Source organism: Saccostrea echinata, unplaced genomic scaffold, assembly GCF_033153115.1.
Source record: "Saccostrea echinata isolate AGI-Se365-2 ecotype Australia unplaced genomic scaffold, CSIRO_AGI_Sech_v1 ptg000029l, whole genome shotgun sequence".
In the NCBI taxonomy this organism is placed as follows: domain Eukaryota; kingdom Metazoa; phylum Mollusca; class Bivalvia; order Ostreida; family Ostreidae; genus Saccostrea; species Saccostrea echinata.
In genome coordinates, this window is record NW_026889778.1 from 35,828,286 (window position 1) to 35,900,374 (window position 72,089).

Genomic DNA, 72,089 nt, shown 5'->3' on the forward strand with positions numbered 1-72,089 from the left:
AAATAAATTTTGTGGATATAACAATTTTAGAAAACATCATAGAGGACAATCAGTTGGCTGACTATATCAAGTGTTGTGAGAATTATTCAATTGTTTGGCCCTTTGAAGGTAGTACAGGTCCCATTCACAGAAAGAGGGGATTTTTAAAGAAATTACTCAAAAAGACCTGATCAATTAAAGTAATGTTGCTAGAAAATTACAAAAGAAGTCTTCAAACCTGATCTATTGTAACCAATATATCAACAAAACTAAAAACAAGCTGATATTGCATACAAATGTTATCTAATATGATTTTTAAAGACTCTCTCTTTGAAATGGCACTTGATTCGAATAATAAATTTAATATTTCTTGTATTCGCTTGCCCCATTATTTTCTACCCCAAGAAGAAAATAATATTTGTAAATAAATTTTTTTGATTATTGTTGAGTTGCACCACATCTTAGGTTAATACTGAAACTGTGATGACAAAGCAGAGATGCAGTGAATGCAATTTGATTAAGTTGTTCTTATGAATTAATAAATTATATTTTTTGAGGAGAAAAAAAAGGTGCATGTCATAATTAGTCTGCATTTTTGTTCCCAGTTTTCACTGAAAGTGGGAATTTGTTTGCCCTTACATCTGTCCATACGTCCTTCCGTTATTCTGTCCTTGCATCATTCTGTTATCGTTAACTCTCTTTTCATTACAACTTGGCAATAGTTGCACACATTCAACTCAAATTTGATATATGGATACATCATAGAAATACACAAGTCAAGTTTGAATTTGGTCAAGGTCCAATTGTACTTCTTCAATAGGGAAAAGTAAGAAATTTTCAGTTTTTGCTCTTTTAAGTTAAAAAGGGATGTATATATAAAGTTTAAATTGCATTTACCAATATTTTAACAAAAAATACAGGTCAAGTTCAAATTTGGTCAAGGTCTGATGATTTTTTTTACAGAGTTATGCCCCTTGAACTTACCAAAAAAAGAAATATTTTCTGTGCAAACAAATGTAAAACTAAATCTGGCATTTGAAATTTCGACCGCTTTAGGGGCATTTGTGAAGTTACAACACATCTAGTTGTGTTATGAGCAGTGATTTATATGGTAATTCTTGTTTATTTTGTAGAAACTGAACAGTAATGATGGAAACAAGAAGAAAGAGGAAAGGTATGTGTGTGCATAACAAGTTGTAGTAAAAAAAATTGGTAGTAAACTGATTAAAATTGTGTTTGTAATATTCCAACTGTTACTGATTAACAAAGTAGATCACTTGGAACATTTTGAATATTTTAGACATAGTTTAGGATGATGCAAATTTTATACCGCATTGTTTTTCCTTTGTAGAGTGTTTTTTTTTTTTTTTTACCAATTAAGTATCAAAGTTTCACCATGTCTACTCGGTGCAAGATTAAATAAGAAGCTTTGGCTTAACAAAACACTAAATCACTAAAACAACACACGATGTTCACCATATGCATGTTTATATATGAAGGAGATTAAAGGCCCAGTTAAGATTTAAAGGTGCTTGGACACAGATTTGAAGTTAATATTTACTCAAATTTTCTGTATAATTTAATGACTTATATGTTGCTATAGCATTTCATACGAAAATTTGATAAAAATCTTATTTTGTCTGGAAGTTATTAAAACTCCGAATTTCTGGATGCGTTTGATAGACACATCCTTGCACTTTCACAAATTTTAACTTTATCCTTATTACTTTAGAAAAGTAGCAATTTTGTTGTTTATTAATGAAAAATATTAAAACTAAAATGCAGAAATTTTAGAGTAGGAATGTAGAAAGCAAAATCCTATCACCAGTATTGTCAGTCCGTGCTCAGTGGTGTGTGCAGAGTTTAACAATCGAACACACCCGGTGAAACGTAAACATTAACAACAACAGAGCTCGTGCCCTGTTTACAAAGTTTACGTTTCACGGGTGTATTCAATTTGTTAAACTCTGTACACAACTACGCAACACTGAGCACGGGCTGACAATACTTAAATAAGTGGGTTTTGCTTTCGCACATTTTTACTCTGAATTTTCTGGATTATAGGTGTAATATTATTCATTAATACACAGCAAAATTGCTACTTAAGTATTAAGAATAAAGTTAAAAATTGTGAAAGTGCAAGGATGTGTTAATCAAATGCCTCCCGAAATTCATAGTTTCAATAATTTCCAGATTAAATAAGTTTTTAATTATATTTTGGTGTGAAATGCTATAGCAATATATAAGTTGTGATATTATACAGAAAATTTGAGAAAATATAAACTTCAAATCTGTGTCTATGCACCTTTAATCAAATGAAATGATTGAAATCCTAAACAAAAACATGCATTGCAGCATAAATGGAGTGTGTTGGCATTTTAAGTTTAAAAAAGACACAAGAATTATCCCTTTTTCATAATAGTTTTTTTTTTTTTACGACTATTGAATCATTATTCGAACGTTGGTCCGTTTGACTGAAAGTCGAATAGTTGACTATTCATTGTCATCCCCCAAAAAATTGTATATATAGATAGACCCAACTTTATTATATGACAGGAAGTGGTTGGTCAGCCATATTGTTTTGTAGAGGAGTGAATACATCATGGCAGAAGAATTTCCCTGTGGATTTATAGCTTTTGCTTTCCATTTTGAATTTGCCCAGGCTTGCTCATTTTGTGCAGATTTTTCTTACGATGTGTTAGAGGTCTATGTAGATGGAAAGGATTATCTTTGCTTTTTTTCTGTGGCTGAATTTACAGCATGTGGTTTTTTTTGTCATTTGAATGGATTTTCTTTCTCAAAATATGTACTTGCATAATTGGAATAGGAAGAAAACTGAAATGCTGCACATCAGAAGAAATGATATATTTAAATGTCAGTGTTTATTAGAGTGTCACTTTTTAGCTCACCTGAGCTGAAAGCTCAAGTGAGCTATTCTGATCACTATTTGTCCAGCATCCTTCTGTCTGTCTGTCCGTCTGTCTGTAAACCTTTTTAGCTCACCTGAGCCGAAGGCTCAAGTGAGCTTTTCTAAATGTGTCCTTTGTCTGTCATTGTTGGCATTGTCATTGTAAACTTTTCACATTTTTATCTTCTTCTCCAGAACCACTTGGCCAATTTCAACCAAACTTGCCACAAAGCATCCTTGGGTAAAGGGGATTCAAGTTTGTTCAAATGAATGGCCACACCCTCTTTCAAGGGGAGATAATTAAGAATTTGTGAAAATTTGGTGGTATCTTTAAAAAATCTTCTTCTCAAGAACCACTGGGCTGTAAAAGTTGAAACTTATGTGAGACCTTCATTACATAGTGTAGATTCAAGTTTGTTCAAATCATGACCCCCTGGGGTAGGGTGCGGCCACAATGTAGGCCTTTCAACTAATTTTTCAAGTTATACATATGGTTAAAAAACAATTGATAGATATATTTGTAGGTACGTGAAATTCTCAGAAAAAGATTATAACCTATACATACCTTTAATTAAATCTTAAAAAAATTAATTATCAATATTTGATTTGTACGATGTGGTGTTTTAAAGACAGTTAACTCAAATGTAAAATATGACCAACAAAGTGCCGATTTTTGAGTTATGGTTTATAAGAATGACATATAGGCTGCTTCAATTGGTATTGTTATGTACACAAAAGGGTTCCTTGTATTCTTTGGTACACAAAAGGGTTGACCAAAACAAGGAGAATGCCTTCACTCTATACCTGGAATAACAGTATCAATGAATGGGGAAGGACTATATTCAAGATTTTTAACTCTCCCTAACATTTGCTATGTAGAGGAAAATTTAATTCCATGTTTTTTGTTTGTGCATTGTTGTGCTTCATCTTTTAAGATAAATATTTCTACAATTAAAAGCAACAATAAATTATCTTATTCTTTTCGCTAAGCACGAAGAAGAACAATCAAGTATAAAAATTTAATCAGGTCAAAATTAAGAAGGAGGATGGATTTCACTTTATATTTTTATTAAAAATTTCACTTATATATTATTGTACAGTGTCGATAACTACATGATAATTAAGTTGAACATTTGAGCTAAATTTTAAAACCACTGGATTTCCCTGACAGTGGAGGAATACTTGAGAAATGCTAAAACTTGACATCCTTAAAAACAATTAGCTTCCTCGGACCCGCTCTAAACAAGTTCCGGTAATGGGTTATCGTTCTTTTCATCGAACCCTAGCGGCAGTTGAAAGGCCTACACAATGGGGGATCAAAGTTTTACATAGGAATATATAGGAATAAATTTTTAAAAATCTTCTCCTCAAGAACAATTAAGCCACGATTAGTCATATTGATATGGAATCATCCTCAGGTAGTGCAGATTCAAGTTTGTTCAAAGCATGACCCCCTGGGGTAGGGTGGGGCCACAATGGGGAGTCAAAGTTTTACATAGGAATATATAGAAAAAATTCTTTAAAAATCTTCTCCTCAAGAACAACTAAGCCACGATTAGTAATATTGATATGGAATCATCCTCAGGTAGTGCAGATTCAAGTTTGTTCAAATCATGACCCCGGGGGTAGGATGGGGCCAATGGGGAATCAAAGTTTTACATAGACATATATAGGAAAAATCTTAAAATTGTTTTTCTCAAAAACGAAAAAAGCCACAATTAGTCATATTGATATGGAATCACCTTCAGGTAGTGTAGATTCAAGTTTGAATTTTACATAGGAATTTATAGAAATTTATAAAAAAAAAAATTTTTTAAAATCTTTTTCTCAAGAACAACAAAGCCACAATTAGTCATATTGATAAGGAATCATCCTCAGGTAGTGTAGATTAAACTTTGTACAAATCATGACCCCCAGGGGTAGGGTGGGGCCACAATGGGGGATAAAAGTTTTACATAGGAATATATAGGAAAAAACTTTAAAAATCTTCTTCTCAAGAACAGCAAAGCCATGTTTTGTCATATTGATATGGAAGCATCTTCAGGTAGTGTAGATTCAAGCTTGTTCAAATCATAACCCCCAGGGGTAGGGTGGACCCCAATGTGGGATCAAATTTTTACATGGCAATATATAGGAAAAAATCTTTTCAACAACGGAAAAGCCATGTTTAGTCATATTGATATGGAAGCATCCTCAGGTAGTGTAGATTCAAGTTTGTTCAAATGGGGGGGGGGGGGGGGGTAGGGAGGGTCCACAACAAGGGATTATATAGGAAAAAAATCTTTAAAAATCTTCTGCTCAAGAACAGCAAAGCCATTTGTTATATTGATATGGAAGCATCCTCAGGTAGTTCAAATCCCCCCCCCCTTAAAACTTTTCGATATGGTATAACCCATTTAACTGGGAAATGTTTGCATGTACAGGTACATATAAATATGCAAGAGCCATTAATGTACACACTTATATGTGAGCAGTAATTCATTAAACAATACATATATATATACCGGTATATTTGTATAATCATTATATTTGGATGCAAGAATCTTTCCATTATTATTTTATCTTGCACGAGAAATTATCAGATTTATTTTTATTTAACCTTTTTTTTTTGCATGATCACAATATATTTTTTTTACTACTTGGTGTATGACAAAAATGATTGACGCTTCAAACTTGGACAAATTTCACCTTGGGTCTTTTTCCAATGTATCTAATTACATTTACCTAGGTCAAACCTATCGAAGAATACTTTAATCTTGTTTCAGTTCTTATAATTTTCCAGATGTTCCTAACACAATAATGATGAAATTGACTGATGTACATCTGTAAATCGCATTTTCTTAGGTACCTTAATTGTTTATAATCATAGTCTAATTTAATTCTTAATCTGGGTATAAAAATGAAAAAAAAGTTATTTTGATAAGCATAATTGCCTGGATGTGAAAATCATGAAAATTAAGTCTCCTGAAAAAAAGACAGCTGTTATCGTGGTGAAATTAAGTCACAGGTTCATTGGTAGGTTTTGCCTTGATTATCCTGAGAAAAAAATTAGTTGTTGTTTTTATATGCCTGTCTTAAGACAGGACATATGACATGTATGTTATGCATTCGTGTCCATCAGTCTGTCTGTCTCTTAGCTTTTTTCGTGTCCGGCACATAACGAGCTCTAATACTTTTGTGCCTAGAATTATAAAACTTTGTCAGCTGATACATCTTGGGTAGAAGGTGTTTCACATGTTAAAAGTAGGTTGCTCTGACATTTAATTAAGATGCTTTATGGCCAGATATGGAAAAATCTTGTCCGGTTCATAACTAGAAAACTATTAGACCTAGAATCATCAAACTTAGCCAATTAATGCATCTTAGAAGGTGCGTCACATCCTGCTTCAAGGTCATGCACTGTGACCTTTAAGTGAAATCTTATTAAAAAAAAAAACTGTCTTTTAGCTTTTAAATTACAAGGTTAAGTGTATTGCAGTATCCTTATTTCAAAAATGTTACATCAAGAAAAAAATTTTTTTTCATTATATACTTTACAGTAATCTATAACAAATGTAATGTTATAAGAGAAATTCCACCTCCCCCATTGGTGTAATTATATCAAGCACTGGTCAAGGAAAATTTTGATAACAGACAAGTAATAGCTTTTGAAAAAGCTTGCCTGACTAAATCAATATATATGGAACGTATAAGCAAGAGAAGTGCTAAACGTTCTCATCATCAAGGAGCGACATAGTTGCGATACTTCATTACACAAGATGTACAATTGACTTTCTCAAATGTCATAACCAAATATTACAGATTAACAAATATGTAAGACATGCCACTGTTTAGTCATTTATTAGTTAGCCCATGGGCTGACTAGTTACATTGGGATGAAACTGCAAGTGCACTTTCATAGATTGGAATTCTGGGAAAAATAGACGAGTCGTTCTAAAGGCGCGCTTCTTCATGCACACACTCTGGTCAGTGACAGATTGATGAGATAGCCTTTATTTATAGACTGGTCTCTTCTCTGTCATTCTAGAAGACGAAGTAAATTGTGAACAGTTTTAACTTGAAGTGTTTGAGACAAAAATGCTTCAGTGCTGCTCTAGGACATTAAGTAAATTGCCTGTATACTTTATAGCTAGAGCAAAACAAGATACTAATAATCTCCCGGAAAAAACTTTCTTGCGATGATGGTCTTGCCATATATTATGAATAAGTTTAAAATGTATATGTACAGTTTTAAAATCGTTTACAGTTCTTTTCAATCAATATCAGGATTTTTCTCATTTCTTCTATAATAACATGTCTTTTAATGAAATGAAAACCAGTACAGATCATGATGTAATCTGAAATCATTTTGCCGATTCTTTAAAAAGCTAACCTTGAAACGTACATTATTTTTTAATATTGAAAGAAAAGGGGGAAAACAGACTGAATCAAGAAGGAGGGATGTCCCATTTACTAGGTGGAGGGAATTTGTTTATGATTGGACTAGTCCACTTAAGGGGTATTAAACTGGGAAACATAATAGTAAGAATAATCAGCAAATCCATTGCTTTTGTGTTGCCTGCCCATATACAATGTGTTTTTTTTTAAATGAGATAAAATTTGCAGTTCATAAAAAATCTAAAGCTTAAGAATCAGGTTAAAGAACAAACTTTATTTATTTCCATAGAAGTTATCACACCCATTCAATAGAACAATCCAAGAAAAAGGCGCAAAGATAATTTACTTGTGACATTTGGTGCGAAATGATTGTGTCATCCCTTTGGTAGAAGACAAATGGACTGATCCAGTAGTTTAAAAATGCAAAAAAAATGTTACACAGACATGTTGGTATCATACATGTGATAAGTTCTGGACCCAAATACTGTACAGTAGCCTTAAAAATACTGGAATTTGGATGAAAATACTGTACAAAGGTCATGAAAAAACTGTACAAAATAACAACAAAAATGTTAAATAAGGATTAGATTTAATACATAATTTAATTCAAATTGACATGTTTTATTGGTTGCAATCAACTTTTGCAGCTTTTAAAATTTGAGTAGGGGGCTCATATTCACAGCAATCTCCATTGATGTACATAAGAGACTGTCTATTGTATCTTGTGACAGTCTTTGCCTCCAGTCTGTCTGTATTTTCCGCATGATGCTGAAACATCTCTCAGAATCTGTTTGAGTGGGCAATGCTAAAGGCAGCAAAAGAAACTTTGCATACTTGCATTAATTCTCTCCACATGTAAAAATTAGTGCTGCAAATCATGCAAAATACATGATGCACACTTACTGCACTAACTTTTGCCCATGGAAATTCTGTAACCCATGTTGGATTGAATTTCGTTTCCCCCTATCCCCATCACTTAGAGATGGTTCAGACTCGTGTCTTTTTCTCTTAGACATGTCTCTCAAACTGACGAAATTCTAACAAGTTTTAATTGCAAACCACCCTGTAAAAACAACTCAACATAAAGGAAAATTTGATATGTTTTAATGACATAGTAATTATCGCGGAGAACAGTTCACACCTTCCAGCATGGTATTTTGTTTACAGGCACAGTGAGTCACGCATTGGTGTTGCGAGAATGGAAGAAAAATGGCGGTTTTTTGGGTAACAGTTCAAAATACGGTACAACAATTCATTTCACGTGAATTTTTGTGTACCGCCGGGACACCGTGACGGGGGTCGCAAATACTGTACATATCACATGTATGTGGTATAAAGAATTGCAAAGAATAAACAGGTACATGCAAAAAAACTGAAGAAAGTAAACACATCATTATTTTGCATCAGTAATATGATTCTTTCTTCTGCAAACTGTATTTGTTTAAATGCAGGTAACAAATTCCGATGTAAATCAGCTTGCACAAAATCTAGCTCACTAAGTATGATCACTTAGTTTTGGACCAAGGAATTTTGATCCTTATAATGCCTGATGCACGTGGGGTCAGGCAAAATTGCATGTCAAATTAGAGAGAAATAAATGAAGTTAGTGTGAGGAGATAACTGGTAGAGCATCTCTGATCAAGCAGGTGTTATCTATATGTCTTGGGAATTGAGCAAAGGAATCAGCATCTTAATTCCTTGTGTTGGATTAAATAGTTCTTGTTGGCTAGCCTAACTTTCAAGATGAATTTGATGTAAAGTAATTAAAACTAATTTGATGTTGTATGATATAATTAAAACTAATTTGATATTGTATAATGTGATTAAAACTTAGTTAATTAGTTTTAATTTTTATATCTTTACAACAAATTGCAGAGTGTCATGTCTCACTAAGATGACAATTTTATAGTCTAAAGAATAATTTGTTTTGATGTTTTTTTAGGCTGTAGTGTTAATCAATCATGAAATATATAATAAACAAAGCTGCAGATGGGCATTTGTAAATTAAGCTCTGACACAACCAGTTGATAAATATATGGCATATATTTGTTATAATTAATACCTACACCACAGGAGATGTATATACTTCAAACATTAATATAGGGAATGGAAAAATCTGACATTGAAATCTTTGTATCAAGGTTGACATGATTTTCTTCCACTCTAAACTGTTTACGATAATTAAACAATATTTGACGGGCATATCATACTGTGGCAGGGCACATTATTAACACATCAGTTGGAATAAAAGAAATATTTTTTTATATGGTGTATAAGTATAGTATTCAGGATTATAATAATTAAATTGCAGGGGACATGTTTTAACAGCAGTGGCAGCTTGTGAATTGTTGAATTGTTTGATTGCCTCATTTCAGTTTTAAACATGTTACTTTAAAAGAGTTTTTAGGTCACCTGAGTCACTCAGGTGACATTTTGCTATATGTTTTCATCCGTCCTGCACTAACATTTAAACATTTTCAGCTTCTCAGGAGCTGCTCAATCAATTTCAACCAATTTTGGCATATAGCATTGATGAGTGAAGGGGAACAAAAGTTATGAATTTCAAGGTCCTTGCCCCCTAGGGGCCTGAGGGGGTGGGGCTGAAAGCATCAAAATCAATGCATGGAGTCTTTAAAAATCTTCTTCTTGACTCCCAGACATCAAAGTCAGACTGTTGGCATGATTGTAATAAGCATTTAGCCCTCTACCAAAATTGTGAAATTCATGGCCACAGGGTCAGGGGTTCTGGTGCTTGGGCGGGGTCCTGTTGAATACAATTGAAAATGCATTATTTCTTAAAAAAATTTCTCCTCTGATCCAGGGTATTAAGGCGCTAAAGTTTTTTTTCTTTTGGTTTACGACTCTGCCAACCCTAATTTTCACCAATCATGAAAATAAAAATAATGTCTTTATTCTGAAATATAATTTTTCCCGATTTTTCTCAGCTGAACGATGGGTTTTAAAATTTAGAATGCATCTAAGTCAAATAAGCGCTTATCAATAATTGAGACCTTTACAAACATTTAGATGACCATAAATAAACACATGTGCAAGCCCAAAATGGCAGTAACTGTCATAAGAACAAGGTAATTCCCCACTTAAAGTAATGGCAGACATTTGAAGAACTTTTTCTACATGAAAAAGTAAATCAAATCTGGGTGTATGATGCCCTTTACCATCATTTCTCCAATTGCAATATCTCAATTGGCTAAATTCGAACTGGAATATTGGAGAGTGCCCAAGCCTAACCTAACACAAATAATATTTATGCCCCCTTCAAAGAAGGGATGGCATATTGCTTTGCTGCTGTCTGTCGGTCGGTCTGTCTGTCTGTCGGTTCACCAACAGTTTCCGTTCATTTTCTTTGTAGATGTTGCACATACTGAAATGAAATTTGGTATAAAGATTTATCATAAGAATATCTAAGTCAATTCTGTTTTGGGTACAATTGAGCAATTTCTGACAGAGTTATGCCCCTTGGACTTAGGAAAATTCCAATTATTGGGGGGGGGGGGCATCAGTGTTTCACATACATCTCTTGCTAGAAAATCTTCTCCTCTGCTCTTGGGTATTAAGCTGATGAATTAAGTGTATGGTTATGATGAACAAGGGTGCCTCTTCCAAAATTGTGATGTGGCCCATGGGTCAGGGGTTCAGTGGAAGGGGCTCTTTTGATAAATAGCAAAAATGCATTAATGCTTTTGAAATCTTCTCCTCTGCTCTTAGGTATTAAAGAAACAAACTAACTGCATAGTTATGATGAGCAAGGGTGCCTCTTCCAAAATTTTGAAATATTCGCCCCAGGGTCAGGGCTTCATGTTCGGTGGGGGCTCTACTGATTATATAGTGAAAATGCATTATTTCTTGATAATCCTCTGCTCTGCTCCTGGGTATTAAGTAAACAAACTAACTGTATAGATTTAATGAGCAACGGTGCCTTTTTTAAAATTATGAATTTCATGGCCTCTGGTTTAAAATTTGAACCAACTAAATTGTGGGAAAGTTGTTACGTGATACTCAGGTGACCTTTAAGGCCCGTGGGCCTCTGCTAATTTTAAAAGATGGAAATATTATTGAAAAAGTACACATACTGTAAAAGCCATTGACTAACCGCTTATTAAATTTGAAACCAGTTACGATCTTTCTGACTGATTAGGCTGTTAACTGGTGAATTTTTGTCATCCCTAAAACATATAGTTGCCATCTTTTTTCTACCTTTATGGTACCAAGTTAATAATTGTTAAATATATAAAGCTAGCCAATGTTCTGGGAATAACTTCTTTGAAACCAAACTTGTAAAAATGTGCAGTACAATGTATTTTTATAGGCTATTTTATATAGGCTAACTGTTTATATAGGCTAACTGTAGTGTTTTAGAAAAAAGGGTTATAGCAAAATGTCTAATTTGAAAATGATTTTTTTTTATCTCTCTTTCACTGTATCATAAGAGCATAAAATCTCTACAGTTTAAAATTATTTCTTCAGCACCTGGACGAAAGGATTCCAAGGAATCTGGAGGGAAACCTCAGCCAAATGGAGTGGGACAAGAACATATAGTGGAGAAAGATGCAGTCTATCGTCCGGTTGGAAGGGGAAGGGGAAGAGGCAGAGCTCACAACAGGGGGAGTGGCTCTGGGAATGATCCAGGGCGGGTGATGACATATTCAGGAGAGGATGGACATGTTGACTGTAAGAAAGACTTGCTGGTCATTAAGGTGGATAACACACCAGGGACAAAGTCAGATCAGGTGGAAGTGGAGTATTCTGATGGAGAAAATGAAGCACATAGTGGAGATCACACAGCAGCCCACCATAAGAAGGCAGGGCCACATGCTGAAGAACTGTGGTGGGATGAAGAGGGGGATGATATAGGGCTGGAGTTGCAGGGAATCCCAGCTGAAGATGATATTTTTGAACAGAAAGACTTGTTTAATGATTATCATGGGGAAGGATATGATAAAAATGGCCATTTTGAGGATGCTCGAGGACAAACAAGTCAAGGAGATGCTGATGAATGGGAGGACTGTACTACAAGTGAAGATTTTTCTACTGACAGAAGTCAGAGCCAGACATCAGTATCAGATGATCTGACCTCTCCCCTCAAGGTTAATCTTAATCCTGATGCACCTGTCTTTACTCCAGCTTCACAAACATCACCCAGCCCACTGGCAGCAAAGGTCAGTAAAGAACAAAAGATTGAAAAGGCATCACTTAAAGAAAAAAAGACCAAAGAGTTGAAAGTTGGAGACAGAAATATCTCCAAAAATAAAGAGGAAAAAGCCCCACTGGACAGCAAAAAGGAGAAAACTGAACATTCCAAAAGTGACACAGATCACTCTGACTCTGGAAAGGCAGTCACAAAGCCTGAAGAGTCTTCATTAGCTCCCTCTGAGGAGGAGCTCAAAGGTGAGGTATTTGAGAAACCAACAATGGCCGACTCTCATACCACACAAGAAGAACCTCCTGTAAAGGCAGACACTAACCCTGATGATAAGGGTCAGTCTGATGAAAATCAGAATTTGATTGATCCTCCCACAGATATGCTGCCTAAAGAAGAAGCAGATCAAGATGACACCAAGAAGAATTCTCAAAGTGAGACTGTAGATGCTGAGAAACAAAAACCTGAGGTTGAGGATGAAACAGATTCTCATGATGATATAGCACAAGAAGCCATTGAAGGTAATATTTTGGATAAATTTAGAATGTTTTTTTATGCCCAGCCATGGATATGGCCAGAGCATAAAGTGTTTGTGATGTTCATTTTCTGTCCCTGTGTCCTTCCATCTGTCTATCCATCACACTTTGCAGTTATTCCAGTTTCAAAAAACAATATAAGATATTTTTATTTAACTTCACTCAAGATATTTTTATTTAACTTAACTTATGGTGATACATATTGATGGGAGCTACTCAACTGCATCAAAATTGTTTGACCTTGACCATCCCTTCGACCTTTACCTCAGTTTTAGGTCACCTGAGTCACACAGGTGACCTATTTCTATCTGCTTTTGTCCATCATCGTGCGCTGTCCGCCGTTCATTGGTCATAAGCTTTTGAACATTTTCAACTCCTTCTCTTGAACCACTGAACCAATTTCAACCAAATTTGGCATATACATGATGTATCATCAATAGGTGAAGAGGTTCAAAATTTGTGAATTGATGGTTCCTGCCCCCAGGGAAAAAACCATAAAAATTAGTGCTATCTTGAAAAATCTTCTTTAATCCTGGACATCAAACATTCAAAAACTGTCGGAATGATTGTAATAAGCATTGAGCCATCTACCAAAACTATGAAATTCATGACCCCTGGGTCAGAGTATTGGAGTTAAGACTGGACTCTAATTATTATACTGAGAAAATGCAAAAATTCTTTAAAAACCTTCTTGTAGATTTAGCAGAAAAACTACGTACATGTTTATTATGTGCAAGGCTGCTTCTTCCAAAATCATAAAATGTATGGCAGCCCATGGTCAGGGGTTTTGGTGTTGGTGGTTAGGGGAGGCTCTATTGATTCTATAGTGAAAATGCATTCTTCTCTGCTGGGTATTTAGCAAACAAACCAAGTGCATAGTTATGATGAGCAAGTATACCTTTTCCAAAATTGTGAACTTCATGGCCCCTGGGTCAGAGGTTCTGGTATTAGATGGGGCTCTATTGATTTTATATTGAAAGTGCTTTCATTCTTTGAAAATCTTCTCTGCTACTGTGTATTTATAAGACTAACAAATTGCAGTTATGATAAGCAAGGGTGCTTCTTCAAAAATTGTGAATTTCATGACCCCTTGGTTAGGGTTCTGGTGTTAGGGCAGGGCTCTATAGATCAGAAAATGCATAATTATACCCCACGCAACAAGAGGTATAATGTTTTTGACCCGTCCGTCAGTCAGTGTGTCAGTCAGTCAGTCCGTCAGTCCTGTTTTTTTGTCAGCTCAACTCCTCATAAACCGCTGCACAGAATTTCGTCAAACTTTGCTGATATTTAGCACACAATGTGTAGATGTGCATATTACCAGGAAATTCTGATTCCTTTATTTTTTCTGGGAATTTCAGCACTTTTCAACTTAGATTTTTGGCCATATCTTGAATATAGAGATAAACAGTTTGTCAGCACAACTCCTCTTAAACCGTTGCACAGAATTTGGTCAAACTTTGCAGATATTTAGCACACAATGTGTAGATGTGCAGATTACCAGGATATTCCAATTCCATTATTTTTCTGGGAATTTTGGCACTTTTCAAATTAGATTTTTGGCCATATCTTGAATATAGAGATGAACAGTTTGTTAGTGCAACTCCTCTTAAACCACTGCACAGAATTTGGTTAAACTTTGCAGATATTTAGTACACAGTGTGTAGATTTGCATATTACCAGGAAATTCCGATTCCATTATTTTTGCCCTAAGAGTTTTGCCTATTATTGAAGAAACTTTCAAGCTAGGTAATAAGGAAATCCACTGGAATCATCTTTTATAATGAAATTTTATGTGAAATATTTTATGACCTTAAAAGACCCCTATTGATTTTGAGATCAAAATATTAATGATTTAACACACACACACACACACACACAAAATCAAAATCCCCCCCCCCCCCCCTCAAATTGGTGCTTTGCCTTAAATAATTTCGTAAGTACAGTTTATAAACAAATTCATATGACTACATCATAATTTTGTTTCCATCAATTATTTAAATGTGTAAATTGTCATGTGTTGGACATGGACTTACACTCATTAACAAATCGAAATCACTGAGGAATTTAAATAACAGTTTGTCAGCATAACTCCTGCACTGAATTTCCTGAAACTTAGTAGGTATTTCAGACATAATGTATAGATTTGTATATTACCAAGAAATTTTGATTCCATTATTTATCTAAAAACTTAATTAAAGGATCAGTGCACTTAAGCTATGAGAGTTGGATCCCGGTGCTTTGCCAATAATAAATTTCTGAAATTTATAAATTTTTTGAATCAGAATTATTAAACAATATCTTAAGAGCAGAGTTTGATATATTATATCACATAAGAATATTAAATAATGCCAAGCGACAGTGGTTTTTGCGACAGGGGTCTAGCAGTTTTGTCACATATCTATTGTTATTCATATGCATACCAGTTTTCAACGACATTGTTTACATCGAGCCGCAACTTGTCCATTCTTCTCATTTGCACAGAATGTGTATTTTGATTTAAACTTATACATATCCAAAGGGCAATGTTGGACAATTTGCGTCTCATATGTAATTTTCAAAAAAAATCTCCAAACTACGCTCGGGTTAGCTGCTAAATTAACAGGTCACCAAGTGTCAACCTATTTTGACCTGTTTGATATTATAATCACTTTACTCACATGACATTCCACTGTTCGATTTGCTCTCATTGTGTCTATCAATATACTTCAGGGCTGTACACACGGATGTATATTTAAGTACAAAATCTGACTATGTATAGACTTTTAATACGGTGAATCCTAAGATTTTTCGAATCTTATAAAACTGTATTAAGAATAGGGCAATGCTCTATTTCTTAATACTAGTCTTAACTTACCTTTCATTTTCAAACCAATCGAAAGTACTCACATTGTGGTCATCCTATTTTTATCATAACAAAAAAAAGCACGTGGTAAATAATGGTCGACTTTAGCAGTAAAAATATCGAAAAACTCGTTGTTTTATGGGAAGAAGATCAAAAGGGGTAACTACATGTAATTGTAAAAGTTGCTCAAATGCAGCGTTATCTATTCTACAGAAGTTTTAAACTACTGGGGTCTTCTCTTTGCACATCATCTAGCGATGCATTGTGTGCACCAAGTACATATACATTTTCGTTGACTATGTTTTTTAATCTGAAATATACTTGTTCCATCAATAAAATGTTAATTCAAATTACAGATAGTTTGTATTTCTTGGAGTTTTCATGTTAACCTACCGACTCAAATTTTAAGTTAAAATTTTATATTTCATTTCCGAATGTTATTTATCTATACAATCATGCATATAATAAAATATGTATCACTGTGAGTACTACATACATGTATAATTTGTTTCACTACACGTTTGTATTACTCTACGTACTACATGTACAGTGAATTATGATTAAATGTAGTGTGACATCGAAGTCATGTACATGTGAATCTTTCTTAAAACATACATTCATTCTTTGAATTGAAAAGCATTCAGCATATAAAACGAAAAATGATAAAGCTAAAGAAAAAAAGAGGGGGCACTTTTTATCATATACGAAAACTTAAGATTGATCTAATTCGGTGCTAGGCATCAAACATATGGTTACGAATCATGAAAATGATCAATATGTATGGCCATGAATCATTTATTATTTGTGTGAATCATGAAGCTACACAATCTTTCTCTCCCCCATTTAAATTCATACTGTAGAATCAATCTGGAAATAATGTGCAAATGTTTACATTCCACTTCCATGCGATTTAAATATCTCCGCCCATTTGTGGGTACCTTAAATTCGAAAGTGGTCCAGTTCAAATTTCCGGAATTTAAGGCTTATACATGTTCTTTTCAATGACGTTGTGTGGAATTATAGCAATATGTTTAATAAAAAATTCGAAGTATAAATATCAAAAGCATATGTATGCACAATAATCATAGATTAATTTAGCAATATAGTCTAATTTAAGGGTTAAAATGGGTGACCGAAAAGGCTCCAAATGACACTCTAAAGTGCACTCATTCTTTGTAACATACAAAGATCTGAATGTCCTTATATGCAAGAAGTTTTGATGTGGTGATTTTTTGCAAGTAATGCCCCTTTCTGAATTATACCGTGTTTTTAAACTGCACTGTGCCATTCATTACGTGTTGTATTGTCGAATTTTGGGGGAGCGTGGGGTATGTGAGCTTGCTCACTTTTTCTTTCATTTTTTAAAAAAAAATATTTCTTCCTCTCTTCCCTAGGTAATTAGCAGACTAACAAATTGCATGGTTATGATGAGCAAGAATCACTCTTCTAGAATTGTGAAGTTCATGACCCTTGGGTCGGGGGTTTTGATGTCATGGCAGGGCTCTTTTGAATATGTAGTGAAAATGCATTTTTTCTTTGAAAATCTGCTGCTCTGGGCCTTGGTTTTTAGCTCACCTGAGCTGAAAGCGCAAGTGAGCTTTTTTGATCACCTGTTGTCCGTCGTCTGTCTGTCCGTCCGTCTGTCTGTAAACTTTTCACATTTTCAACTTCCTCTCAAGAACCACTGAGCCAATTTTAACCAAACTTGGTACAAAGTATCCTTGGGTGAAGGGGAGTTTGAATTGTTAAAATGAAGGGCCAAGTCCCCTTACAAGGGGAGATAATCAAGAAAAGACAAAATAGGGTGGGGTCATTAAAAATTCTTCTTCTCAAGAACCACTGGGCCAAAAATGCTGAAACTTATGTGGAAGCATTATGGGATAGTGTAGATTCTAAATTGTTCAAATCATGACCCCCGGGAGTAGGGCAGGGCCACAATAGGGAATCCCAAGTTTTACATTGAAATATATTGGAGAAATCTTTAAAAATCTCCTTCTCAAGAACCACAGGACCAGAAAAGCTGAAACTAACGTGGAAGCATTCTCTGGTAGTGTAGATTCTAAATTGTTCAAATCATGACCCCCGGGGGTAGGGCGGGGCCACAATAGGTATTAGGAGGGGAAAATCTGGTAAAGAACAGCATGGCCAAAGTTACTCAGGTGAGCGATGTGGCCCATGGGCCTCTTGTTTGAAGTATCAGATTTTTAGGTCACCTGAGTCACTCAGGTGACCTATTGCTATCCGTTCTCGTCCGTCGGCGTGCGTCATGTGTTAACATTTGAACATTTTTAGCTTCTTCTCTGTAACCGCTTAACCAATTTCAACCAAATTTGGCATATAGCATCTATGGGTAAAGGGGAACAAAAATTGTGAATTTCATGGTCCCTGTCCCCCTGGGGCCTGAGGGGTGGGGCTAAAACCACCAAAAATAATGCAATCTTTAAAAATATTCTTTACTCCTGGACATCAAGCAGTCTAACTGTTGGCATGATTGTAATAAGCATTGAGCCCTCTACCAAAATTGTGAAATTCATGGCCCCAGGGTCAGGGGTTCTGGTGCTAGGGTGGGGCTATATAGATCATATAGTGAAAGTGCATTATTTCTTTGAAAATCTTCTTCTCTGCTCCTGGGTATTAAATAAAGTAACTAAGTACATAGTTATGATGAGCAAGAGTGCATCTTCCAAAATTTTGAATTTCATGGCCCCAGGGTCAGGGGTTCTGGTGTTAGGGCAGGGCTCTATTGATTATATAGTGAAAATGCATTAATTCTTTGAAAATCTTCTTCTCTGCTCTTGGGTATTAAATAAAGTAACTAAGTACATAGTTATGATAAGCAAGAGTGCCTCTTCCAAAATTGTGAATTTCATGGCCCCTGGGTCAGGGGTTCTGGTGTTAGGGCAAGGCTCTATTGATTATATAGTAGAATTGCATAAATTCTTTGAAAATCTTTCTCTCTGCTCTTGGCTATTAAATTAACTAAGAACATAGTTATGGTGAGCATGGCTGCCTTTTCAGAAATTGTGAATTTCATGGCCCTTGGGTCAGGGGTTCTGGTGTTAGGGCTGGGCTCTATTGATTATATAGTAAAATTGCATTAATTCTTTGAAAATCTTCTTCTCTGCTCCTGGATATTAAATAAACTAAGTACATACTTATAATGAGCATGGCTGCCTCCTCAGAAATTAAGAATTTCATGGCCCCAGGGTCAGGGGTTCTGGTGTTAGGGCGGGGTTCTATTGATTATATAGGGAAAAGGCATGAATTTTTCAAAGTCATCTTCTCTGCTCCTGGGTATTTTTCAAACAAAGGAAGTGCATGGTTATGATAAGGAAGAATGCCTCTTCCAAAATTGTGAAATTCATGGCCCTGGGTCAGGGGTTCTGGTAAGGGGGGGGGGGGGGGCTCTATAATTGATTATATAGTGAAAATGCATAATTTCTTTCAAAATATTTTTTCTACTACTAGTTATAAAGTAAAGAAACAAATGTATAGTTATGATGAGAAAGGGTGCTTCTTCCAGAATTGTGAATTCGTGGCCAATGGGTCAGATGTTCTGGTGTAAGGATGGGGCTTTATTTATTTAATAATATGGTGAAAATGCATTTCTTTGAAAATATTCTATGCTTCTGGGGATGTTCAAGGCAAACAGAGTAAAAGTTTTAATATGCAAGGGTATTTTTACCAGAATTTTGAACACCTGGACCATTTAGTCAAGTGTTCTGGTCCTGGCCAGGGCTCTATTAACTTGTATTCTGCTGAGCAAAGTTATTCCCCTTTGCCATTCACCTTTGATAATTAATCAATGTAAATAATGTATTTGAAAGCTTAATAGAATAAGAGAATTATGCAAGAAAATTTATTGTATAATAAAAAAAAGTACTTTCATAGTTTTAATGACTTGGAAATAATAGATGAATAAAAATGAGACAAAAATTACTTCTCCTCTTTTAAAATGTTCTTCAAAGGCCAAGAGAGGCCATTGTGAGATGTAATAATATGGGGTTAAATAATGGACAATTTGTTAATAGTCTGCATGGGAATAGTGATGAATGGGGGGGGGGGGGCAGATAGATACTAGACCAATTATTTTGTTGATGCTAATCATACTATTTTTCTTGCTTTTGGGCAACAAAGCTTCATTTATCAGTTTATGGATCCTCTAAATTGTTGTATTGTACTCAGGTGACTGTTAAGGCCCTTGGGCCTCTTGTATCAAAACCTAATTTACATCATTAATTAAATAATGTTATTTCGGACTGGTAATGAATTTAGTAAAGGAAATACCTATAAGAGGCTCATAGGTCGCATGGTCACCTGAGCATTTTATGCTCGAATTGACAAATACATGCTGTGTAAATTATTGAATTATTTTGACTTTTTCCTTGGTAAGCCCAAAATGAAGGAGTGTGTATTTAGAGGCAAACACCTTAATGCGGGTATTACTGTCTCATGACAGCATCTAGTTATTATATTACAATATGTATACTCGTATGTACCTCTTGTAGATGCATTTATCAATGATTATACAATTAAGCACTGCTCATTATATTTAAGATCATGTTTGTTCTATCATTTGGATCTTCCTCCTTCTTTGTTTCATGTTTGTAAATCTTTTTTGCTCCTCCGGGGGCCCAAATTGGACTAATAAATCTTGTATCTTGTATAGAGAAAGATCTTTAAAATCTTCTTCTCAAAAACCAATTGGCCAGAAAAGCTGAAACTTGTGTAGAAGCATCCTGAGGTAGTGTAGATTCAAGTTTGTTCAAATTGTGATCCCTGGGGGTAGGGTGTGGCCCAATGGGGGGGGGGTCAAATTTTTATAAAGGAATATATAGATGAAATCTTTAAAAAAATTCTTCTCAAAAACCATTTTGCCAGAAAAGCTAAAACCTGTGCTGAATTATCCTCAGGTTGTGAAGATTGTTTAAATGGGACCACAAAAGGAGATCCAGTTTTTACATAGATTCAAGTTTGTTTCAATCATGATTCTCAGGGATAAGGATGGGCCACAATGGGGATCAAATTTTTGCATAGAGATGTATAGAGAAAAAACTTTAAAATCTCTTTCTCAAAAACCACTTGCTTAGAAAATCAGTAACTTTTGTGAAAGTATTATCAGATATTGTAGATTCAAGTTTGTTTTTGGGGATAGAGTAGGTCCACATACATTTGGGATCCAATTTTACATAGGGAAAAAAATTTAATCATTCTCAAAGAAGTCAAATGTTATATGATTTTACTTTTATGCAAGCATCTTAATATATTGTTAATTCTCAATCATTTAGATATGACTATAAAGTCATCTTGTTACAATGTTTAACATAAATATATCTGGAAAAAAAAACCGGAAAATCTCTTTACATAGGATCTTTTCTACTACATTGTCCAGATATTTAGTATATGACTCCATAAAGCTGATTCTATTTTGGCTAGTGTTGCTCAGGTGAGCGATGTGGCCCATGGGTCTGTTGTTTATATAATGCCCTTTTGCATTCATCATTTAATTAGACCCCGCTCAATGGGCACCCTTTAGTGATCAGTCTGTCCATACGTTAGACTGTCTGTCTGTCTGAGATCACTTGTCCGGAGCATATTTTCTCTTTCCTTGACCCAATCTGGTTCATCCACATCCACAGAGTGCCTTTCGGTAAAGGGTGTGCAGTAACCTTCAACCAAGTTTCTAAGTCTAAGGTTAAGGTCATAGGCAGAATTATATGTAAAAATCCTTATCCAGAACTTATATTCTCTCCTCTTGGTCCAGTCTGGCTCATACTTCACCAACAGAGTGCCTTTACTCAAAGGGTGTGCAGTGACATTGAACAAAGTTTCTAGGTCAAGGTCATTTCCTTTCCAAACAAATTCCAGATCATATATTCTCTCCTCTTAGTGCTATCTGGCACACACTTCACATAAACAGAGCTTTTAGGTAAAGGGTTTGCAGTGACCTTGAACCATATTTTTAGGTCAGATGTGAAGGTCATAGCTGATAACTTTAATATCCAGTTTTGGACCTTAAATTCTTTCCCATTGGCTTAATCTTGCTCAGAGGTTAGCAGTGAGTTTGAATTTAAGTTTTATGCCAACTGGAAAACTTCGAAGTTATAGGTTAAATCTCTGAAATGCTTTAAATCCTAATGTATATTAGTTTAAGCGAGGCCCTTTGAGATGGTCACAATGTCAATGATGTCTAGTTATTCCCTACATTTTCCTATTTCTTTTTTTTTAACAGAGAGAATGGTTGCCACACCAGTGTACCAATACTTTTCAGATGAATGTTGCTTTTCTTCTGATGATAGCTTCAGGGATCCAGATTTTTTGTGTTCTAAAAGTGAGGTGGAAAGGAGTTTTAGTAGTGATTCTGACGATGAAAGTGACACTTTATTCAGGCACAAAAAAAGAAAACTTGAACACAATGTCAATAAGGCTAAAAAAAGGAATCTCAATAAAAACTTGGAAGAAAAGGATAATGTTTCCGACATTGAAGACGATTCCTCTATGTCTGATATTATCAGCTTACCCTGCACTTCCCAATTCAACACAAGAGTTGTTTCGAAGGAAGAATTTGGATTGCTTCCAAAAGGAAAAATAAAGGAGGGATGCAAACAAACATATGATAAACAAAATTATTGTACCTTCTGTTCCAAAAATATCAAAAGTAAAATATCAAGACATATTCTTACCCACAAACTTGAACCCAAAGTGATGAAAATTCTTTCTTTACCAAAAAGATCCGAGGAGAGAAAGGTTGAATTAGAACTTTTAGCAAATGAGGGAAACTTTAAGCATAATTAAGTTTTGAAAAAGAAGGAAGGACTGCTTGTTGTAGCAAGAAGAGAATCCCAATTACAGCATAATCCTATGGACTTCTTGCCTTGCGAGTATTGCAAAAAGTTCATTTTGAAAAAAAATCTGTGGTTGCACCACAGAACTTGTCCAATTCATGTATTTTATGAAAAAAACAGAAATGTAGAAACAAGAGGTACTGAGAATGAAAAATCCAATAATGCTGTGAGAAGGGGATACAGTTTGTTGTACAGTGGATTGATTGATGAAGATACTTCAGTTGTGAAAATGTTGGACAGGATGCGAAATGATGAAGTAAAAGATGTGGTTATGAACGATTCCATAATAAAGAAGTATGCTTCATTACGAGTAGAGTCTCTAGGAAGCAAAGAAGATCAGAAAATTGGTGACATGCACCGGATCTCACAATGTTGTCGAACACTGGGACGCTTGATTATTGAATGCAAAAAATTGAATTCTACTGCAATGATTACTTTGGATACACTTGTGTCCCCACATCATTTTGATTTAGTTGTTTCTGCAACTCAATCAATGTCTGTGTCTGGAGAAAATCCTGCAATTTCACTTGGAAGTTTTATTGGGAACATTTTCGGACACATAATACAAATAAAGACTGGAGAAGCACTTAGATCCAATGATGAAAAGAGAAGCCAGGAGGCCAGTGATTTTCAGAAACTATTCGAATCTGAATGGAATTACAGAGTGAATGCAGTTTGCACAAGAAGAAAAAACACACTGAATAGGAAGAGAATCCAAGTGCTTCCACTTACAGAGGATTTACAAACTCTGCGTGACCACATAATGTTGAAGATGAAGGAAACATCATCGAAGTTAAAGACAACAAAGATGGCATGTGATTGGGTTGAATTAGCCAAACTAACCTTATCTAGACTTATCCTCTTCAACAAAAGAAGAAGAGCTGAAGTAAAAGACTTAAAAGTACAGGATTACCAATGCCGTCCTGACTGGAAGACAGAACAAAGAGGGGAATTTGAAATGGCCTTAACATCAGCAGATAAAATTTTGGCTAACAGGTAAAATTCTTTAGCACCATATCAGCTTACCTTAAGCAAGTAGAGGAAATTTACATGTAAATATTAGTGAAAGAATGCAATTGGATGTAAAACAAGGTAAAGATTAGGGCTGTGCAATAATATCGATATTCCGGTATATTGTGATTCATTTACAAAAAATATCGTATTGCGATACGTTTTTCCAATACCGGTATATCGGTAAAATGCTTGGGCTTGTGATTTCTAAAGTAAAATTTAAAATGCCAGAAACGCTTTCAATCATGCCTAATACTAAGGTTCCTGTTGTATGGTTATATTTTGTTGCAGAACTAAGGTGAAATTGGCAAAAACTTTTTTTTTTTGCGTATTTATAAAACAGATGTAGTTTTATTCACTCCTATTATAAATGGAGGTTAATAAACTAAGAAAAGAGCATTTTAACTGTTATTAAAAATATTGCAATACAGTTTAAAATATCGCAATACGAAATTCCCAGCCGATACCCAGCCCTAGTAAAGATGCTACCCTGGTCTAGGATTGGGCTAGGTCTGGTGTTACTAGATTTACAGGAAAATATACATGAAAAGAACTACAGGCCCATTTAGGTTCTTTCAGACTATAATTCCAGGGGTATGCCATGGTAGTTATTTTTCTACAGTTATTGCCAAAATCAAAGAAATGTTGCTGTTATCTATTCTCCAATATACCTTAAATGCCATAAATATATAATTATCAGATCAGAGACACATACATGTAAGAAACACGTGATATATTAACCTCATACTTATAATGAGTTTATTACTTTAAAGAATATCAAATTCACATCTTGCTTTGAGACACAGCATTGCATATTGCTTATGATGTTTATTTCAAAGAACATGGCTGTTCTGAGGATTGGTACTGCTTGATCTTTACAAAAATGAGTAATTCTGATAATTGTATTAACCCTTTGTGTGCTGACTTGTTTTAAGTGAGTGGTAACCTCAGTTCTGAGTTGTTTTGGAAAATTGACAAAATTGTCACATTGGCTTACTCAAATGCAGATATCTTAAAATTTTGACAACCAATTTGCATGAAATTTGGCAAATATGAAGCAAATATTGTGTTTTTAGCTCACCTGAGCCGAAGGCTCAAGTGAGCTTTTCTGATCACATTTTGTCCGTCGTCCGTCCGTCCGTCTGTCTGTCTGTCTGTCTGTCCGTCCGTCTGTAAACTTTTCACATTTTTGACTTCTTCTCAAGAACCACTGGGCCAATTTTGACCAAACTTGGTACAAAGCATCCTTGGGTGAAGGGGAATTTAAATTGTTAAAATGAAGGGCCAAGTCCCCTCACAAGGTAAGATAATCAAGAGAAGACAAAAATAGGGTGGGGTCATTAAAAAATCTTCTTCTCAAGAACCACAGGGCCAGTAAAGCTGAAACTTATATGGAAGCATCCTGGGGTAGTGTAGATTCTAAATTGTTCAAATCATGACCCCCGGGGGTAGGGCGGGGCCACAATGTGGAATCAATGTTTTACATAGAAATATATAGGAAAAATCTTTAAAAATCTTCTTCTCAAGAACCACTGGGCCAGAAAAGCTGAAACTTATGTGGAAGCATCCTGGGATGGTGTAGATTTTAAATTGTTAAAATCATGACCCCTGGGGGTAGGGCGGGGCCACAATAGGGAATCCAAGTTTTACATTGAAATATATAGGAAAAATCTTGAAAAATCTTCTTCTCAAGCACAACTGGGCCAGAAAAACTGAAACTTATGTGGAAGCATCCTGGGATAGTGTAGATTTTAAATTGTTCAAATCATGACCCCCGGGGGTAGGGCGGGGCCACAATAGGGAATCCAATTTTACATTGAAATATATAGGAAAAATCTTCTTCTCAAGAACCACTAGGCCAGAAAAGCTGAAACTTATGTGGAAGCATCATGGTGTAGTGTAGATTCTAAATTGTTAAAATCATGACCCCAGGGGGAAGGGCGGGGCCACAATAGGGAATTCAAGTTTTACATTGAAATAAATAGGAAAAATTTTTAAAAATCTTCTTCTCAAGAACCACTTGGCCAGAAAAGCTGAAACTTATGTGGAAGCATCCTGGGGTAGTGGAGATTCTAAATTATTAAAATCATGACCCCCGGGGGTAGGGTGGGGCCACAATAGGGTTTCCAAGTTTAACATTGAAATACATAAGAAAAATCTTGAAAAATCTTTTTCTCAAGAACCATTAGGCAAGAAAAGCTGAAACTTATGTGGAAGTATCCTGGGGTAGTGTAGATTCTAAATTGTTCAAATTATGACCCCCGGGGTAGGGCGGGGACACAATAGGGAATCCAAGTTTTACATTGAAATAAATAAGAAAATTTTTTAAAAATCTTCTTCTCAAGAACCATTAGGCAAGAAAAGCTGAAACTTATGTGGAAGTATCCTGGGGGAGTGTAGATTCTAAATTGTTCAAATCATGACCCCCGGGGATAGGGTGGGGCTACAATAGGGAATCCAAGTTTTACATTGAAATATGTAGGAAAAATCTTGAAAAATCTTCTTCTCAAGCACAACTGGGCCAGAAAAGATGAAACTTACGTGGAAGCATCCTGGGATAATGTAGATTTTAAATTGTTAAAATCATGACCCCCGGGGATGGGGCGGGGCCACAATAGGGAATCCAAGTTTTACATTGAAATATGTAAGAAAAATCTTGAAAAATCTTCTTCACAAGAACAACTGGGCCAGAAAAGCTGAAACTAATGTGGAAGCATCCTGGGGTAGTATAGATGCTAAATTGTTAAAATCATGAACCCCAGTGTAGGGCGGGGCCACAATAGGGAATCCAAGTTTTACATTGAAATATATAGGAAAAATCTTGAAAAATCTTCTTCTCAAGCACAACTGGGCCAGAAAAACTGAAACTTATGTGGAAGCATCCTGGGGTAGTGTAGATACTAAATTGTAAAAATCATGACCCCCGGGGGTAGGGCGGGGCCACAATAGGGAATCCAATTTTACATTGAAATATGTAAGAAAAATCTTCTTCTCAAGAACAACTGGGCCAGAAAAACTGAAACTTATGTGGAAGCATCCTGGGATAGTGTAGATTTTTAATTGTTCAAATCATGACCCCCGGGGGTAGGACAGGGCCACAATAAGTATTAGAAGGGGGTAAATCTGGTAAAGAACAGCATGGCCAAAGTTACTCAGGTGAGCGATGTGGCCCATGGGCCTCTTGTTTGAATTGATAAAGTTTTTTCTAAAATTCTTATATCTGACATTGCCATGGTAACAAAATTTTCAAAAATATACAAAAACAATGATTCTTGAGTTTTTAGGTCACCTGAGTTACTCAGGTGACCTATTGCTATCCGTTTTCGTCCTGCATTGTCTGTCATGCATTAACTTTTGAACATTTTTAACTTCTTCTCCAGAACCGCTCAACCAATTTCAACCAAATTTGTTATATAGCTTCTATGGGTAAAGGGGAACAAAAATTGTGAATTCCATTGTCCCTGCCCCCCTGGGACCTGAGGGGTGAGGCTAGAACCACCAAAATTAATGCAATCTTTAAAAATCTTCTTCTTTACTCCTGGACATCAAGCAGTCAAACCGTTGGCATGAATGTAATAAGCATTGAGCCCTCTACCAAAATTATGAAATTCATGGCCCCAGGGTCAGGGGTTCTGGTGCTAGGGTGGGGCTATATGATCATATAGTGAAAGTGCATTATTTGTTTGAAAATCTTCTTCTCTGCTCCTGGGTATTAAATAAAGTAACTAAGTACATAGTTATGAAGAGCAAGAGTGCCTCTTCCAAAATTGTGAAATTCATGGCCCCAGGGTCAGGGGTTCTGGTGTAAGGGTGGGGCTCTATTGATTATATAGTAAAAATGCATTAATTCTTTGAAAATCTTCTTCTCTGCTCCTGGGCATGAAGGTGATTAAGTACATAGTTATGAAGAGGAGGTGGGCCTGCGGGCTTCCAAAATTGTGAAAGCCATGGCCCCAGGGTCAGGGGTTCTGGTTTTAGGGCGGGCTCTATTGATTATATAGTGAAAATGCATTAATTCTTTGAAAATCTTCTTCTCTGCTCCTGGGTATTATTTAAACAAACTAAGTGCATGGTTATGTAAATCCAAGTCCATTGATCTTTTTAGCCGTATTAGCAACTGTTACCATATAAGAAAATTTGATCCCCAGTTAAGGAATATGCAGTCTTCGGGTCAGGAAATCTTGGTTCAAATTTGGTACACCGATAACGAAATTGTATCTTATAGCCCCAATTATACTCTATTATTCTTATACCTGTAAAAATCTTTCTTACTGTGCTTTTATAGAGAAGGATGCATTTCTCCAATATTGCTTGTATAGTATTAGTTAACATTCATCACCCCCCCCCCCCCCCACTTAATTCTCCCTACTCTTTAAAAAATGGGCATTTATTTTGGAAGTTTTATTCCTAGCTGGCAACAATGATTGCTAACATAAATTGCTAACACATCAACTAGAATTTATGTTGAAGATATTTAAGCACCTTTAACAGTCATTTACAATATCTTCAACTTTATAAATATGCCGAAATTACTTTGTTGTGGTCACTGATGAATATCAGTTTTGATACATTTCAATGTTTTCAGTGCATTAATGCATAATTGATAAGTAATGTTTTATCACAATTATAAGCAAGAATTCAATGTGCTCCTATTTTTTATTTTGACCTGTCCTTGAAGAACTGTCTCCTTTTGTCTTGATTCAATAAAAAATAAATTTTAAAATATATATCTATTTGTTTAAACAAAATTCTATTTAAATATTATTCCTAATGATGAAACACATTTTTTTACCAGGGCATTTGTAATCTTATTAACTATTTAAATTTTTATATTTAAAAATTAGCTTATCTTTGGAGACCTCATTGCAATCTTTGTTGATCAATAACTGCTCAGGTATTTGTATTTTTTGAACATTTCTCTTGGAATTAAAAAATATTCTCTTGGTAAAAGCTAGTTTTTCTACTCTAAAATGCTTTCTAAAGACAAATGCATGGCAGAGTATTCTTTAGGAGACTGATATTTAGTGAAAGAGAATCATGGATGGAATATCTTAAAACAGGGATGTTGTAGAGATGATTGATACATGCATGAATGAATGACAAGGGAGTCAGATCCTTAGAAAATGAAGCACAGTGTCAGTGAGGGATGTAATGTAATTCTTGAGGGTTCTTGGGCCCTATATACTTGTAAACTACAGGTCATATGATGTATTGATAGGTGAAAATAAACATTGAGTTTGAGAAATACAAATCCACCTATCACCCAAGCTTCATTAGTGTTTTAATGATGTACATGCAACCAAACTATTCACAATCTCCTCATTAAAAGACTTTGACGTACGATCTCCTTCCTATTGGGGGGGGGGGATTAGTTTGTTCTTGTGTGCATAATGGAAGTGTCCTTGTGTGCATAATGGAAGTGTCCTTGTGTGCATAATGGAAGTGATATAATCTGCATTGGGATGGAGTCGAATGCTGTCTTGATTTATAGATATGCTCGTTTGCGAGGGGATGCTCCGCTTTGCAGTGCCCTTTTTGGGATATATGTTCTGCATCCTTTTTGAGGTAAAGGGGTATTTCCATAGACAAAGATGACAACTCATTTCAATTGTAAACTATAGACCTCGATCACATTTATTTATTCTGTTATTCTGAATAGGTTCACTTATTTAATTCATGCTGAGTACAATTTCACAGTTTGGGGGGGAGGGGGGGGGGGTCCTCACTGTTTTTGGTTTAAAAAAAAAAATTAAGGCAAACAGTCTTGGAATTAAAAATTCCCGTGCTTTATTTGTGGGAAAAGTCTATTTTAAAGAAAAAGGGGGTGCCACTTTGGTAATGTGTGGCTCGACATGGAAAGATGCTACATGTATTAAGAATTACTAAGGATACCTTTTTGTTCACTTGGTATTATAAATTAAGGTCCATGCAACTACGATACAAAGTAAATGTTTTGAAGTATTCCAACTCCCAAGACACCAAAGATCCCTTTAACAGTCTTGGGTTTTGAAATATATTTAGAGACTATTCTAAGTTATGATTCTATTTACTGTCAGTCCTCCTTATGTGAAAGAGAAGGAAAGATAATACCATTTCAAGAACATCTAACGTATGTTTTGTCAATTGAGTTTGTTTTTTTTTCCAAAGACATATACACATTGAAGTTTACATGAGCATGAGCAAGTTCTTAGTTTCTAAATCCCTGGAATTAGATGTAAACTGTTTCACCTTCAAAATCATAATTGTATACTGGGTATTCAAAATATGAGCAAATTTTACTTAAGTTTTACATGGTTTAAGATTAATTATGGTATTAAATGTTGGCAAAGAAAAGACAGTATTTCTTAAGCCTCATCAGTGAAAACCTATCTTTTGTTTGTTTACTGAAATAAAACAATCAAAGACCACAGTCTGCCCCTATGACAATCACTTCGAGGAAAATAAGCACTTAAAAGTTCAAGACAGTGATATTTGTCCAGCATTCTTTTCATCACAATTTTAATCATTTTTTTGTACATGATCAAAGGCATCACTGCATCATTTCTGATTTATTTATATTTTTTCTTATTACTTGTGATTTTTTTTTATTAGACTTCAGTTCTAGTGTAAAGAACTAGCTTACATGTGAAGACACATACTGAAAAACATCAAGTTTATCTTTAAATTTTGTGCAAGAAATTTGACTTGTTATCAAATACTGTAAAGTCATTTTAATTCGTGGGGGTCAATGTTCATGAGTAAGCAAAATTAAGATGCAATGCCAAGCAGCTTTAAACCAGACATTTTAGGAGGAAAGGGCCACAGATGACTTCATGACTGTTTTACAAAATTCATATTGTCAATGAGTACCTGGTAGTTTATAGTTTCAATATTGCGTGATCACAAAAATATGTTTCTGGAAATACTCTTTTTAGCTCACCTGAGTTGAAAGCTCAAGTGAGCTTTTCTGATCACATTTTGTCCGTCGTCTGTCTGTCTGTCTGTCCGTCCGTCTGTAAACTTTTCACATTTTTGACTTCCTCTCCAGAACCACTGGGCCAATTTCAACCAAACTTGCCATGAAGCATCCTTGGGTAAAGGGGATTCAAGTTTGTTCAAAGGAGGGGCCACACCCTCTTTCAAGGGGAGATAATTAGGAATTAGTGAAAAAATAATGGCATCATTTAAAAATCTTCTTCTCAAGAACCATTGGGCCAGGAAAGATGTAACTTATGTGGAAACATCCTCAGGTAGTGTAGATTCAAATTTGTTCAAATCATGACCCCCGGGGCTAGGGTGGGGCCACAATGGGGGATCAAAGTTTTACATAGAAATATATAGGAAAATATCTTAAAAAATCTTCTTCTTAAGAACAGCAAAGCCATGATTGGTCATATTTATATGGAAGCATCCTCAAGTAGTGTAGATTCAAGTTTGTTCAAATCATGACCCCCGGGGGTAGGGTGGGGCCACAATGGGGGATCATAGTTCTACCATTTTCATCATTTTAGGTCACCAATGAGTCGCTTGGTTAACTTATTGCTGCCATATTTTAGGAAATCTACTTTAATTTTCTGTGCATGGTATGCTTGTAGAAATAAACTGTGTGCATATTAAATAAAACTGAATATTATAAAAGATTGACCATTAAAGGCCTACAGGTCTCTTTTTACCAAAAGTTTACAATTTTTGGCACATGGAGCTAGGATATAAATAATCCTTTATGAATAACTATTTTTAGATATTATTGCTAGACTCCAAAATGAAGCTTAAAATGCAAAAATGAGACCCTCTATGGTACTCAGGTGACCATCAAGGCCTATAGGCCTCTTGTTATATTTTGTACACTCGGCACACCTCGGCCGATTCGTACCTCATCTAACTTGGCTGTATCATGTAAACCTCCATTGAACCGGAGCTACTTTATACCCAATATGGCTGCGCCCTATAATTACACGTGCACAGTGTGCTGAATTTGATCCATTGATAAACATGTGTTTTATGTATACTATGTAAATACATTATTATTTTCTTGGGTCTTCTATGTTTTAAAGCATTTATTATTTTTCCAGAATGGACATGGTCTTGAGTGCAGGCAAATCCAAAAAAAATGTGGATGCATATGTCCTTCTTCCACCGGACACAAGAGAAGCGATTGACCTATTAAACTCACTAAGGAAGGAAGTTGGGGTACCAGTAAATAATGAATACATATTTGCAAGATTGAATGCAGAAACACCAATGGCTGGACATACAGACTTAAAAGAAATTGTTAATGGCTGCCCAGGTCTAAAAGAACCATCAAAGATCAGCTCAACAAATCTTAGAAAATATATTGCCACAGTGTCGCAGGTTTGTTCTTAACCACAGGACCTTAATTTTATTTATTATACCCCCGCTCCGAAGGAGAGGGGGGTATACTCTTTTACCCTTGTGTTTCTGTGTGTCTGCTTGTCCGTAAGTTTTCTCATCAAATACTCAACGCAGATGTTTGAAATTTTAGCACACTCTTTGTTTAGGCATGCCATATGGTGGGATTCTTTTTTGTACGCATTCGACGTCAACTTCTGTTTAACCATTTTTCGTCTATTCATACCAGACGTATTCACAAGAACGGGGGTATTACTAGTGAGCATTGGCTCACAGATTTCTTGTTTACTTTTTTTTTTACTTTTGTGTTATTTAAACTAAGACAGCAATAATTTGTATAAAAAATTCTGCTTTAATTTTAGATCCTTGACATGACAGATAATGAAGTAGAAATGCTTGCAAGACATCTAGGTCACGATGTGAAGACTCATAAAGAGAACTATCGTTTGTCTCATTCAACAAGAGAACTTACAAAGGTACAGTGCATAATAGATATATGTTTTTCAGAATTGTCTATTTAATTATGCCCCCCCTTCGAAGACGGACGGTTGCTGTCGGTGTCTGTCCTCAACCAACATTTTGCATTCATTACCTCTGCAAAGGCTACACATACTGAAATAAAATTTGGTATGCAGACTTATCAAGAAAATATCTATGTCAAGTTCTATACATTTTGGGTATGATCGAACAATTTTTGACAGAGTTATGAGAATATCTAGGTCAATTTTATTTTGGGTACGATTGCAATAAGGCCTCTTGGACTTAGACAAATTGCAATAATTTGCAGTTTCCGTTCATTATCTCTGCGAAGGCTGCACATATTGAAATGAAATTTTGTACTTAGAGATTTATCATAAGAGTATTAAGGTCAAGTTTGTTTTGGACACCATCGAACTATTTTTGACAGAGTTATGCCCCTTGCACTAGTCATTTCCATACTTCCCACAAAGGCTTGTGCACCCTATAATTTATGCCCAAGGGGGCATATTTATGCCCCCTTGGTCATAAGTGTTTTCAAACATATCTTGTTATATAAAGATCAAGCAGGCTTGTTAATGTATGTATCAATATATTCAAACATAACCTATGAAAGTAAAAAGGATTAAAATTTCTTCAAATAATGGCTCTTGGATGCCAATGTGGATTTAATAGGGTGTATGTATATAATTATATATTTATAATAGTATTGTTGAGTTTTTAAGTATATAGTATAAATATAAACAGTAGTATTATTGAGTCTCATTATATACAAATCAATATTGAAATTTTATGAAGTGTATAAACAGTAGTACTTGAGGAATTGGGTCTTCTTTACAGTAGTACTGTGGGTCTTCAAGTGTATATAAACAGCAGTATCATTGGGTCTGATATAGACCAGTATTGTTGGATCTTTAAGTATATATAAACAGTGGTATTATTGGGTCTTTGAGTGTATATTAACAACAGTATTGTTGGATCTGAGTTTTATATAGAACAGTATAATATTGTTGGATCTTTATGTATATATATAAACAGTGGTACTATTGGGTCTTCAAGTATATATAAACAGTGGTACTATTGGGTCTTCAAGTATATATAAACAGTGGTACTATTGGGTCTTTAAGTGTATATAAACAGTGGTACTATTGGGTCCCAGTGGTCTATGGATGTGCAGTGACCCTGAATGAAGCTTTTAGGTCAAGGTCAAAAATAGCCTCTCTGTTTAAAATCTTTGTTCGGTGCATAATTTCTTTCCCTTAAGTCCAGTCAGCCTCAAACTTTACCAATTGACTTAGGGTACGGAACATTTGTGATTTTCCTTCCATATTTTGATAAAGGATATGCAACAATTTTCATAGAGAATATGCAACATTCATGATTTTTGTGCCGTTTTTTGATAAAGGGTATGGAGCACTCATGATGCCCTTTTTTATTATAATAAGGATGACATGGAAGCCCTTTAGACTCAAACAACACATCCCTTAATAGTACACAAATGTTCCTCTTCAAAATAAACCCTTTTCAGCTACCTTACATTTTCATGTTCGTTGCTGAAAGCGGGGCCCTCTGACATGGCCACCATCTCAATGATATCTAGTTATCGGACAGCTACAGGTAATTTTTAGCTCTACTAGTCAGAGACCAGAAGAGCTTATGCGATAGTAAGGTGTCCGTCGTCCATCCGTCTGTCTGTCTGTCCGTCTGTTCTGTAAACAATTTTTCAAAATGCTACTCCTCCTACAGTTTTGATCTGATTTCAATATAACTTGGCACACAAGTAGACTATACTAAGATGCATAATTCTGTTTATTGGTTTTTGATTTTGATGAACGGTGTTGCCATGGTTACTAAAAATAGAAATTTCTGTGAAATACTTTCAATATGCTACTCCTCCTACAGTTTTGATCTGATTTCAATATAACATGGCACACAAGTAGACTATACTAAGATGCATAATTCTGTGTATCGGTTTTTGATTTTGATGAACGGTGTTGCCATGGTTACTAAAAATAGAAATTTCTGTGAAATACTTTCAAAATGCTACTCCTCTTACAGCTTTTATCTGATTTCAATATAACATGGCACACAAGTAGACTATAATAAGATACATAATTCTGCATATCGGTTTTTGATTTTGATGAACGGTGTTGCCATGGTTACTAAAAATAGAAATTTCTGTGAAATACTTTCAAAATGCTACTCCTCTTACAGTTTTGGTCTGATTTCAGTATAACTTGGCAAACAAGTAGACTACACTAAGATACATAATTCTTTATATTGATTTTCTGATTTCGATGAACATTGTTGCCATGGTTACTAAAAATAGAAATTTCCTTGAAATAACTTCAAAATGCTACCCCTACAGTTTTGGTCTGATTTTAGTATTACTTAGCACACAAGTAAACTACACTAAGATACATAATTCTCTGTACCAGTTTCAGATTTCGATGAACAGTGTTACCATGGTTACTAAAAATAGAAATTTTTTTGAAATACTTTCAAAACGCTACTCCTCCTACACTTTTTGTCTGATTTCAGTTTAATGTTGCATATAAGTAGACTACAGAGATACATAATTGGTGTTATTGTTTTTTGATTTTGATGAATGATGTTGCCATGGTTACTTAAATCAAAATTTCTGTAAAATTGTTTTAAAAGGCTACTCCTCCTATAGTTTTAGTCTGATATAATAATAAATCTTGCCACAAAAGAGACTAAACCAAGGATCATTATTCTATTTATTGCTGTTGCAAAGTTTCAAGTCCAAGTGCTACTTTCATCTTCCTTTATAAATACAACCAGTAGAGCTACAGTCTCGTTAGAGACTTCTGGTTTAGATTGCAAGAACAAAGGCATGACATCACAGCAATGTTTTAATATACAATACATAGGTATGAACATAACAAATTTTTAATTTCTCAAAGAAAACTACCTATTGGTGCTTTGGTTTTTGATTGGCTAAGACAAAATAAACTGCTGGCTATTTTCCAGGGCACCATAACCTCCAGGTTAGGAAAAGACTATCATTATTAGGTTTATATAAAGATTAAAAAAATTATTCAAACAATACATTTCTTATTTTGATATAATTAGTTAAAAATTCAATAACAACAAAATGTTCCAGGATACTGTAACCCAACTTTTATCCGGGTGCAAGAAAATGTTTTGAGAATTGAAAATGCCCCATTGTCGCAAACATTTCTTGTTGCGAACTAGTAATTTATTGCCTTTGGTAGATTTTTACTATTAGCAACATAGGATTGGTCACAAAAATAAGTAGCCATGAACCAGATTTTCACCAGTTAGTCACAAAATAAAGTAGTTGCGAATAAAAGTTGGTTTACTGTAATTTTCTAGTAGCTCTACTTAAAGTATATTCAATAGAGAGTGCGCAATTAATTAAGACCTTTCTGGTTTGTTTGCAGGTCTCACAACTTCTGATTGCAGTAGAGTCTGGGTTTGTAAATAAATGGAAAGGAAGGAACCTGTCAGATATATCAGTGGATGGTAAGTGAAATTAAAAATTCATCAGACAATTCCCCTTTTATAACTGAATGTCAATCAAGAATACCTGCTTTTCATGTGTATAGAGATATAGTTCATCTACCTTTACACCATTTATTATAGTCTGTTAATTCTGAAATTCTAAATCCGTACAGTCAACATTATTCTTACTTAATCTTTGCTGTGGTCAAAAAATGTACTGCTTTGAAAAAAAAAAATCCACTGAAAATACTGAGAAAAAAATGATTGAGCCATAATATTGTGATTAGGTATTGCAAGTTAGCCCACATTTCAGGTCTGCCCTGTATGATAAAGTTAAGAATACTGAAAATCAGGTATTATTTATTGGTATATAATGTTGATTTCATTTTTAAAGATTTAACAGACTTGTGTTTGAGTGACCAGAAAGCCAGTGGGGTCAACAAAGATGATAGTGGAATGTACGCAGACCAAAATACAGCTGATGATGGTAAAATATATACCTTAATTTAAAAGGGAATGCAGACATTAATAGAGAATTACCAGTAGATTGTAGACTTAACCAATTTTTTTGTCATGGAAATTATGAAATATACTTTATAACAAACAGAGATTAAAAATGCATGTATTCACCTGTTTAAATTAAAAATTTAGTTTTCATTTATGGTCTGCATGCTTTTTTAAGCTTCTGCCCTGGGTGACAAAATGAAGATAACTAGAAAATCAAATATCTTGATTGGTAAATAAGGTGATTTCATTTTTAAAGGTTTAACAAACTTGTGTTTGAGTGACCAGAAAGCCAGTGAGGTCAGCAAAGATGATAGTGGAATGTACCCAGACCAAAATACAGCTGATGATGGTAAAATATATACCTTAGGCCAAAAAAATTTAATAACTTGGTTCTCAGGCCAGTTTTCTCAAAAATAAATGCGGAAGGGAGGCATTTTTTTTCCCCTTTTTATCTCGTAAAAAAAAGATGCTTGATTTTTTAATATTTTTTTTTAATATAAATTCAAAACTAGCAACTTTTAATCAACAGTGCTTCAACATCTAGTGCAGAAATCAAGATAATTTATTTCCTGCTTTTTTTTTCTCTTGCATCTTCTACATTCCGATGATTCGTCTAATGAAAAGACGGCATCCTAAAAACCAGACGTGTTAAACTTACAGAACCCAATACTTTTAGTGATGCATCTGGTCAATTGCTTACGTAACACAACTAATCTAAGTGTTTCAGCACTATAAACAGCGCTTATGATTTTATTAAACGTCAAATTTATCAGTCTTTGGTTTACCCACACTAAATAAAATCTGCAAATCTTGCTGACGTCCGAGTTCCGAGGTTGAGAGAGCCGTCTTTGATAGCGTTATTGATCGAGTTCTAGCATGGAAAAAGCCTTCAGAAACCCCCACTTTGTACCGTGGAAGTACATTCCCTCATGAATTTGTACTGAAATCAATGCCATCATGACTAAACTTAATCTTGGCGCCTTATCCTGTTTACTCAACGGCCATATTTGCGATTTTTAACTAGGCCAAAAGTGTGGATCATCTTGATGTTTTTCAAACGTTTTACTGATTTCTAAAATGCAGTCAAAATGCGGTCGGGAATTCCGGATTTTTTAGCACCACACGAGCGCATGAGAGAAATTTTATTTTATTCATTTGAGGATAAAAATGGGTAATGCGCATTGTTGAACGAGATGCGGGTGGGCCTGAGAACCAAGTTATTAAATTTTTTAGGCCTTAATTTAAAAGGGAATGCAGACATTAATAGAGAATACCGGTAGATTGTAGACTTAACCCATTTTTTTTATGATTGAAATTATGAAGTATACTTTATAACAAACAGAGATTAGAAATGCATGTATTCACCTGTTTAAATTAAAAATTTAGTTTTTATTTATGGTCCGCATCCTTTTTATGCTTCTGCCCTGAGTGATGAAATGAAGATAACTAGAAAATCAGGTATCTTTATTAGTAAATAAGGTGATTTCATTTTTAAAGGTTTAACAAACTTGTGTTTGAGTGACCAGAAAGCCAGTGGGGTCAGCAAAGATGATAGTGGAATGTACCCAGACCAAAATACAGCTGATGATGGTAAAATATTACCTTTATTTAAAAGGGAATGCAGACGTTAATAAAGAAAACCGGTAGATTGTAAACTTGTCCAATTTTTTTTCCATGCATGGAAATTATGAAATAAACTTTATAACAAACAGGAAATTAAAAATGCATGTATTCACCTGTTTAAATTAAAAATTTAGTTTTCATTTATGGTCTGCATGCTTTTTTAAGCTTCTGCCCTGAGTGACAAAATGAAGATAACTAGAAAATCAAATATCTTGATTGGTAAATAAGGTGATTTCATTTTTAAAGGTTTAACAAACTTGTGTTTGAGTGACCAGAAAGCCAGTGGGGTCAGCAAAGATGATAGTGGAATGTACCCAGACCAAAATACAGCTGATGATGGTAAAATATATACCTAAATTTAAAAGGGAATGCAGACATTAATAGAGAATTACCAGCAGATTGTAGACTTAACCAATTTTTTTTTATTATGGAAATTATGAAATATACTTTATAACAAACAGAGATTAAAATGCATGTATTCACCTGTTTAAATTAAAAATTTAGTTTTCATTTATGGTCTGCTCTTTTTTATGCTTACATGAGCCTATAATACAAATGTGGTTGTAATTTGTTCAAATGCTTTGCAATTCAAGGTAATTGATAAGTTGGTATATATATTTACAGAAATGCAAGATTAGTGACTAACATGAAGACATAAAATATACAAAATAGTTTTTAAATTATTTTCGAAGTACTTTTTCTACATGCTAAATGAGATATTAATATTACTGATGAAGTTGATATTATATACCTGTGCAACCCTAGTTAAAGTTAGGTTTCATGCAAGTTCTTTCACGATTACAGTTAATTTACCATCACTTACATGTATATTAGTGTATTCAAAATGCACCACAAATTTAGATCAGTTGCAGTTTTATCATACATGAGTTCAGTGTTTTTGAATATCATAGTTGTGAGATTTCTTAATGGGAAATTGATCTGTTTTTGACATTTGTGTAGCTGTCTTGTTGGTCTGTATTCATTTTTGTCTTTTCAAAACTTTAATCTTTCTTAGTAAGTTACTAGAATTTATATTTGATTAATTAAATCATAGAACTCTGTGAAGTTTTTTCCATTTGTTGATCTTAAAGTCTTATGCCTTGACTAATAGCCAAAGAAAAATTGAAGTCAGGCTGAAAGATAAAACTGATGGTAATTAACATTGATGGTGCACTGGGATCAAAATTCAGTAAATTGTGATCATTGTTATTATCAATTCCAGTGAAGTGTGCCATTTCGCATCACGTCACGATCTTTTTCGACAGATGCGCCCAGTGTAAAAAATTCATGTCCCCGCTGTGTGATTGGTCAACTCATTTTATCAACATTGATGCAGAAATAGTCTGTTGCACAAGCAACCAATCAGAGATAAGAAGAAACTTAAACCAGTCATAAAGCTTGTGGTTAGGAGGCGTGTACTATTTACCTTGAGCGCAGCTGTCATAATAGGTTGTAACGTAATGCAAAAGGCACACTTGACTGGAATTAATAATAACAGGTTGAAATTGGACACTATAATGAAATAAAAAATTCTTTTTATCAGTGCCTATAAATAAGCATTCATGAAATGTATATAATATGATTAGGCTAATACATGTTCACATTAAGGAGGTTGGATCCTGCCATCAAAAGTAATGAGAATTTTTTATCAAGTATATTTTTAGAATTTATACACATAGCTTTATTAAAATCAAAACAAAAATGGGGGTCAATGCGCTTCTTTTGGCGCTACAGAGCATTTAGTTTGACCTTTTTGCACTGTAAATACGTCTTACACATAAATCAATTTTTAAAGTTTTTCCTTCAATATTTTTTGTTAAAATAAATTATAGTGAACAAACACAGTCTTATTTCATCTTAAATTGACACATTAACATTTGTAACAACGAAGAAATTATCGAATTACTCCGCATGTTCAATTATTTGACCTTTTTGCACTCAAACATTTTCATTTTTCTGGCATTAAAATTTAACGAGCAAAAAAAATCATTTGAAAGTAATGACATTTTAATGAATTTAAGAAGAATGGTTAAAAGTATCGTATATATTCAGAAAAGAAAATTAAAAGTGGGGGTCTGTGATGTTAATTTTTAGATATTACTAAAATACTGCTAATTTTAAGCTTAAATTAGGGCTATTTTTTTCTTCATTTCCACAATATATTTTGCTTTATTTATCAAATATGATGATAGAATTCATGACAGTTTATTTAATAGATAATTTAGGAGCAGTATAAAACAGTCCACTGCACAAAATAACTATGTGTGCAGACTGCATGTAAAATAGGAATCCAAACTTAACATACTTTAAATACTTCGAAAGAGAAAAAATGATCATTTTCTTCTAAAAAACCTTCCGCCACAAAATATAGTTCCTCACTTAATGCTTTTGATATGGAATTTAATCATGGAGTTTTAACTTAATATAGTTAAATTGGCATTGTAAAATCCAAATTTATTGTAAGAATTAAAACATTATGCAGAATTTTTGAAATATAGGTTAAGATAAGAATTTGCTCAAAGCTCAGGAGCGAACCTCGTTAACATCCAAAGGTAATCATATTGTAATGTTTCTCTTTAAGACTTGAATGACAGAGAAAATGAAAATAACAGTCAATCAAGTGCAACTAGAGACATCATGGACATTGAGACACAGTCAAAAAAAGGTATTTTATCAATACAATATAATTCCATTCTGTGTCAGTGGTAAAATACATGTATATTTCTGATTTGCTTGTTGACACATTAAGTTTTATCCCCGATACGCGAACAGCATCCCTAATCCCTAATATGAAAAAAATTGAAGACAAATAAATTTGAAACTAGGCCATCATAATTAATAATTTACATGTTTTACTTTCTTGCTTTGATAAAAAATATCAAATGTGAATGTAGGTTTTATGCAATTTATTATGCCCCCCTTCAAAGAACAACAGTTTCCGTTCATTATCTCTGCTAAGGTTGCACATATTGAAATGAAATTTTGTAGATAGGTTTATTGTATGAATATCTAGGTCAAGTTTTATTTTGGGTACGATCGAACAATTTTTGACAGAATTATGCCCCTTGGACATGGAAAAATTCCAAAAATTTGCAGTTTCCGTTCATTATCTCTGCTTAGGTTGCACATATTGAAATGAAATTTGGTATAAAGGTTTATCATATGAAATGAAATTTCATATACAGGTTTATCATATGAATATCTAAGTCAAGTTTTCTTTTGGGTACAATCGAACAATTTTTATACGCCCGTCTTAAGACGGGACGTATTATGTTATAGCCTTCATGTCTGTCCGTCCATCCGTCTGTTAGCTTTTTCATGTCCGGCTCATAACTTTAATACTATTAGGCCTAGAATTATCAAACTTTGTCAGCTGATACATCTTGGTTAGAAGGTGTGTCACGCATTAAAAGTAGGTCGCTCTGACCTTTAATTAAGATGCTATGGCCAAATATGGAAAAATCCTGTCCGGCTCATAACTAGAAAACTATTAGACTTAGAATCATCAAACTTGGCCAATTTGTGCATCTTAGGTAGAAGGTGTGTTGCGACCTATTTCAAGGTCACTGTGACCTTTAATTCAGTGAAATTTAAAAAAAAAAACTGTGTCTCTATACTATTAAATTACACAGTCCCCAAAAATGTAAGAATGTTGCAGTATCCTTATTAAAAAGTGTTAACTCAAGAAAATACTTTTTTTTCATTATATACTAGTGATGGGAATCGGTAAAAATTTCATAATCGATGATCGGACAGCTGTAACTAATTAATTATCAATTATAATCGGACATTTACAAAGTCTGTCAATTTAGTTTATGAAATTGTAAGAATGGGTGAACAACTACTTTCTGTGGTGGTCCAGCTGTAGTTGAATAATCTGTGTCTCGGGACAAGCCCTAGTCCTTGGGACAATATCATTTTAAAGATAGAAAGTTCTATCTAGTCCAGCTGGTTCTTCCTTCATTTTGTAGAATCCAAAGTAGGTCCATACCCAGAAATGGGCGTTGTTACCCGGGTATGAATACAATGTCTGTTCGCCTGTGCCATTACAATACACAAATAAGTTAATAGACAAGTTGTGGCTTGAATATTCAGCTTAAAAACTATTACGCTTGTAAAATAAAATAAATCACCCGATTAATCAGAATAAAAAATTTGTAATTGAGCGCTTAGATTATGCCAGCAATCAACTGATTTTCGATTATAATCGATGATTGGAACACCACTATTATATACTTTACAGCAATCTATAACAAATGTAATGTTATAAGAGAAATTCCACCTCTCCCATGGGTGTAATCATCAAGCACTGGTCAAGGAGAATTTTGATAACAGAAAATTACATGTCAAATTAGAGAGAAATTAATGAGTTTAGTGTGAGGAACTAACTGGTAGAACATCTCTGATCAAGCAGGTGTTATCTATATCTCCTGGGAACTGGGCAAAGGAATCAGCGTTGAACTAAATGAATCTAGTTAGATAGCCTTTTAACTTTTATAATGAATTTGGTGAAAAGTAATTAAAACTAACTTGAAATTGTATAATAAACTAATTTGATATTATATAATGTAAGGGGGGGGGGGGGCATGTCTTTTTGTCTGTTTGTCAATATGAACTGCAGCTTAAAACCAGTCTGACATTAAATCTAAGAAATCATCAAGTATTTTTTTTAAAAATGTTTTATGGTAGATAGTTCCTACAAATCTAAGAGTCATGCATTAATCTTATTAAAAATAATGCATCAAGTTTACACAAGTTTTTGTTTCAACAGAATGACATGTATATGCATTTTTATTGCAATACAGACTATTAAAGCAGATAGTGCAGATCCATTCATCCCTTGGGAGTAATGAAACATGCATCCAGTTAAAGATGATAATTAATGAGTTCAATGTATAGGAAGGCTAGCTGTCTCAATCATTTCTGTTAGAGCATCTCTGATCAAGCAGCTCTTATCTGTATCCTTTGGGAATTAGACAGAAAAACTGCTTGTCAGTTTATAGCATATGTCATTTGATGGCCAGCCTTTTATTTTCAAAATTAATTTGGTATAGATTAAATTGTTAAGACTATTTTGATATTGTTTGATATGAAATTTCTATTTAATTTTTTGAAAATATCAAATAAATATGAAAGATGGGGGGGGGGGGGGGGGGGGCTGCAGATGGGCATTTGTCAAGGTCTAACACAACCAGTTGAGAAATTTATTATAATTAGTGCCTGCACTAAAGGAAATGTATAAACATCAAATATTTTAAGGAATGGAAAAATCATGGAAATCTTTGAATTAAGGTTGACATGATTTTCTTGCACCCTAAACTGCATGTTTATGATAATTGAACAATATTTGACGGGCATATCATGTTGTGGCGGGGCACTTTATTGACAGAGTTATGCCCCTTGGACTTAAAATTTTTTTTGACAGAGTTATGTCCCTTGCACTAGTCATTTCCATACTGCCCATAATGGCTTGTGCACCCTATAATTTACGCCCAAGGGGGGCATAAGTGTTTTACAAACATGTATTGTTCCTATTTTAAAATGCTTTGGTTTGATATAAAAGAAATCTTTTTATTAGTCATGAGGTGATCTTTTTATACACTGTCCATCAGAATTGGGTTTCCTCTTTATCTTTCTACCTGTTCTTAATCAACATGATCTTGACAAATAATGTTATATATTGATAATTCTCCTTTTTCAGGAAAACGAGGTACTAAAAGAAGATGGACAAATGAAGAAACAGAGTTTCTTCGAAAGAAATTTAAAGGATACATTTTGGGCATTCAGATAAGTGTTCATCAGTCAGAATTGAAGGAGGCCCAAAAGATATGCCCAACAAGGACATTGCCACAAATAAGGGCAAAATTGAATAACATCAAGCTGGGGAAATCAACTTGAAATACTGTTTATCAGTGCTCATAATGAAATGATGAAAAATTGGAATTTTTTTGCCCCGCCATGAATATGGCCGGGCATATAGTGTTTGTCATGTCCGTCCTCTGTCCTTCTGTCCTTCCATCACACTTTGCATTTAGCTCTGTTCAAAGCTCAGTTTCAAAGAAACTATCCAAGATATTTTTATCAAACTTCATATGCTAATAGATATTGATGAGAGCTATGCAACTGCATCAACATTTTTTTGACCTTGACCTTTCCTTTGAGTTGACCTCACTTTTCTTAAACTAATGTTTAGCTTAGTTTTAAAGATACCATTCAAGATAGTGTAATCAAACTTCATATGTTGATACTTACTGATGTAAGCTATTCAACTGCATCAACATATTTTGACCTTGACCTTTCTTTTGACCTCACTTTTCTTAAATTAGTGTTTAGCTCAGTTTTAAAGATACCATTCAAGATAGTGTAATCAAACTTCATATGTTGATACAAACTGATGTAAGCTATTCAACTGCATCAACATTTTTTGACCTTGACCTTTCTTTTGACCTTGACCTCACTTTTCTTGAATTAGTGTTTAGCTCAGTTTTAATGAAACCATTCAAGATAATTTTAACAAACTTCATATGCTGATTCATACTGATGAGAGCTATTCAACTGCATCAATATTTTTTACCTTGACCTTTCCTTTGACCTTGACCTCACTTTTCTTAAATAAATTTTTAGCTCAGTTTTAAAGATACCATTCAAGATACATCTTCGCTAGCCAAGGGTTTCTGATACGCTACTCTCCTCATAAACCCTTGACATACGGTGCTGACAAAAGACGGGATTGTTTTTGTCACGTGATCACGATTCTTACCAGGTACGCACAGATTGTGTCATCGACAGAAATAAAGAGCGTTTATAAAAAAAAATGTTTTTAAAAAATAATTAGCAAGAAAGTATTGAGTTATGTTAATTTGTTATTTAAACATGTTAAAATGCAAATATACATCTTCAGTATAGATTCCTAATCACATATTAAGATATTGGATGACGCCATATAGCTATTCATAGAATGGCATGTTATCTTACGGATCGTTGTTTAAATTGCGTTTTTCATTCCCAATATTAAAGAGTCAAGGTATATCCCGAATGCAAATATCGTCATTTACAAAAAACAATTGCTGATTGGTCGAACGATGTCGATCAACTCCAATCACAACTTGAGAAAAAAATCCCAATTTTTTTTTACACCGTATGCCAAGGGTTTATGAGGAGAGTAGCGTATCATAAACCCTTGGCTAGCAAAGATGTTCAAGAAAGTGTTATCTAACTTCATATGCTGATACATACTGATGAGAGCTATTCAACTGCATCAACATTTTTTGACCTTGACCTTTCCTTTGACCTTGACCTCACTTTTCTTAAATTAGTGTCAAACTGCATATGCTGATACATACTGATGAGAGCTATTCAACTGCATCAATATTTTTTTTTTACCTTGACCTTTCCTTTGACCTTGACCTCACTTATCTTAAACTAGTGTATAGCTCAGTTTTAAAGAAACCATTCATAATATTTTTATCAAACTTCATATGCTAATACATACTGATGTAACCTTTTCAACTGCTTCGACAATTTTTGACCTTGACCTTTCCTTTGACCTTGACCTCACTTTTCTCAATTTGTGTTAAAATGTTGCATTACTAATATACATTCAGCGGGGCATTCATGTCCTATGGACATATTTCTAGTTCATTTTATGATGAACTTGTGCAGTTAATAGTTACACTAGGTTTAATTGATATCATAGTCTTGGTCCTATTTTTTTTTTTATTCTACTTATGTATCCAATTCTTATTTTAGAATAAAAAGTCTCTTATTTAAAATTATTATAAAACTGTTCAATTAAAAGTTCTGAATTGATTATATTCTGCTGTATTATCAAAGTAGGGTGAATTATGCATCATTAAATTTTCATTGGATTGTTCATTTTTGGGCTGTAAGATTTTAGATATAATCGTACTGGTTTATTTCTAACATAAATTGTTTTGTGGAGAATTAATGTTGAATATGCTTTTGTTTTCATGGGTCAAAAAGTGTGAATATTAAATCATTGGATATATTGTAAGGTTTCATTCCCTAATATCTCTTTTGGATCTGTTCTTTTCTGTTTGTAAGCATTGTTTGTTAATGTTTTAACAATGTTAACTTCTCAAGTACTTCTGTGACACATATCTACCAAACTTAGTGTGTTATATGGTAGGTAAACAAGTAGGAGTGATATTGTCTTGCATTCAAGAATGGAGAAAACAATGTTCTAAATTCTTGTTTGAAAAAGCTAGGAAACTTTACAAAGTTGTTGAAGTTTATTACTCCTTATTTTAAAAACATTTATTATTTTATGCTTCAGCTAACAAAGTTTGGAGATTGTAATGGAATTGCAATGTCTATCCATCTGTTTTGTTTAAATAAGTTTCAAGAGTATGCTTTTTATATGCTCATGCTATTTATGTGATATGACCAATTTTCTCTTTGCGGGTTTATTTTTACTCATGGACTTTATCCTTTTCAGGAAAAATCTTTTAGTGACATGATTGTCTCAAAAGATGTATGTGAAGGTGTAGGGGGAACATATTGGTAATATAACAGTTACTATAATGTCTGTTTATCCATTTACATGTTTCATTCCATTTGTTTCTCCCTCCGTTTGTCCTTATTTTCATTTTGATCCATAAATTTTTGAAGGTTTTTTGGGACAAGTGAATGGCTATATCCATTGTCGCATCAATTGGACGCTTATATAAAATGAGGGCCCACAGAGGGTATTAATCCTTTTCGGACAGTTCTGGTTTATATGGATTAAATTTTAAAGGTTTTGACCATGGTTACATTGATGTTATAATTTGACATTGGTCATAATATGAAAAGATTGATAGTTAATCAATCTGTTCTGTTCTTTGGATTTTTTATGGTTTGTTTATTACTACCATAATGTGTTTTGCTTTATTAAAGATATTCAGAAATAGATTAAACTTTATATTTCATTTATTAGGGCTCTGCAAAGTGGGTGCCCTACATTGATCAGTTTGTTCATCCGAGATCACTTGTCTGGAGCATATTTTTCTCTCTCCTGGGCCCAATCTGGCTCAAACTTTACCCACAGAGTGCCTTTGGGTAAAGGGTGTGCAGTAACCTTGAACCAAGCTTTAAGTTTCTTGGTCTAAGGTAAAGGTCATACATAATTATATAATTTAATTTTGTTTGTATTCTAGCCTCTGATTGGTTAATATCCAAAAAGGAACACAAATTATTTCTGTATAACCTGGTTTGGTACGGGGACACACCCCCCTGACAACCAGCTGAATCATCTGTATCCATACTGTCCTCTCATTTCCAGTCCTCGGGATTCATAGAAAATTCCAGATTTAATAAATGTACCTTTAATTTCAAACAATAATTCGATCTTACCACATGTAACCAAACAACATGGCTGCTAGGCCTATGTATCAGTTTTTACCTCCCCTCGATTCCCATCACTTCCGTTACTATGGTTGTATTATTGAGCGGCAAATTTGAACTAATAAAAAATAACGAAATTTTACACCCATAGTTATTTAATGATTTTAAAATTAAATTATAAGGAATGACTCTAGTTCTTGGCCAAATTATTCGAGTATAACCTGGTTTGGGTCAGTTTACGCTGTTTTATAATCCGCTTCGCGGATTATAAAGCGTAAACTGACCCAAACCAGGTTATACTCGAATAATTTGGCCAAGAATTAGAGTCATTCCTAAAATAACAAAATCCTTATCCAGATCATATATTCTCCCCTCTTTGTGCAATCTGGCTCATAGTTCACTAACAGAGTGCCTTTGGTCAAAGGGTGTGCAGTGATCTTAAAGTTTCTAGGTCAAGGTCATATGAAACTACCTTTCAAAAAAAATTCCAGATAAAGTATTCTCTCTCTCTTATCCTTATCTGGCACATACTTCACAAAAACAGAGCTTTTAGGAAAAGATTTTGCAGTGACCTTGAACCATATTTCTAGGTCAGATGTGAATGTCATGGCTGGTATCTTTGAAATCCAGTTTTTGGACCTAAAATTCTTCCATTTGGCTTAATCTTGCTCAGATTAATCAAACAAATGCCTAAGAGGTTAGCTATGAGTTTGAATTAAAGTTTTACGCCAACTGGAAAATTTTCAAGTCGTAGGTTAAGTCTCTGAAATCCTTATGTCCAATATTTAAGCAGGGCCCTATGAGATGGTCACCATCTCAATGATTATACATTTGAACATGTGCATACAAATATTACCTTTAAAAGAGGAAGGGGGGCTAAAACCGAATCTCTCTCTCTCTCTCTCTCTCTCTCTCTCTCTCTCATTTGTCTGCTTAATAAAATCTATGACAGCATATTACTTAAATATCAAGTTGTGAAAATGAAATATATAACAAATAATATGATTGCCTCTTTGTATCATCTTGTCCGATTATAATCACGGCCGGGAAATGTCTACAGATACATGTAAAAGTCTGCTCAATAAATCATCATAAAAAATAAAACTGACACATAAAAATATCATTGCATTAAAATTTTAAAATACGAGTGTATTTATGCAATACGTCCACATACCTTTGTAAAAAAAAAAATTCTCATTATTTTACACGGAATCGCCTTGCCACGGAAATATATGTATGGTTCTTACAACTGTTGTAATTCATTCTATAAGACCGTAGTTTTCTCCTCTAAAATCCACATTATTTGTAATGGTTTTACATATCAAATAACAATATTTATTTTACAACTAGATTAATTTTATCTTTTATACTACAGCGTTCGGTAACAATTACAATGTTTTACAGCGATATAAAATCGTGTTATTAAAAAGTTGAATTTAAACATCGTACATATGTGCAGAAAATATGGTAAGAAAGTTAAATAAAAAATTTTACTTAATGTGCATGTATCGTCTTTCTAAGGACAATTTTCATTGATTTGTTTATTTATTTATTATTTATTTTTTAGCACCAGGCATTAGAATACAATAGAATAGTTTCAATGCAAGGAAAAGATCAGAGGCATTCCGAATAAATCGTTCATCTTGCGTTCACCTTTTGTTCACCGTTGACTTTGCGCTCGCGTTGGCGCTCCGTTCGCGTTTTGCGTTCGCTCACCGTTCACACATCGTTCACCAAGTTGCGTTCAGCATTCACAACATCGTTCACTCACCGTTCGCTCTGCGTTCGTTCACCGTTCAAAAGGGAAAGTAGAACGTTTCAGGGACTGTATTATGGTAATTAACATCTGTGACTATGGGAATAATCCTCTTCTTGCTTTTATATATGGTAAAAAAATATGAATAAAAGTTAATAAACTTAAAGTTCTCCAATCATTAGCTTAAGTATTGTTATCTTAAAGATGCGTTATTGTATAATTTTTTTATCATTGTATTATTATCCTAAAAATGCGTTATTTATAAATAGTTCTCAAAAGAATTTTATGTTTGGTTTCAAGCATTATTGAAGTAAGTTGTATTGGAAAATAATTTTAAAAATAGTGGATTTTTTTATATATATAGGCGAATCGGAGAGCCAAACTTTCTTTCTTCACACATCACTGTGATACCAAGGAGCCAAAGTTATTGATGTTTTCACAAGCCAAATTCAAATAATTTTTGGATATTAAATGTTCTCATAGATCTTGAAGGGTCGTACTAGAGACCATAAACAGTATGATTTTAAAGCACATATCAGCGGGCATGGTCAGTAAACGAAAGGTTGCCTGTTCAAATCCTGCTGTGGCCTACGATGTTGTGTGATGTGTTCTTAGACAAGGCACTTTATCTGCATTGTCATAGTCAACCAAGCTGAAAGTGGGTACCGGCTTATGCTGGAAGTTAACCTGCATGGAATGGTGTCCCATTCAAATGTAGTCGATGATTCCCATCCGGAAACCGGGTATAAGCACCGGCCTTATGCGTCTTAACTGGCTATAGAAGGATAAACATTTTAATGATGAAAAAAAAACCACGTTTGATTATATTGTGTTTCAAGGGGGGGGGGGGGGGAGTTTAACTAAAAATAACACAATATCTTGTCTATCATGAAGCATGATGGCCTTATGCATACGAGGAATGGCGTACTAGGCGGAAATAATGCCATCAATAGGACAAATAAGGAATCAAACAATAAATATACCAAATAATAAATGTGTCTTTCAAAGAATTTGTACGAAAAGATGTATTGTCATGTTGTAAATAGTGGTATTTATATGACAACTATTCCAGTATAAACTTAGGTTAGTATGATTAGAATGCACCGACTACTCGAGTACAAGTCTGATACTCTCTGTATCGGGCCATCTATCGATTTACCTTCAAAATTCGTGAACTCATTTTTTTTAAATTCACCTGGTACTCTGTATTTTTGTAACAATCAATCAAACTATAAAGTATTGACATTTCTTATTTTGCATCTTTAAAACATAGTTGGAATTTTTGCTTTTGCATTCATTCATAAAGCAGTAATCAAAGAAAAAAAATATTAAAAAATTAAGACTTTGCTATTTTGTGATTAATTTAAAAGGCATTTTCGCCACAGTATAAGGTAATGGTCTAAAAAATTACATGTACTGCATGTATTGTGGAAAGGTAATGTATTGTATTATTTATATACACGTATAAGCCAACAAAATTCCCATGACATTGCAAACAAAGCAGTTATATAAATGTATCAAACAATTCGGAAAATATAGGACTTACGAAGATTTCTCTAAATCCTTCAAACCCGTATATTTATGTACACGTAGCAGCATGACGCAAAATAGAATATAAAAATATACTCCGAGTATATTTTTATATTCTATTTTGCGTCATGCTGCTACGTGTGCACTAATCTGTGTGCATTGAATAAACAAGTCTGATATTCTAATCCCGATTGACAAAATATAGGGAAACTCTGAAAATCGGAAATTTTAGGTTGAATTTTTTCAAATCGGGATTTTAGGGCAATTTTGCTTTCCCGATCGGGAGAGCGGGATCAAAGGGTAAAATCGGGAGGATCCCGCCTAAATCGGGAAAGTTGGCATGTATGTACTCGGCTTATACATAATTTCAAAGAAATGAAATAATTGCCTGTGGATATTTTTTGATAATCCACACATAAAATTTGTTCGGTTGCTAAAAATTACCAATTCTGCATTTGGAAAATCCTGGATCAGCCATAATACCCATTTTCATTAAGGGGTCGGACCCCATTAAAGGGTTTGAACATAGTTTGCTGTAGCAATTGTTTTAATAAAAAAATCAAGACTATATTGATATACATGATATCTTGCTTCATCTGGGAACTTTATTACATATTCCATTTGTATGTGCAATCGCTCCTTCTATTAGGTCCCAATAAGCCAGTTTGAAGTGACAGACCCAAGTAAATGGTTGTTTTAAGTATATATATATATATATATATATATATATATATATATATATATATATATATATATATATATATATATATATATATATATTGTATGTGTATATAAATTGGCGTATTAAAAATTTAGTGCAATCACTGGCTATTGAGTTGTTGGCGTATTCAGGAATTAGTGCTACACACAAACGTGCCATATATTGTATTTATAAATGATTTATTAGCGGTATTCATAAATTAGCGCATCATTGTTCGCGCCAAAGCCGCAAAATATGAAGCCCGCTATCTTAAGTACACATGCAGTATATATATATATATATATATGAAATTTTCAAATGCACAGAAATATTGTAGCTTGTATTCTTTTCAAGGTAATAATTCTTTGATTGATTGATTGATTGTATGGGGTTTTAAGTCCCGTTCGGTCGCCCACGTGGCGCAGTGGTTAGAACGTCGCTCTAGAGTCGCGAAGTAAGGACTTGATCCTTACGTCGCGGGTTCGAATCCCACTGTGGGACGTGGAGACCGGTCCTTCGGATGAGACCGTATAAACCGAGGTCCCGTGTCGCAGTAGGTGCTGGCACGAAAAAGATCCCTCACTGCTCAATGGCCTTAAGTGCCGAGCATAGGACAAAATTTGCAGCTCTCCACATGCAAGTGGTGGCGTCTCCATATGAGTGAAAAATTCTCGAGAGGGACGTTAAACAACTTACAAACATACAAACCGTTCGAGAGTTTTTCACTCATATAGAGACGTCACCAATACCGGTGAAGTGCTTTAGAGTTAGACCTTTACTCGGCACTCGAGCAGTGAGGGTTCTTTATCGTGCCAACGCCTACCGTGACACGGGGCCTCGGATTTTAAGGTCTCATCCGAAAGACCCACAACTTTCACTTTAAAGTGCCGAGTGCTTGGCGAAGGAACAGTTACTACCTATTTTTTATCGACTTAGGTCAGTTGCGGCCATGATTCGAACACACGACCTTCCGATCACGGAGCGAGCGCTCTACCGACGGAGCTACCCTGACGGTAATAATTCTATGACGTGATATACAACGTTTACTGTACATATGAATAAAATCTTGCTCACTAATTTGATCTTTTTCAAGTCATATTGATATGCCTAATGACAAATTGTTTCACATAAAAATTGTACTAGCTACTTACGATTACACATGTACACGTCTTGGAAAGGCAAACCCCCATACTCCTCTGTAGGTAATCACGCAGACAGACCCTTAAAAATCTTTTATAGAGGACGTAGGCTGATGGAAAATCAAATACAAGGTAGCATTCATATTTAGAGATACAGTATAAAAATTTAAATAATTATTGAATTTAGACCACAATTCTATAGAATCATTTTGATAAATTATGGTACACATTAACGATGACAAAGATGATGAAAACGTATAATTGATCAATCTTGTAGGTCCTATTGAAGAAACACACAAACGAACAAAACACAAAATCGAAAAAGGATCGTCTTTAAACCGAGGTATGGGTCTGCCTATGTAAATAAGGAATATCAGTAACTTATTTATACAAAAACAATTTACAGGGCGGACGTTAAAACACAGTATAATTAAAAGTCTTCTATCTGTATTTCAGAAACTTTTTTGTAACAAAATAAAAAAAGGATGTATATTACTTCTTGGGTGAAATTCATACCATTTTTTAGGACAAGCCTTAAAAGCCTTTAAATACAATCAGTCCTCTATTTTCACATTTATATCCCGGAAATCGAAGATTCGGGGGCATATAATTTTTGGTCAGTCTGTCTGTCAACCTCTGTATCCCCAGCCTTTAAACAATGTATTATAGAAGGTTATATTCTGCAGTCCAGATACCTTCCTGTTATTCTTGTCTTTTGACGTCCAGAAACTTCTAGAGCCGCTTGGCCGTAATATGGCCAATGGTGATTTCCTGGAGGGCAGCCTCATCGTTATAAAACGTATATAAAAGTCTGGGTTCAAGCCATCTTTGCTAGCCAAGGGTTTCTTATTCGCTACTCTCCTCATAAACCCTTGGCTTACGGTGCTATCAATGTCGGAATTTTTTTCTCGAAAATGAAAAACACAGGTAAAAAACGATCTGTAAGATAATGTTGTCATCCAGGTTGTACCTGATGTGCACATTATGCGATCGGGAATTTATATTGCAGATCTAGAAAGCTTAAGGCACCCTAAATAACAATTGTGGCACTTATGCGGCGTATTTTCTTTGATGATTAGTATACTGTAATTTCCATTACTCGTTCTGTACCCAGGTAGGCGTGGCCTAGCTTCGTACAATAACTTCAGAAACTGCAAGTTATTGCACTGTATCAAAGGAGGCGTGGTAATTATACCGTACAATAATTTTAGAATTATTGTAAGGTAAGAAAATCAAATCCTCACAAAATTTATCATTTAATCAACCATTGTAAAGTTAAATTTTTCAACTAAACGTTTAAATCAAATTTAATGTCTTTGTACAATTTTTACAAGACCAAAAAAAAAAAAAAAAAAAAAAAAAAAAAAAAAAAAGACTCAATTCAAAAATATCAGGTTTAAGTAGTTTAAGTAGTTTAACAAGCTATCTGGCTAGTCATTGATTTTTGTGAAAATTTCACTTTAAAACTGAAATGTAATGTTACAAATTTTAAATTCTCCAAACGGGAATCTGTTCGGTTTGAATCTCTTGCTCTGAGGTTCCTCCTCACCCTGGACATTTGCTGCAGTCTGTGGAATAACGGGACACTCATCTGAAATATCTAGAGTGCATCCATCTAGAGTATTCAACGGAGTAGAATTCTCGGTACACTCTTTGGGCGGATCGAAGATCTTTGACATATTAGCTTCCATATATGCACTGGATCTTTTGTATTTACGGACACCTGCTTGAGAACGATGACCAGTCCGATCCATTATCTGCTGCTCTTCAACACCAGACATATATAGCTGGGTCGCACAAGTGCGTTTGCCGCTATGATTCGAATAATTACCCTTTAAACCAACTTCCGTGCAGATGATTCGCATTAAGTTTTTCAGCTTGTTAATTCCCACAACTTGATTTCCGTATCGGATTGGCACCTCAGATGTTGCGGGCAGAGGTCTTCGATAGAATGTTCCTTGGCTTCCAAGAGAATCCAGATATAGATCAAAATAGTCAGCAATGCATCTCTCACTTACAAGAAAATTTTGAATTTGTAAGCTGAGCGAGCGAGTAAGCGTACATCCTCACACACACACACACACACACACACACACACACACACACACAGAGAGATGAGAGAGAGAGAGAGAGAGAGAGAGAGATTCTCTTACCGGACTGGCAGTAATGTTTAATGGTCTTGTTGCACACATTTAGCTGTCCGAGCCCTCCTTTGTACGTTTTGGTTTTTCAACCCGTAAACTCAATAAATTTTCCCAGCTGATCTGATCCAATAGTAAACTGTTCACATTCCAGGTTATGATGCTCGTCGCACCCACGCAAACCAAAGATTTTACATGCGTAAAAGAAAATCGTTTTCTGAAGTTGTTTTGCATTTTTCTTTCCAAACACTCCAACATCCCACAACTTGGCCTCATCTTCTGGTAAAATAGGATCAGCCTGCTTCGTAATACACCCTATGCCTTTTTCAATCAGCGACTTCATTTTTGCATCTAGAACTTTCCGAAATTCAATAATAGTTGTGTTTTTTTTTCGTCTAAAAAGTTTTTATCGTACACACCTTTGTCTCGCAAAAAACGAAGTAGTCCACATGAAATCAAGTACAGGCTCTTAGGGGGGTAGTCCTTACCATCCTGCCGTCTAGCTTCCACTATAAAGCGTTGTAACCAGTAATTCATTTCCTCGCTGCCCTGGAATTGAAGTTCTGGAATAGTTTCGGATCTGCCGGTTCTCCATTTCTCAAACACGTTGACCGCCCATCTAGTGTTTTGTTTAGTGTTTATGTTTTCCTGGCTTTCAATTAGAGATTTCAGTTCACTCTCGGTCACTGGGGGCGCAAAATGATCACCCGATGTGGTCGGCAAATTCGAACTGTTTTCATTTTTACTCAAAAAGTCCCATTCAAGCTTAAATTCACCAAGCTCCGATCCTGTGTCGTATTCTGCTAGCGTCTGTGTAAGGCTCATGTTTAGTAATCCGTCGAAAGCTTCCATTTCGTCGCACACTTGAGACAATGACATGTCGTCTATTTCTTCAACATTGAAGTCATTATCCAAAAAATCTACGTCCATCTTTTAGCGTAAAACAATCCCAACTAAATTGAAGCGCGAAAAATGCCACTGCAGCTCGTGAAAGTAGGCGTGCCACAAAACATTTGTTGGACCAATAGTCATACAATAATTGCTGTATCTGGAAATGAAACGGGGTCGTGACCTCGTGCCCTGCGGGCACTCGTCACGCCCCCGGTTTATTTCCAGAAACAGCAATTATTGTATAACTATTAGTTCAACAAATATAACATAAACATCGCTCGACATCTGCTTGATAATTATTTTCTTAAATACTTTATTAAAAAAAAAAAAAAAACTTTTTATTTCAATCTATGACGCAAGCTGTGCTTTTGTGGTGAGATTCGAGATCACGTGACGTAAACAATCCCGAGTTTTAACAGCAACCATAGACCAAGGGATCCTTGGCTAGCGAATATAATAGTAAAGGGTGATTTCCTCGAGGACGACCGATACATATTAAAACGGATATCAAAAATCCCCTTTTATATCTACAGCCTAAGAATGAGTAATCTATTTTCATTTCATTTTATATTCTATATAAACTTTTCATTCTTTAACGCATTAATACGGCATAGTTTTCTAAGTCGATAGATTTTTTTTAATGATTGTGTTTATGAAAGTACGCTACGGTGTTATAATTATGTGAAGATACGAAAACGGTTCTAAAGTATTCTATCGTATAGATCACATGTCGGCTATTATACATATTATGTTTCAGTACGCTTATGAAATTAAAGTTGTTAAAAAAAAAAAAAACAAAAAACGTAAAAAAAAAAAAAAAACAACCCTACTTTACATGCATTTACACGTCGTATTATTTTTATTTTTAAAAAACGTATTGTTTATTGATAAATAAATCTACTGGAATAATTTAGAAATTATATTGTGAATTTAAGGAAACATTAATCTAATTAAATCGATATTTCGATTTCTTTCAAAACAATGATGGTACAAATGAACTGTAACTATTTCCCCCATGAAAAAGAAGACACAATCGTATCATTTCAGACGAGGAAGGATAGCAATAAAACATTTGAGTAAACAGAAAAACCTTAAAACAAGACTGTTACGTAAAATGTACTTACTTGAGATTCCTGTTATACACTGTGTATTCGTAACTATAACAACTTTTGCCCTTGTAAACATGCACCTGTACTGAAGTGGCGGTCTTTCCTGTCAATACAAGTTGCATGAGTGAATTTGGCGGGTTGACTGCAATTATATAATACCGAGTTTTAAAAAAGGCTATCTGTAGGAAACTTGCTATATTTTCAGTAGAATGAGTTAAATCAACGCAATACCACAGGGTAGACCTAAGTATAGATAGTTTATCATAAGTATTCTAGGAAAAGTATTCTTGACAATTTTTACATCCGATGAAACTGTAGCTCTACTGGTATGTACTTAAAACAAAGAAAGAGAAAAGTAGCACTTGGACTTGAACCTATGCAACGGCGATAAATAGCATAATGATCCTTGGTTTAGTTTCTTTTTGTGGCAAGATTTATTGCAATCAGACTAAATTTATAGGAAGAGTAGCCTTTTGCAAGAATTTTACAGAAATTTCGGTTTTTAGTAATCATGGAAACTCCTTTTTATCGAAATCAAAAACTGATATACAGAATTATGTATCTTAGTGTAGTCTACTTGTGTGCCAAAGTATTTTGAAATCAGTCGAAAACTGTAGGAGGACTAGTGTTGGAATGTTTTTCATAGAAATTTCTATTTTTAGTAACCATGTCAACACTATTCATTAAAATCAAAAAATAATAATAAAGAATTACGAACCTTGGTGTATTCTACTTGCCAAGTTATACTGAAATCAGACCAAAACTGTAGGAGGAGTTGTGTTTTGAATGTATTTCATAGAAATTTCTATTTTTAGTAACTATTGAAACACTGTTCATCAAAATAAAAAATCTATGATTAGAATTATGTATCTTAGTGTAGTATACTTGTGTACCAAGTTATATTGAAATCAGACCAAAAATGAAGAAGGAGTAATGTTTTGAAAGTATTTCACAGAAATTTCTATTTTTAGTAACAATGACAACTTCGTTCATCAAAATCAGAACAGCAATACAAAGATTTATGAATCTACGTATAGTCTACTTGTGTGCCAAGTCATATTGAAATCAGGCCAAAACTGTAGAAGTAGTATTTTGAAAGTATTTCACAGAAATTTCTATTTTAATTAAGCATGGCAACACAGTTCATCTAAATCAAAAAACCGATATTAAATAAAATTATGTATTTTAGTGTAGTCTACTAGTGTGCCAAGTTATATTGAAATCAGACCAAAACTGAAGGAGTAATGTTTTGAAAAATTGCTTAAAGACAGACAGCTAGGCAGCCAACGGGCCTCTTCCTATCGCATAACTTCTTCTGGTCTCTGACGAGTAGAGCTAAAACTTGCAATAAATTTTATCTTAACAGAAAAAAAACCTCTTGTTAAAGAAGTTAAATCGTGTGAAAAACCATTTTTATATAATTTGAAAAAAAATGTTCTTATATAGCATCAAAGGACAAAATAGGCTATGACCCCTTTTTGGCCCCTGGTTTTGGGTGTCTTTCAGAATGATGCAACAGTTTATCAATAGAAACCTGTTGTTACCCCTGCCACAATGAGTTTTGGTTCTACGTTATGGGATACACAGAGGTCACAGGAAGGTCAGAAAATATGTCAATTTACGAATTTTCTCATTTTTATTCAAATTTTTATCGATTTTACAGTATATTTTGTTTCAGAAAACATAGAGCACAAGCTTACCTATCTGCCAAATTTATATATTTCATACACTAGTATCAGATGCATCTTATGTATAAAAATCTCAGATAGGCAAGCTTGTGCACTATGTTTCCCGAATTGAAAAGGATCTCAAATTTGACGAATTTGACGAAATTCCACCAGAATTGAGGAAATTCGGGAAAATGTCCTACTTCTGCACCCTCTTGTAACCTTCGGGTAAGCTTTGAATAAAAATTAGTGCTGGTTTTAAAACAAGCATCATTTTAAGTTCTTTACTACAAACTATCACAATTATAGCTGTGTTCTGATTTTTAGATCAAATAAGGGGCCAGATTCGGCCGTTACCATACATTGTCCTTAGGCCCATCAAGGCAGATATATTCAATGTTTACTTAAAAAACATGCACGTTATACTTTAAATAGGAACAAATTTATTTCAGATGGAAAAATATTTGGCTTTTTGAAAAAAGAACATCCGCATTAATGTACATCAGTTGCAACAATTGTCGGCTAGAAGTTTTTCTCCAACCCATCAGTTTGTGAAATTAATCAGGAAAAAAGTATTGAATCTTCTGTTGCATCAGGTTCCGAGTTAAGAAAAAACCTGCTTACCAAAACTTTATGCCTTTTATGTAATTTTAAGCGAATGCACAATATTTTCTTCATATTTTGTACTGTAAATTATATGCAAATTTGGATATTATATACCAGTCAAAAGCTCTAAAAGCATGTTGAAATTTTTCGAAATTATTGAGAAACAAAATTCCAATCGAAGGTGATGTTTTGATAACAAATATTGTGAATAAAAGGTCTTCAATCCAAAGGCCAAAATCAGCAAAGAATTCCCAAACAATATACACTTTACATGCTTTAAGATCATTAAAGGTCCATATCTTGGACACCACCCAATGACACCAATGGCAGCCTGATAACTCCTCCCATGGACGCAGTTGAATGTCTGAAACGTCTAAGAATTCAAACCCGCAAATTTTGAACCAGTTGTTGAGAGACTTGGGTTTTTTCTTGCTATTATGCCTATCTAATTTGCCCATTGCATGCAATCGGATGTAAATCTGAGAATTTAAACGGCCAAGACAGAACTGGAAGTTATGAATTGGCAGGAATAAATTTTTGAGACGAACTACATGTGACCTTGCATTTCCATGCTGCAAACAGCTCCAGAATTCAACATTTTTGGAAAAACGTGTAGAAATAAGACTTTGTCAATGTGTAGTTGTGCTCTCAAATTCCCTTTTTTATGAACCAAATCGGACCGACCTGTATAAAATACTGCTGCCAATAGCATAACACTACAACAGTTTTCTGCTAAACATTCATTACAAAGCAGATGGACTCTCACACTTCGATCCATCCAAACCAAACTGTTTGCGAGCATTGCTGTTACCAGATTGTGTTGGTATGAGACAAATGAAGGCAATGTAGGCAATGATGTGGAGTCAAAGCAAAGACCTAGACTGGCTTTAGTTTCAGCATAACGTGGACGATTGCAAACGATGTGGTCAGACAATCTGCACAACCCTGGGATAGCTTATGCTTTAGACGACGCTCTGTGGAAGGTTGATGAATGTAACAAATAAATTTAGAAATCTTTTTTTGCTGATACATGTAGCATGAGTTGTCTGTCACATTTTTGAAGATCATTTGTTGTACCATGCTGTTGGTATCTGTCTTATTTATGGTACTTTGTGTAATATCTAAACATTTTGCAAGTGAAGACCTGTAAAATTGTTTCCAGTTGCCTGATTGCGTTATTGGGTTGTGCATCTCTCAGACGCAACATTTCTTAAATAGTACCCTCATTCAAAAGAAGCAAAATAAAAAATCGAGAACAAGTTCTGGTACCTGAACTATGTTATTCAGAAACCATAAAAGGTAACATTTCATCAATAAAAAAAGTCTCAATTGTCCATTTGTTCTCCGGAAACGCTGTGTAGTTAACAATAGTTTTGAAAGTTACAAATTATACTGGAATGAATAATATCTAAATAAAGTGTTTGAACTATAATTGTCTAATCTGCTGAATATTTTCATTACAATAGTTTTGCAATGGTTCAGCATTTTTATCTGCTGACAGGTATATAATAATCTACAATAAAAGGAGAAACGTTTTAAACAATGACATTTGCTGTAAATTCTCTTTAACGGGCAATACTCGTTGTCTTAAGCTTTAATTTACTACCTGAAGATATGAGAGTCTGTATGTTTTATGAATGTGCAAATATATCGTAGGAATGAGCTACAGTCTACTTATCTCTGAGTATTCTATTCCATAGCTTGTTTTTTGGAGTAATATTTATATATTATTTTATGATTATTACTTTGAAATGGTAAAACGTTGCTATATACATATGTAAAGCAGATCCCTTCAGAAAATTAGCCATACTATTGAATAAAATTAAAACATTCAATATTTCGGAGGTAATATGTTATTTTCGTGAGACATTTTACTCGGTACCTGTTTGGTAATTGCTGTGTGATAGTATTAGAAGAGAATTATGAAATTATAAAAATTATTTAAATTTGCTGTTTATTTTATCATAAATTTTAATATTTGATTCATCAACATTTTTTGAAGTAAATAAGAACTTCTCAATAGAATAATGTAATAATCAACAATTTAACTACAACTTTTTTGAACACGAACATACGTAAATATCAGTGTAATTATTATCATTATTATTATTATTCAGAAATTGATACGTTTTAAACCCCATAACATTGACCTTGATATCAAGTTACTACACCACCAAAGGTCACAAACAACTTTTATGCCAGATACAATGCGCTAATGTTTTTCATCTTAAAAGATATTTCAAGGGCAACCAAATGTATATGGTTTCTCTTATCTCAAATATTGACTGCCTCAAATTCTGAAATATTAACAACTAGTATTTAAATCAAAGCATGTTAAGCATCCGATTTCCTTTCTTATATTGAAACTGTTTCAAATAATTTGCAGAATGCTCATACATTTATAGATTAAACAATGAGTGCGTTCACAGTTTTCGAAATGATTAATGTTATAATCTTCAATAACCATTAGGAAACCAATGATGTAACTTTTACCAAGTTACCATTGGTAGATATTTTGTAGGCCGACTAGACAGCTCAAGATTTTCGTTCACTTGTTACACATTCAAACATAGCCTAGTCGTAGGGCGTACGCTTCGTGATCGGGAGCCCCGGGTTTGATTTTCGCGTCAAACCTGCGACGTAAATATGTAGTAAATGTTCCTTCGCCAAGCGCTCGGCATTATAGAAATGAAAGTCACGGGTCTTTCGGATATGATCTTTAAAACGTAGGTCCCGTGTCACGGAAGGCGTTGGCACAATAAAGAACCCTCACTGCTCAATGGCCCTGAGTACTGAGTATAGGTCTAAATTTGAAGCCCTTCACCGGCATACAGTGACATCTCAATATGACTGAAAAATTCTCGAATGGAACGTTAAACGGCATACATATAATCAATCAATCATTACTTCCACTTCAGATGTCATTGGATGAAAAAAAATAATTTCTTGTAAGAGGAAATGATATAAGTCATCCATATAATACTGAAGGACAGACTTGTATTTGATGAATTCATATATTAGCGCTTGCCATGTCTTAGCACTGACATTTGATTTAAGAGCCAGTCCGGGAGAAAATCATGCAAAACTGTCCAAATCGAAGGTTGTCATATCTTGATGAAATTTGGTGGGTAGTTAGACTTCATAACATGTAATTCGAAAAAGCCAAAAATTTTCCCCATCATCCAACATGGCAGCCGTAGGAAGCACCACCTTCTTTTTGCACATTTAAGTGCAAATGCACTTAAATAATTCAACCAAAATGGTAAAAATTACATTTGATTTATTTTACTCAAAATAAAATTTGTATTTTCTTTAAGTTATTTTAAAGTAACATATGACTGGTGCTAGGACGGGGCTGTGTTGAATATGTAGTGAAAATGCATTATTTCTTAAAAAGTCTTCTCCTCTGTTCCTGGATATTAAGCAGACAAACTAAATGCATAGCTATGATGAGGAAAGTGCCTCTTCCCAGATTGTGAATTTCATGGCCCCAGGGTCAGAGGTTCTGGTTTTCGGGCGAGGCTCTAATGACTACATGTATATAGTGAAAATGCATTGATTCTTCGAAAATCTTTTCCTCTGCTCCTGGGTATGAACTAAGTGCTAGTTATGTAACGGAGGGGTACCTCTTCTAAAATTGTGAATTTCATGGCCCCTGGGTCAGGGGTTCTGGTGTAAGGGTGGGCTCTAATGATTATTTATTGAAATGCATTATTTCTTTGAAAATCTTCTTCTCTGCTCCTAGGTTTTTAGCAGATAAACCAAATATATAGTTATGATGAGCAAGGGCTGCCTCTTCCAAAATTGTGAATTTCTTGGTCCTGTGTCAGGTCTTTTGATGTTAGGAATGGGCTCTATTGATCATATAGTGAAGATGCAGTGATTCTTAACAAATCTTCTTCTCTTCCCCTGTATATAAAGCAGATAAAATAGATGCATGGTTTTGATGGTAAAGAGTGCCTCTTACAAGATTGTGAAATTTGTGACCCCAGGGTGAGGGTTTTTCCGGGAATGGGGTGAAATTGTATTAATTCTTTGAATATCTTCTCTGCTCCTGCGTATTTAGAAGATAAACTAAGTGCTTGGGTATGGTGATTAGGGACCAGATGTTACCAAAAATTATGGCCCCAGGGTCAGGTGTTCATGCTGGAGGGGGGAGGAGGTCTGTATAATTTAGTGGAAATGCATTTTTTTTTTAAATCTTCTCTGCCCAGGGGTATTTAAAATAGAAACACTTTTTGCATTGTTATGACGAGCAAGGGGTCAAGAATTTAGATTTTAGAGTGAGGCTCTTTTTAATATATAAAATGCATTATTTCTTCTTCTCTGCCTATTGTTATTAAGGAAGCATACCAAGTGCATGGCTATGATGAGCAAGAGTGCCTCTTCCAAAACTGTAAATATCTTGGCCCTGGGTCAGGGGGCTTTGGTATTAGAGAGGGGCTATATTGAATCTATTGTGAAAATTTCGTAGAAAATCTTCTCTGCTCCTGGGCATCTAGGAGGCAAATAGAGTATATAAAGTTGTAATGAGCAGGGATGTTTTTATCAGATTTTGAAATTCTGTACCCTTTGGTCAGTTTATTAATTTCTACTGAAAGAAGTTTTTCCCCTCTGCTATTCATTTATAATAGTTAATCGCTGTAAATAATGTAACTTAAAAGGTCAATTGAATAACACAATTACACCGTGAGTGGTACCTAAGACCGACGGTAAAACCAAATCCGGTTACATTGGTGCCGTGAGGTACCTAAGACCGACGGTGAAAACCAAATCCTGTCACATAACATACACGTACTTAGTAATCATATACAACACACATCAACTTGATGAAATACAAAAAAATATCATGCACTGACTAATGACATGTATCCTCTTCGTGCCCGCTGGCACATAAGACCCCAGCTTATTATATCACAGAAAAGTAATTCAAAGTTAAGAGAATGAGAACGAAAAAAATGTATTATCACAAGTACTGTTGTTAGGGTTTAATCTACAACGTGTGTGATATAAATCCATATCAGCCCTGCAAGCTGATACGGCTATTGTGACATCAGGCATATGCAAAAAAAACCTGTATTCATTACAAAGTATGTAATAAATACATGTAATTGATAAACAAAAATTTTACAGGAAAAGTGATCTTCCAAGATTGTTATTTTGCATTGAGTGTTTAAGTAATTATGTTCATGCTATATATCAGCATTAAACTTCTTCCTTGATAATTTTTAGCAGGAAATAAAACAATAGATTTTTTTAGCAACAGTCTACTTTTTGACCTGTGTTATCTCAGGGTATCACAATAGTTTATAAAACGTCCAGAACATGCAGGTTACATGGGGGAAAACTCAAGCTACTAAATTGATAAAGAAGAACGAAGCTCTGTGTGCAAATATGATATTTTCTAAAAGTTTCAACTTTCAACTGGTCTTTATTTAACGTTGGATGCTTAGCATTCGTGTGTAGCAATTGTATACATCTGTTGACAAAGAATCATTCACCCTGAAATTGCATGGATTGTTTGACGAAAACAGGAAATAAAACCTGGCATTACCTATATTAAAATGTTACTGTAGATGACTTAAAAACGAGCCTACTACAATATACAGGAAAAAAGCAAGTTCCCCAAAGCAAACTGAAGTGTTTTTGACCTTTAACCTTTCTTACCTGCGTAGTGATATAGAATACCAACCCAATCAATTATAAAAGTTAACTATACCAAAGTTCTGTCTTGTTCTTTTAATATTTAATATCATTTCTTTTATTGGGAAGAAGTTGATAATCATCTATAAATGTATCTTGTTTACATTTTATAATAGAAAATCATCATTTATACATGCACTACTTTTATTGCACTTCAACTTCCTTAACTTCTTCACTTGGTCATGAGCTCGTACATGAGTGAGGATGTAATATTTGCCAATAACGAGAATAACATCATCAGTTTGCCCCCTTCTGAGATTCGTTACACCCAAGAGACCATCTCAAATAACTTCTCAGATGGGAAGGGAGTATTGGATGTGCATGATGATTTAGTGGGGGGCAAACAGAAAATAGAAGATATTCCAATGATTGAAGTATGCAGATATCGGAAAAACTGGTATTCTTACAACAACAGGCGACTATATATATATAAAAGATTGGAAGAAGAAGGATTTCTTCTAACTATAGATGTAAAGGTCATCGATAAGCTAGATCTTAGGAAGTTCACGACAAGGAATAAGGGAAAATCTGTCTGCTTTGAGAACGAAAGAACTAAAAGGATAAGGAAGGAAAAAAGAAGAAGTTTTTGAAATGGTAAGAACTGACTTCATAACATCATGTTTTAAAATCTGCTCTTAACTTTTTTTACTTGAAGGGATCAAGTCAAAATTTTGATTCTTTTATTCTTCGTTATTTTATAAATACCTCTTTTTTGTCCCCCGCTTTCACTGAAAGTGGGGGATATTAATTTGGGTCTGTCTGTCCGTCCGTCCGTCTGTATTTCTGTCTGTCTGTAACGCTTTCGTTTCCGCGCGATATCTCGAGAACCCTTTGAGCTTTTGCAATGAAATTTTGCACAGCAACTCCCTATGGCCTAAAGAAGAACCCTATTGATTTTGAGGTCAAAAGGTCAAAGGTCAAGGTTATAAATTCTGTCTGTTTTTAACACTTTCGTTTCCGCGCGATATCTCGAGAATCCTTTGAGCTTTTGCAATGAAATTTTACACAACAACTCTCTGTGGCCTAAGGATTTTGAGGTCAAAACGTCAAAGTTCAAGGTCGTAAATTCATACATTTCGTCTGTGTGTAACACTTTCGTTTCCGGGCGATATCTCAAGAAGCTTTTGAGCTTTTGCAATGAAATTTTATACAATAACTCCCTATGACCTCTCTTGCCCCGTCCCGGTTTTTTTTTAGTTTATTTTTTTTTTTGTATTTAAAGTCGCTTGGCACTATTTTTAGCACAGGGGCATGTCGAGAGTTTTTACGTATAATACAGGTTGTCGGCGGACTTTATATTCTAATTACATCTATTAGAACTGTTTAGTAAAGGCTAAATTAGACAACATTTGTTGTGTAAAATTTTGTCAATATCAAACGTGAATATAAACATTATATGTGACTTAATGTTTGCATTTAATTAATTGTACAATCAAGTGCCACCGTGGTCTAGTGGAATGTTGCTCGCTTAGCAAGCGAGAGGCCCGGGTTCAATCCCCGGACGATTCTCTTTTTTTTAATGTTTTTTTTTTGTTTGTTTGTTTGTTTTTTTTGTTTTGGATTTACTAAATGATACTATTCGACATGTGAAATGAAAAAGTTATGATGTCTGGCGTGTACAAACTCATAAAATCATTATTACAGTGTGATAAATATTCTGTATATAGTATATTAAAAAGAATCCTATATACACCATAGACCTAAAGTAGGTCTATGTATACACATATTAAAGAATAATCAATCAAATCTTTATATCCATAGTGGCTTTTTTTAATTTGCTTCAATATACATGTATACATTTAATAATTTTACAAAAACAGGGGGCAGTGCGACCCCCCCCCCCCCCCCCCGAACTGCGGGGGACACAAATTCTCTGAATTAGCTTGTTAATAATTATTTCATTTTTCTGTTAGTAAGGCTGTTTAAAGATTTGTATAAAAGTAGATTGATTGATTGATTGATTGATTGTATGTTGTTTTACGTCCCATTCGATAATTTTTCACTCCTATAGAGACGTCACCACGTACCGGTGAAGGGCTTCAAATTTAGACCTTTACTCGGCACTCAGGGCCATTGAGCAGTCAGGGTTCTTTATCATGCCAACGCTTAGCTATCGTGACACGGGGCCTCGGTTTTTAAGGTCTCATCCGAAGGACCCGCAACTTTTGCTTCAAAGTGCCGAGCGCTTGGATTAAAGTAGAGATCGTAAAAATGGTACTTGTTTATAATGCTCTTATCCTGTCTTTTGTTCATAATGTCTACGTGAGCTTTTTGATCAAATATGTCAAGAGTATGTACGCATGGTGTTTTCATTTAAATGAATTAACCTAAGACGCAGACAGTAATTAATTTTCTCAGAAACAACAGAACATTTTCAATGAAACTGACCGAAAATCTTTCGTTAGTGAGGGGGGAACAAGTTTGTATATATGAAGGCTCACATCCTTTTTACGGATTATCAGAAAATATTGAATCTGCGCAGGTATATTAAGGCAGCAATCAGATCACTATTCGGCAAATTCACACTTTTTAGTGAAATGTAACATTGATAAATCAGAAAAGCCACGGATGAAAAATTTACTATTAATATACAATGTATAGACGCCAATGAGTCTTAGGTTAAAAGAAGCACTCCACTACTACGTCATCAAGTGGCGTCTAGAAATAGAAAAATATGCCGTAATAAAAAGTTCAACACTACCTTAGATATTACTCATTTCTGTTTTAAAATAATTATGTAAAAATATCTCTGGACCATGACATGAAAAGTGTTGCTAGAATCCTACTCTCCTGTCATAGAATTAATTATTCTTAATTTAACTTAACCAAAATTTTTACATTTTGTTCATAAGATTGAAGAATTTTCATCAATTCCTGTTAACCACATGGATCTTTCCAAGCACTATGAAACGTAAGTTCTCGATATCGACAAAAATTATGTTTCAAAGCATGCAATGTAGCGTTGAACTTTTGCATCTTTGTTGTTAAGAACGACAGAGAAAGGGCTGATCGGGATCATAATACACTGCCTGTCTTCATTATAAGAAAATAATGATTAAAATAAATCAGCATACCTGATTCTTAAATTTTAATTCCTTATGTATCAACGTGATATTCTCTGTTTATGCTTTTTAGCTCACCTCGAGATGAGCTTATACTATACCCCCGGCGTCGGTGTCGGCGTCCCGGTTTAAGTTTTAAGAGCAAGGCCATTTCCAAGTCACTTGAAGCCCTATCTAGACCAAACATGCATGAATGATGCATCCAGGGATAATCACAACCCTACTTGCTTCGGATGCTGGATCTGACCTACAATTTCCAGATGAGTGACCAGGTTAAATTTTTTTTTAGCAGATCCATTCATTAGTAACTATAAGCCTTACCTGGACAAAACTTGCATGAATGTTGCATCTAGGGATAGACACTACCATACTTGATTTGGATACTGGATCTGACCTACATTTTCCAAATGAGTGACCAGGTTAATGTTTTTTGTGTAGGTCCATTCCAAAGTAACAATAAGCCCTACCTGAAGTGAAAAAGAGTGAAGATAACGAACTGTGATCGTTCTCATAAAAACAACAAACAATACACATATGTGATCAAGGCATAAACACGGACCCCTGGGAATTTCAGAGGTGGAATCAGGTGCTAAGGAGGAGTAAGCATCCCTTGTTGACAAGTCATACCCGCTGTGCGCCCTATGTATTGATCAAGTAGACAAAACATTCCATAGTAAAAATTTAGTACAAAAACAAAGGCCTAACAATTGGTAGAACAAGTCACCAAAATACACCAGTGATAGGTTATATTTGCTAAAAAGGTAATTATAACGCCCATAGACTTCACAGAATGCTGACTTTAAACGAGGTTGCTGAAATTCCTGCAACATCAATTTAAGTGTGACCCTACCTCGGTTTAAAAATTGATCGTACTCAAAGCCTGCTCTTGAGTAGCGAATAGGTTGGAAGATATAAACACCATATGCACTAATAAGGAAAGTTGAGGATGGAAAAGCTAAAGTCATCTCGTTTGTCATACATTTTAGTTGTTAGTTGGCCTTTGTCGTCTATAGTCAGGGTAACATTCAAAAATGAAACAGATGTGACAGACTCTGTGGTGTCTTTTATTTCAAGTTATTTCAAGATCAAACTTGCCGAAACCATTCTTTAACCAAATAAGCATGGGTGATGTATCTAGGGATGGACACTTCCGGACTTGCTTCGGATGCTGAATCTGACCTACATTTTCCAGATGAGTGACCAGGGTAAAGTTTTTGGTGTAGCTCTATTATTTTATCATGCAACTACCCCTTGCTTTGACCTAATAAAGGTAACCTAATAAACCAAAGCTTTATTCGGTCAATGCCCTAATAAAGACTCGTGGATGTATTCTGACGTTCTAAAAGCATTGTGACGACATGAATATTGCAATGTTTACGCCATGGCGTCTTAGTTTCAACTGCAGAGATGTACGTAAATCGACTGAAAATAGCTCGTTTTGGAGGTCACATAAAAATATGTTGCAGGATAAACAAAATACATAGATACTGTCTTGAAATATAAGCGATATTTGGGCTCGGGTCGAAAACGTGATACAGGGCTCGGCAAGCCTCGCCCTCTATCACGTTTTCTTACCCTCGCCAAAATATCGCTTATATTTCAAGACAGTAACCATGTATTATATATATATATATGGCTTGTTATGATTAAATTTGCATGGATGATGCATATAAGGATGGACACTTCAAGACTTGCTTCGGATGTTGGAACTGACTAACATTTTCTTGATTAGTTTTGTTTGTTTCTATGTTGTTTAACGTCCCTCTCGAGAATTTTTCACTCATATGGAGACGCCACCACTTGCATGTGGAGAGCTACAAATTCTGTCCTATACTCGGCACTTACTGCCATTGAGCAGTGAGGGATCTTTTTCGTGCCAACACATACTGCGACATGGAACCTCGGTTTAAACGGTCTCATCCGAAGGACCGGTCTCCACGTCCCACAGTGGGATTCGAACCCGCGACGTAAGGATCAACTCCTTACTTTGCGACTCTATAGCAGACGCTCTAACCAATGCGCCACGCGGGCGATTTTTCTTGATTACTAAACAGGTCAAAGTTTTAAGAGCAGGTTAATTTCCAAGTTACTATAAGTTCTACTTATACAAAACTTGCATGGATATTGATCTTGGGATTCACATTAACTAAATAAAAAAAAAAGATGTGAAATTTGCCCAACTTATAGATAACGTTCGTCGAGGTGAGCTCTTTGATTACATATGTTTAACACTAAAACAATATACACTCTATCTGTTTACATGAATTCTAGTTCCGGGTTATTTCCACTCGGCGAATATTTGATCAACAGTTATAACGTCATAATAACTAAGGTATTTACCCTCCCGTGACGAATGCTTCACTGTCAATATTTTGTCTATATTATGTTTTGCATGTTTCCGTTTATTTCAAGGACTTCAAATGAATCTTTGAATATAAATATTAAGAAATCGCTATCTCTAAATTTTAATACGTGATATAGCTGACTATATCATATTGTATCGGCAAGATAACCTTAACATACCCGCATTGTTAAAACCACTTTAAAATATATTTTAGGTACACGTACAAGTGGGATTTTAGCTCAAACTTATATGAAAACCAGAAAGCGTCTGCATTGTGAGAAGATATAAAATTTTGTTACTTATTGGCCCTTGTGGTCATCATGGAGGTCTCAGTTATGTTCAAAGCTCTGAAACGAATATGTACAAAAATCTTTTTCTCAGGAAGGTATAGCCATAGTTACATTATACTGTTCAAGCATCGCCATTTAGCTGTTTAGTGCAGTGCAGGTTCCAACAGATGCCTGGTCGATGTCCTACATAAGGGTACTTACAAAATAAAAATTGTTATGGGATATTGTAACGAAGTTTTGTTACATTTCAAATAGAAATCCCCGACTGCAGTCTCTTAGACCTTGTTTGTCCATCAACAATCGATCTGGAAATATATTTTTTATGGTATTTCTTGTCATTATCAGTATTACCGAATTTCACATCTTTCATTTTTTTTTACAGGAGACGAGCTCATGGTATGGATGATCTAAGGCAAAAACAAAAGCAAAAAAATCAACCCAATATTACCACCATAAAAAAAATCTTTAAAAAAAACACACAAAAAAAAATATCGGAAAAAAAAAAAAAAAAGACAAAAAAAAAAAAAGACCGAAAGGACTAGTAGAGCAGGCTTGCCATAATTGAACATATTTTGTCCAGTTTGTCTTTTTTTTCTCAAAAACGGAAAATCCAAATAGTGTGTGACTTCACAGAAACGAGAACTGCCAATAATCTAATGCCAAACTTCAATATTTTTGTTCATTCGGATAAACAATTGTGAATATTTTTAAAGATTTTCAAAATGTGGCTTTCTTCGGGGGAATATACGCTTTTACTGAATGCTTGATCACCCATTGGTTTGTTTACATTAAAGCAACATCCATGAAACATCCTATGTAGACAAACAAACAAATAAAAGATCAATAAAATGATTTTTTTTCTTTTCCATAATAGAATATCTTTGTAATTGGAATGACAAGTTGTTTTAAAAAAGTTAACATACTAATCATCATAAGATATTATTAACTATCTTGCCACACACGCTTAATTGTTTGTGAATAGGGTAATACTAAATTTATTTAGTTATTTTTCCTTATCACTGACATGTTTCACTCTTTCGATCCCAAGAAATTCAAGACAAATAAAGACAAAACTAATATTTTGTTCATGTCAAATCAGAACTCTTTATTTTGTTTCGTTTTAATAGTCAAGAAAAATTAAGAAAAGTATGCATTGGTATAAGACATGCCTGATATCAATGACATTGAAAATATTTTTTTATACCAGAACAGATTTCACACAAATTCAATCTGCATTTTCACCAGAATTAGATTCATTGATTGTATGTTGTTTTACCCCACCCCACCCCCATTCGAGAATTTTTCACTCATATAGAGATGTCACCACATACCTGTGAAGTGTTTCAAATTTAGACCTATACTCGGCACTCAGGGTCAATAAGCAGTGAGGGTTCTTCATCGTGCCTACCGTTGAAACGGGACCTCTGTTTTTAAGGTCTCAACCCGAAAGACCCTTGACTTTTACTTCCAAACTCGGGCCTCCCGATCACAGAGCGAACGCTCTACCATTAGGCTACCGTGACCAGTCACTAAAATTAGGACTAGGTTTGAATTATCCATTAATTTAAAATATTTATTTAATATATAATTTGATAGATAACTGAAAGGATTTACAGGGTAAGGTACACATCATTATCAGTTCACAGTACTCAACTGTGAATTAATTAATATCAATTAAAGAAAACCAGACAAGCTGTTATTTACA

At 34.6% G+C, this 72,089-nt stretch overlaps 1 protein-coding gene and 1 pseudogene across 1 annotated transcript; one reads left to right on the top strand and one right to left on the bottom strand.

The window, feature by feature from the left end:
• Positions 1-1,128: 1,128 nt before the first annotated feature.
• Positions 1,129-43,999, top strand: LOC133195242 (uncharacterized). Its single transcript, XM_061331100.1, has 13 exons — positions 1,129-1,153; positions 11,750-12,943; positions 22,033-22,300; positions 22,766-23,641; positions 31,708-31,987; positions 32,368-32,481; positions 35,911-35,992; positions 36,366-36,458; positions 36,735-36,827; positions 37,976-38,068; positions 38,348-38,440; positions 40,683-40,766; positions 43,803-43,999. Exons 1-13 carry the CDS (start codon positions 1,129-1,131, stop codon positions 43,997-43,999), a joined length of 3,492 nt encoding a protein of 1,163 aa, XP_061187084.1.
• A 9,106-nt stretch (positions 44,000-53,105) lies between these two features.
• Positions 53,106-55,642, bottom strand: LOC133195243 (uncharacterized; annotated as a pseudogene).
• Positions 55,643-72,089: the final 16,447 nt, after the last annotated feature.

Coding starts and splice junctions, on each gene's coding strand:
- LOC133195242 (XM_061331100.1), top strand. CDS start 1,129: ATGGAAACAAGAAGAAAGAGGAAAG. Junction 36,459..36,734: donor CCAAAATACAGCTGATGATG/GTAAAATATATA, acceptor TCATTTTTAAAG/GTTTAACAAACTTGTGTTTG. Junction 38,441..40,682: donor CCAAAATACAGCTGATGATG/GTAAAATATATA, acceptor TTTCTCTTTAAG/ACTTGAATGACAGAGAAAAT.